The sequence below is a fragment of the Oncorhynchus nerka genome, linkage group LG2, assembly GCF_034236695.1.
Source record: "Oncorhynchus nerka isolate Pitt River linkage group LG2, Oner_Uvic_2.0, whole genome shotgun sequence".
NCBI classification, from domain to species: domain Eukaryota; kingdom Metazoa; phylum Chordata; class Actinopteri; order Salmoniformes; family Salmonidae; genus Oncorhynchus; species Oncorhynchus nerka.
Genome location: NC_088397.1, coordinates 70,688,112 through 70,758,104, shown reverse-complemented (window position 1 = coordinate 70,758,104; position 69,993 = coordinate 70,688,112). Strand labels below are relative to the sequence as shown.

General features: G+C 42.8%; 5 protein-coding genes and 1 pseudogene across 10 annotated transcripts in view; all 6 read left to right on the top strand.

Annotated features, from left to right (window-relative positions):
• The window catches only part of LOC115141335 (innate immunity activator protein-like), a 15,828-nt gene extending 4,822 nt beyond the window's left edge, over positions 1-11,006 (top strand). Inside the window, 11 exon segments of the mRNA XM_029680095.2 lie at positions 329-468; positions 1,900-2,033; positions 4,447-4,569; positions 4,853-5,081; positions 5,210-5,263; positions 5,375-5,657; positions 6,651-6,803; positions 7,063-7,361; positions 7,364-7,788; positions 9,918-9,971; positions 9,973-11,006. Of these exon segments, the coding sequence (XP_029535955.2) occupies positions 414-468; positions 1,900-2,033; positions 4,447-4,569; positions 4,853-5,081; positions 5,210-5,263; positions 5,375-5,657; positions 6,651-6,803; positions 7,063-7,361; positions 7,364-7,788; positions 9,918-9,971; positions 9,973-10,011 (1,848 nt within the window). The 5' untranslated portion in view covers positions 329-413 and the 3' untranslated portion in view covers positions 10,012-11,006.
• A 3,034-nt stretch (positions 11,007-14,040) lies between these two features.
• On the top strand, positions 14,041-20,772 carry LOC115131571 (aminopeptidase B-like; annotated as a pseudogene).
• A 1,303-nt stretch (positions 20,773-22,075) lies between these two features.
• On the top strand, positions 22,076-29,858 carry LOC115141325 (NADH-cytochrome b5 reductase 3-like). Of its 3 annotated transcripts, XM_065002275.1 has the most exons (11): positions 22,076-22,478; positions 23,365-23,438; positions 23,527-23,686; positions 25,063-25,209; positions 25,412-25,484; positions 25,923-26,029; positions 26,268-26,397; positions 27,749-27,832; positions 27,959-28,044; positions 28,226-28,325; positions 28,803-29,858. In XM_065002275.1, exons 3-11 carry the CDS (start codon positions 23,567-23,569, stop codon positions 28,973-28,975), a joined length of 1,020 nt encoding a protein of 339 aa, XP_064858347.1. In that variant the 5' UTR covers positions 22,076-22,478; positions 23,365-23,438; positions 23,527-23,566; the 3' UTR covers positions 28,976-29,858. The 3 variants fall into 3 exon arrangements, with proteins under 3 accessions (XP_064858347.1, XP_064858346.1, XP_029535941.1); XM_065002274.1 differs by having other exon boundaries at positions 23,365-23,686; XM_029680081.2 differs by lacking the exons at positions 23,365-23,438; positions 23,527-23,686 and having other exon boundaries at positions 22,127-22,478.
• A 621-nt stretch (positions 29,859-30,479) lies between these two features.
• Positions 30,480-37,726, top strand: LOC115141298 (adiponectin receptor protein 1). 4 transcript variants are annotated; one of them, XM_029680054.2, is made up of 9 exons: positions 30,480-30,588; positions 31,208-31,281; positions 31,373-31,595; positions 32,153-32,260; positions 32,603-32,774; positions 34,728-34,914; positions 35,070-35,257; positions 35,506-35,699; positions 36,321-37,726. In XM_029680054.2, exons 3-9 carry the CDS (start codon positions 31,452-31,454, stop codon positions 36,447-36,449), a joined length of 1,122 nt encoding a protein of 373 aa, XP_029535914.1. In that variant the 5' UTR covers positions 30,480-30,588; positions 31,208-31,281; positions 31,373-31,451; the 3' UTR covers positions 36,450-37,726. The 4 variants fall into 4 exon arrangements, with proteins under 4 accessions (XP_029535914.1, XP_029535901.1, XP_029535909.1 ...); XM_029680041.2 differs by having other exon boundaries at positions 31,373-31,610; XM_029680049.2 differs by lacking the exon at positions 31,208-31,281 and having other exon boundaries at positions 31,373-31,610.
• A 3,217-nt stretch (positions 37,727-40,943) lies between these two features.
• On the top strand, positions 40,944-43,387 carry LOC115141288 (guanine nucleotide exchange factor MSS4-like). Its single transcript, XM_029680035.2, has 2 exons — positions 40,944-41,580; positions 41,896-43,387. Exons 1-2 carry the CDS (start codon positions 41,428-41,430, stop codon positions 42,142-42,144), a joined length of 402 nt encoding a protein of 133 aa, XP_029535895.1. The 5' UTR covers positions 40,944-41,427; the 3' UTR covers positions 42,145-43,387.
• A 17-nt stretch (positions 43,388-43,404) lies between these two features.
• LOC115141277 (lysine-specific demethylase 5B-B-like) lies at positions 43,405-69,282 on the top strand. The gene is made up of 27 exons (XM_029680027.2): positions 43,405-43,489; positions 43,902-44,069; positions 50,448-50,525; positions 52,257-52,379; positions 52,574-52,744; positions 54,750-54,875; positions 55,191-55,290; positions 55,476-55,576; positions 55,806-55,964; positions 56,237-56,356; positions 56,586-56,744; positions 57,050-57,231; positions 59,889-60,051; positions 60,137-60,256; positions 60,575-60,769; positions 61,080-61,261; positions 61,658-61,782; positions 62,101-62,251; positions 62,988-63,108; positions 63,345-63,700; positions 65,189-65,327; positions 65,602-65,781; positions 66,195-66,353; positions 66,632-67,154; positions 67,324-67,520; positions 67,903-68,160; positions 68,400-69,282. Exons 2-27 carry the CDS (start codon positions 43,917-43,919, stop codon positions 68,532-68,534), a joined length of 4,476 nt encoding a protein of 1,491 aa, XP_029535887.1. The 5' UTR covers positions 43,405-43,489; positions 43,902-43,916; the 3' UTR covers positions 68,535-69,282.
• The last annotated feature ends 711 nt before the right edge of the window (positions 69,283-69,993 follow it).

Genomic DNA, 69,993 nt, shown 5'->3' with positions numbered 1-69,993 from the left:
AGAGTGGCCCTTTTAAGCATCATTGTTTCCTGAGCAAAGTCTGAGAATTTGGTTTGACCCCTGTGACTTTCATGGTTGAAGTGTTTTGTTAGAAGTCTAATCACTCAATGGTGGATGGATCCCATTAACTTTGTCTAAAATGAGATATTCTAATTGTGCTGAAAAGCAACAATTTAGTACTATTAAATGGAATCACTCTCTGTAGTGTAATGAGACCGTATAGAAGTGCTCTATTTGCATTCTGACTTTAAAACGAATTTTCATGCAGATGGACAATAAAGTATATTGTATCGTTGAAGAAGATGAACATAATTGTGTAATTCTGCAGGGCATTGTGAAAGTGGACTTTCCCTTGCGCCCCCCCCCCCCCCCACCCCCACCCCCCACCTATGAATACCACCTGACCCACATGCATGGAGGGCAAAGAAGAGATCAGTGACACAGACAGTGGCATCATTCTCCACTCTGGTAAGCATCAAGCCACCAAATACCTTTCAACTTGGATGACACTAACAGTTATTCACTATAATGGGATGCCTGTAGTGAGACATTAGTCAACATTCTTTCAAACTTGATATGCCATGGGTTGTGGCCTAGAAACCTATTTGTGTTCCAGTTATAACGAAGTAGTAAGCCAGCAAGCCACACTATTCAAAAGGGGTTTAGAATCCTGTTATTTATTATTTTGTGCTCCATTTCTAAGAAAATGCAGTTGCCACTACCAATCATTTCTATAAATCAGTAGCTGAGCTATTGCTGGTCACTTTCTTCACCACATGTAATTTAGTCACACGCTGTCTGCTTCCCACAATGGGAGATTATACATACAGACAGAATGCATTTTATTGTTGGCATGTTTTCTACTGTTTATTTTCTCCTGCATGGTTGCCGTTCCGGTGCATTTACTGTGTGACCTCTTCGTTTCCGTCACACCTCCGGTGGCTTGCTCTGCTGTCTGTCAGTACAGATCATCTCTGAAAGTATGTGACACACAAAATGCAACTGGCCTGGAGTCATTAGTAGCCCTGTAAATGAACTCAGAGTTGTGTCCCAAATGGCATTCTACTCACTATATAGTGCACTACTACTACTAGGGCTGTGGTCAAAAGTAGTGCACTATGTAGAGAGTAGGGTGCCATTTGGGATGCAACCAGTTGTCAGTGGTCACTGGCAGTGCTGGAGAGACGCCTAACTGTTCCAGTAGTAGAGCAATCACATTGTTAATCGCCTTGGTTTCACTCACAGGTTGATCCTATCACACTTTCATGACAGTTTCAGTATAGATCAATAAAACAGGGCAATTTCATGGTAGCAGAGTGAGACTTTTAAAATGTATGTCAAACATAAATCAATGATTGCAAAATTAAACAAACCATAAAATTCTATGCACAAAGAATACTTTTAAGTTTCCACTGAAAATGTAACAATGTATTTACATACAATTTTCAGTGGGAATTTAAAACTATACAAATCATTGGTTTTTGTTTGACGTACATTTTAAAGTGAAAAACCTGAGTCTGTGTCACTCTGTTACCGTGGAATTGCCCAACAGTACAAGTACAGACACTCATTATCTCTCAAAATAACCTTGTCTTGTCTACTGTAGGTGTCATCTTGGTTCATTATCTTGATCGTTGCTGCTCAGGAGTGGGCAGAAACAAGTCAGGATTGGAGCAACATTTTTGTTTGCATTTGTATTGCCACCTTTTCTCGATTTGGACACAGTTTATTCTCCCCAACCAGTTGGGTTATCTGTGGGATACAGCTGCAACCATATGAAATTGACAAGCAAGCATTACCAATTGTAAGCATGCCAAAAGATTGTGTCCAGCTATCTATAGCCTTGCTGTTTTCAACCCTGAGACCTTACAGTAGCCTCTTTGTCACTGTGTGTCCAAGGCCCTGATAGTCCTTTCACGATTATGAAGGACGTGATCACTCATACCCGGGCCGTCAAGCTCAAGCATCAGTCTCTGGAGGACCGGCTAGAGCTCTGCCTACTGGAGCTGAAGAAACTCTGCATCCGAGAGGCTGTGAGTACCCCTGGATATAGCACATACACTCTCCACTCCATCAGGGTTCAGATCGTTTTCACCATAATATCAGTGTGAATTTCCCCATAAGTGATACTGTGATAGGGCAGCAGGTAGTGTAGTGGTTAGAGTGTTGGGCCAGTAACCGAAAGGTTGCTAGATCAAATCCCCGAGCTGACAACGTAAAAATCTGTCATTCTGCCCCTGGTCACTGTTCCCTGGTAGGCTGTCATTGTAAATAAGAATTTGTTCTTAACTGACTGGCCTAGTTAAATAAAGGTTCAATACAAAAATGTCAACAGTTACACATTATTTAGATAGATGGTAGAATAGATGGAGGAGTGATGTGATTCAAGACCTGACAAAGGCAGAGAGGCTTTATAAACTAAAGTGATACCAGCTAGAACAGTGTGTGTGTTTTTTATATTATTTTGAGATGTTAATCAATAATTGCCTGGCAATCAAACTACTTAGCCAATAAAGGCTGCCTAGTCTGAGCTGAAAATATTATTTGGTTTGGCGCTCCTGACCAATGAGAACACTACTGTTCCCTTCTCTTTCAGTCAGGCTGATTTGTTGGGATGTGAGAGGCAGCCAATGGACCTTAAGTGTCCCTATAATCTAGTGTGGTATAATATCTCCCATATCTGTCTCAGAAACAAATTCAGCCCTAAGAATGTCACTGTGCCATCCGTCATCGTTACGAGCTATGGGGGAGCCAGTCCCCTGTTCAGCTGCTGTTGAGGGGTGTACCAAATGACACCCTATTCACTATATAGTGCACTACCTTTGACCAGAGACCTATGTCGGTAATAGGGTGCCGTTTGAGACACCGCCCAGGTCTGATCATTCTTTTCTGTTGACAATTGGGCGTGGCTCTCCTGTCGGGACTTGTCCTGTCGAGGTGTGCTGCCTAGATGGAGGCTCTGATAACTCCTCTTCCTGCTCTCAGGAACACGACAGCGGCTGAGATCATGAACAACACTATTGTCTGGGGGGGGATATACACCTTTTATGTAGATTAACTCAAAACAAACACAGGGGGTGTATTATGTCTGTTCCCAAATGAAATAAATAATATGCACTATCGCACGTTCAGGTTGAATATAGGTTTAGCTAGAGGGCAGGCCAGTTTGGTTGCATTCACTGGGCAGGTGAGGCCCTGAGAATTTGTTGTGAAAGAGTAGGATTCTATGGAAAGGCAGCATTGCGTAACTGACACTTGAGAATGATCTAAAGTGTCATTTGGGAAGCAAAGATTTTTGTACAATATTTCAAAATGAACTCAATGAGGGTTCATCAACCTGGTTGATTTGAGGGGAATGGGGTCATATTACCTCTGAAGTAATAGTGGTCCTCTCATAATTTTCTTATTTTCCAACTGAGTGGGCTCAAAGTATTGGGATAGTGACCATTTTTCTTGTTTTGGCTCTGTACTCCATATAATTTGAGTGTATTTTCATAGATATCTTGTGAACCATTTAGAAATTACAGCACGGATTACATCAAGCTTGTTTGTTTTGGTTGTGTTTCAGATAATATTGTGCCCAATAGAAATGAATGGTAAATAATGTATTGTCATTTTGGAGTCACGTTTATGTAAAGAAGAATAGAATATGTTTCTAAACACGTCTACATTAATATGGATGCTACCATGGTTACGGATAGTCCTGAATAAATTGTGAATAATAATGAGTGAGAAAGTTACATGCGCTCTAATATCATACTCCCAAGACCTCTCACCATTACAATAACAGGGGAGGTTAGCATTTTCGGGTTATGATATTTGTGCGTCCAACCTTCTCACTCATCATTATTAATGATTCATTCAGGATGATCCGTAATCATGGTAGCATCCACATGAATGTAGAAGTCTTTAGAAACATTCTTAATTACAATAAAAGTGACTGCAAAATGACCCAATACATTATTTACCATTTAATTTATTTTGGGCACAAAATAATCTGAAACACAACCAAAACAAACAGCAAATGCATCCAACAAGTTTGTAGAGTCACAAGCTTGACATAATTATTTTGTGCTAGGAATATGTGACCAAATTCTACACTTTTGACTACTTTAATAAACACAAGTGAATTTGTCCCAATACTTTTGGTCTGCTAAAATGGGGGGACTAGGTACATAAAGTGCTGTAATTTCTAAACAGTTTACTTGATATGGATGACAATTTTTAAAGCTGACAGTCTGCACTTTAATAACCTCACTGAATTTAAAATGATACAATGCCTAAGTGCAGGAATCCAGAGCCAAAACAACAAAACGTGTCACTGTCCCAATACCGTTGGAGTACACTGTATATTAACATACAGCACATGATTTGTTGTGTTGCATTAAAATAATATGATTCAACACATTTTACTTAAATCTGGTGCCTTCTTTCCATGTCATATAGGAGCTAACTGGTCGGCTGTCTGCAGATTACCCAGTGTTGTCTGGGGAGAAGCCGCCTCAAATTCTCCAACGCATCGGAGCGGCCTTCAAACAAGACGAGCAGAGCATCCCACAGGGAGCAGTGGTAAAGAGCCTGACAGGGGTTGGACATGGACACTATTGTCATTTACACTGACTCTCCCTTTAACAGTGGTTGTAAAGCCCCACACACAGGTGTACTTAATACTGAAGGCCACTCCTGTGGTTCCCCTTAGGGAAAAATTATATTTCTCAATTCAACCCATCGCCCTACCTTCCTTGACACCAATCGTCATTAGTCAGGCTTCTGCCATTGTAAGAGCCAGGAAGAGATATTTGATGTTCAACCACTCACTTCTGCCCAACGTCCTTTTTTTTGCTTCTTGTAGGACTCAGAGCTGAACTCTGTGGAAGCTGAGTTATCTCTTCAGCTGCAGATATACAAAGCGGCCCGAAGACTGTGCCATGAGGAACACCTCAGCAAGGCGCAGAAGACAAGCCAGTTACAGCAGTGCAAGCGTGAGGAGAAGAAAGTCAAACAACTGCAGACAGCATTTCAGCTGCACCTACAGCACGGGCGGTCTTCACCACGGCCAGGCTGCATCAGCACACAGAGAGGTGAGTGACGATCTACTGGCCGACTAATAAAACAACATTAACATCTCTCCTCTCTGATCTGAGAGGTATGTAATTCCAGTGCCATTCCCGTGGATTAATACGGTTGTTTGCTTTGCTTTTGTTTCCAGATCAGGGCACTTCTGATGATAGCTCTCTGTCCGATTCGGCGCTGCTCGATGAAGGTTAGAGCGTTACTAAGCAAAAATGACTCTTGTGAAAGTTGTATAGATAAACATGCTCTGACAATAGCACCAGAGTACTGTCTTAACTTCATTATTTATATTTTTCTCCAGAAAAGCTGATCAGTCAATCATCTCAACCATCCTTGGAGGCCCCTCACCCAGGAGGACCAGCAGACCCTCCCCAGCCCCCCCCAGACCCCTCACACCTCCCTGGGCCTAGCCCCCACAAGCCAACCCATACTACTCCAACTCTGGAGGAGTTACAGTCCAGCTTCAACACCAACCTGGAATTGGAGGCCCCTCCCATCGAGCACTCCCCTTGGACTGAGTCCAGTCTGGACCAGCCTTACCAGAAAACCAAGAACAAGTCACACTCTTGTAGCAGCAAGTCAAGGTAAAGGCCAAGGGAGAACCCAGCGTGCCTCCTGTAATTTTATATCAACGCTACCCTTGAATTTATTGTACAGGAAAGCCCAAGAATAGCCATAATGGAAGCCTCACGGGTTGGTGAAACCTCTTATACACAAGCCATTATGTAGCCTCATGTAAGATTGCCTTGACTTTTTGAATTAATGCATTTGTAGTGCTCTAAGCTTCATAGTTGAACTCAAATACAGAGTATACCAAACATTAGGAACACCTCCCTAATATTGAGTTGCATTTCTTCGGGGCAGGGACTCTACAACGTGTCGAAAGTGTTCCACAGGGATGCTGGCCCATGTTGACGTCAATGCTTCCCATAGTTGTCGAGTTGGCTGGATGTCCTTTTGACAAACCGGTGCACCTGGCAGCTACTACCGTACCCCATTCAAATGCACTTAAATCTTTTGTCTTGTCCATTCACCCTCTGAATAGCGCACATACACAATCCATGTCTAAATTGTCTCGAGGCTTAAAAATCATTCTCTAACCTGTCTCCTCCCCTTCAACTACACTGGTTGAAGTGGATTTAACCAGTGACATCAATAAGGGATCAGAGCTTTCACCTGGTCAGTCTGTCATGGAAAAGTTGGTGTTCTTAATATTTTGTATCCTCAGTGTACACAAAATATTCTTTGGCAGCACTTCTCTGCAACTTAAACTCCATTTGATATTTTAAAAATGAGTTCCTTTTGATGTGGTTTTGCTAAAGTAGGCATTAAGGTGTACCTTGTTATTTTCGGGGAGGATATTACTCCCCAACATTCTGATTCAGTCACAACTTGTCTTTGAGTGGCAGCGCAAATGGACTGAGATAAGGGCACATGGAACAAGTTTAAGCATGGAAAGCACATGCACTCATTTGGCCCCTTCATGGCCTGTTTTCCATCTGAATGATAACATCTTCAGGGTTTAGTCATTAACCCACGTATCTCTACTTCCTGTCCATGTTACCTTTCTGCAATAGTCCAGCCGTGACCCCTGTGTTGCCTCCAGTGGAAGCCTGGTATGAAGACACTGCTCTGCCCCTGCAGTTCTCCCATCTCAGACTGTGCCCAATCCAGTCAAACAGCGCCCCCTCCACCCCAGAGATGCACCTTCGCCATCAGTTTTCTCTCAGGTCAGCACATTTTTTTACATTTTTTAAAAACATTTTGGTATTTTAGCAGACCCTCTTATAGAGCAACTTAGTCAGTTCGTTCAAATAAGGTAGGTAAGACAACCCCATATCACAGTCACACAGCACCACCATTGTATATTTCATCCACACTGTCCCCACACTGCTTAAATCTTGAAACTGTCTCACTTTATCTTACAAATTATTTTCATTTTGTACGGTTTTGGCCTAGTTTGTAATGCTTCTTTGTGATATTTTACAGGCTTCCCAACAGTGAGCCTCCGTTGAACCTGGATAAGGACCGGGGTCGTACCCGTGTTCCCAGGAGGCTACTTACGGAATACGTGGTAACGTCTCCAGGCGAGTCCCCCATCCAGAGGGGAGGCTACAGAAACCACATTTACCACTCCAGCTCTGAGACTGAGAACAGTAACTCTGAACACTCTGCCCCATCCTATACTAGCTCCCTGTGTCGTGAGATGCCCTGTGACCTGCCATGGCAGTGTCAGCCCACCTATAGGTACCAGTCCAGCCCCAACGACAATCATGGACCAATGGCCTACCCCCAGGCCCCGGCTTCTACCAAAATCACCAGCATCAGTCCACCCCCAGCTTCCACAGGGGTTACTATGACCACGGGATGGTCTACCCTTCAGAGATGGACATGGCCAGGCTGTATCACGGCCCTCCGCCCCCCTATCACTCCAGCCGATATGAGCACTGGTATGAGGAGGCCCCTGTGCACCCCCAGCGGGCTCTCACGTCCCTTTCCCCCCACGTCAGACTGTCCCGCGCCCCCTCACTCAGAGACTACCCCCACCACCCCTCCAGAGGCTTCCCCCGGCAGGTGGTAAACGAGGAGCTCAAGTCATGGCACCAGCGCAACCAGTTCAGACCTCACTCCCTCGACCGACAGACTGCGATCAGGGTGAGGAACGTACCTGGCCACGAGTCACCTCTCTCCCACCACCACAAGTACCCTGAACAGGTAAACAGCCACGACAGCACTTCACTCACTACATGATTACAATGTAGTTGCCCCATCTTAAATTATTGCCTTTGTGGAGTTACTGTCAGCACCACCGTAATAATGAATATCACTGGAGTATAAAAATGTTTATTTATCCTTATTTTACCACGTAAGTAGACAGAGAACACAATCATTTACAGCAACAACCTGGGGAATAGTTACAGGGAAGAATGAGCCAATTAGAAGCTGGGGATGATGGTCAGATTGGTAATTTAGCCAGGACACCAGGGTCCCTAATCTTTGATAAGTGCCATGGGCTCTTTACTGACAACAGAGAGTCAGGACATCCATTAAACATTTCATCCAAAAGATTGCACCCTACACAGGGCAAATCATTGCCCTGGGGCATTGGGATATTTAGACCAGAGGAAAGGGTGCCTCCTACTGGCCCTCCAACACCACTTCCAGCAGTATCTGGTCTCCCATCCAGGGACCAACCAGGACCAACCCTGCTTAGCTTCAGAAGCTTGTGCCATATCTAAATACAGTTACTTACAAGCCAACTTACTTTGTGTTCTACTGAACTGTGTGAGTTTGGCAATCACACCTGACACACAAACAAGTATTACACAAACAAGTATTACCTCCAGTATTACCTCCATGAACTAGTAAGCACACTGTGACAAAAGGAGTCATTGGACAAAACGCAACTGTTCAATGATCCTTCTTTCAGCTCGTTTTATGACTTCCAATGGTTGTTTTGAATTGTTCAGGAACCACTGTTCACACAATATCGTTTTATTCTGGTCCCATTGTCCAAGGGCAATATTCACGCTCACTAAATTGCATTGAGAGAGAGAAACCATAATAAATCAAATGTATTTACATAGCCCTTCGTACATCAGCTGATATCTCAAAGTGCTGTACCGAAACCCAACCTAAAACCCCAAACAGCAAGCAATGCAGTTGTAGAAGCATGATACACTTTGTGTTCATCCCAAATGGCACCCTATTCCCTACATAGTGCACTACTTTTGGCCAGAGCCCTATGGGCCCGGGTAAAAAAAAAATAGTGCACTATATAGGGAATAGAGAGCCATTTGGGACATACACGGTTTTCCAGTCCCACCCCATGGCCTCCTTACTGCTGTTTTGTCAGCCTCACAGATAACTCGCACACTGTGCGTCATAAAACGCTGCGAATGACCCTGAGTTTCGCTTCAGGACAAAGCCTATTTCGCTACATACTTTATCAATCTAAAATTAACCTCAAAATGCCTGATAAAGAACTGCCACTTATATTAACTACAATTATTTGTCATCTTTTGAGCTGATACCGTTTAAGAAGATCTATGGAGGCAATGTGATCTTGAGACATTGAAATGGTTATAATATGAGAGGCAATTGGTATCCTGAGATTTGCTCTCCAGAGGGCAAGGCATGGGAAAGGTCTTGCGTAAGTGTAAAACCCAGGTGCCACATTCCTGTATCGTTTTACTGTCTTTACTCTTCAGCTATGATTTATATCGCATGGTAATACAGCTGTAGTACAGTAGTGGATCTAATATTTCTCAGTAGCTTTTGGGTTGAATATTTCTCAGTAGTAGTGGTGACTATTCTATATTCGAGGGGAGGTTCTGATCACAGAAAGTAAATCACGCAATGTCACTGAGTCACAGTGTGGTTCACTGTAAAGAAAAACACCACACCCTTGTTGTGGATCAGCTGCTAAAAACATAATGGCTGAACTCAAATTAGGTTTGTTTTGGTTTGAACGTTTATGCCCTTCTCATTATGGAGCTCTAAATGGTGAAGTTATACCACACCGTGCTATGTACTGTACTTCCTTTAACTTCACATTTGTGTCTCCAACTTCCTTGTGTTGTGAGAACTGAGTAATATAGCAGCTGAGGGCATGGTCTCTGCTGTCACTCCTGGCCCAGAAGGGTGGCAGGGAACCACAAGCAGAAACATCATTGTGCTTGTAGGCACGGATCTACTTTGTTGCCTTCTTTCCATACTGTGACCTTCCAATAATGTTGTTGCTAGTGATATTTAAAAGTATAACTCTGTTAGTACTGACTTGGTAGACTTGACAAACCAGACATTGAAATAAATCTTCCCTGTTTTTGTTATTCTGCCTGCAGGCTCCCCAGAGACGGGTCCTCCAGAAGGCAGCGGATGGGACCCCGGAGCAGTGGTTTTGTGGGTGACGAGTCAGAGCTCATCAGTCAGGTGTAGGACTAGGGAGAGGGCCCCAAGTGCCACACCCTCTCTGGAACACTAACCTCTGCCCCCAGTCCACAAAGCCCTATTTATTCATTAATGTATTACACTAATGGACCTGGTGCAGATATGAGATGAGGGAGACCAGGCATAATATGAAAGAGGGCCTGAGGCTTTATACCATTGACCTCAACATGTTACCTGGGCAACAACAAAAGATCAACTGAAGGCAGGAAGTAACAGACCACAATGCTAAAATAGTGCCGCCCTTTTTACTGTGAAAGATCTACTGTTTTGAACATTAATTCATAGTTAGCATTATTTTGTACGGATCTGTTTAGTACTATGAAAAATGTTTCTAAACTATTTTTCTAAAAGAAAATGTTTCTCTGTAGAAGTTAATAAATAAAGATTTATACTGTTAATCCTGTCAGTGTCATTCTGTTATGAATGTAATTTTCTTCAGAATTGGGAATTCAATTCCAACAGGAATGTGGACCGGTCTTTTGTTTCATAGGATCAGAATAAGTACCAGTATTCTTTTTGTCATCAATTGACCATTCAGCATTGAAGATGCACTATCCTTTATCAATTTACTATTTACCTGGCAAACATTTAGAGCAAAAAGCTAATTGAATGGCAACTGAGTTCAACTGATGCCTTTATTTCTTACCTTTTGCCACCTGGTTATGGACGTTAATTACGCCATTGATAAACCATTTTATTATGCATATGAATACACTTTCTGTACATAGATACATGATACTTAAAAGTTGTACCATTTTACTATGGATGTCACATTGAACAATGCCACAAAACATATGTAATTCTCTCATATTCCACGTATCCGATGAATGATATTAATAGTTGTACTGATCTGTAATCAGGTTCTGTTTTTTTGTTTGTTTACATAAGAGTTTTAGCTGGCTGGCTAATGTGCACAGTTCCTGTAAAACTACATTTCATAAATGTAAGTATTTGTTTCAATAAATAAAGTTCGTATCTCTGAATCTCTTCTGAAATGTATCCATGTTATTTGTAGCCATCTCATGATTTAGAGGTTCCCGAGTTGTGCAGCGGCTTTTGGGTTTGGCCGGGATAGGCCGTCATTGTAAATACGAATTTGTTCTCAAAAAACTGACTTGCCTAGTTAAAGGTTATTTTTTTAAAGTGGCACTTTTGCGCAGTAAATCCAAATCCAAAACAACCGTTTTTACAGCTGCAAGTTGTTTTTTTCACTACATCGGAAGTTAGACACGGCGACAGCTAATAGTTTAAGAATCACATTTACCCATTCATTCAATATGGAACAATCTCTCAAGCTGCACTCTGATCTAGCAGAGGACTTGACCACGTCTTCGAGCTTTCCTCAATTAAAGATAAAATCACTTCCACTTGGATCTAACCAAGAACTTTGAAAGGAACTGAAATGCAAAAGCTGCACCTGTGCACCTGTCTTATCATGCTTATAATCAGCTTCTTGAAATGCCACATCTGTCAAGTGAATGGATTATTTTACCAAAGGAGAAATGCTCACTAACAGGGATGTAAACTCATTTTTGCACAAAGCTTATTTCTCTTAAATGTTTTGTGCATCTGAAATTTCTGGGATCTTCTATTTCAGCTCATGAAACATGGGACCAACACTTTGTATATGTTGACGTTATATTTTAAGTATAGTTCTTTATGATAGCCACATTAGCAGCAAATGAGCATTTCATTTTTTTTTGGGGGGGGGGGTAAATACAGGTGAATATATTGATAAATATAGAGAGATTTACACGGTTATCAAAACGTCATGCCAGGGTAAGCCTACACGAAACACAGCCCTTATTTTCGGTGCTTCTGAAATTCCCTATGGGGAAAAATGAATGGTGGAAAAAACTATTGGAATCATATCCTTGTTTGACTGCTAAGTTTTATGGGTATTATGACTCATACTGTGGAACTCTATTAGAACCTTCTTATAGATCAGTGATTAGAACCTTCAATCCCTGGCATTCAACTAGGGGTACGCGGCCCTGAGGTACTGCAGGGGGTCCGCAATTATACTTATTTTTACCCCTAAAAATAAATATTATACACACTGCCTTCGGAAAGTATTCAGACCCCTTGACTTTTTCCAAATTGTGTTACTTAACAGACTTATTCTAAAATTTTTTTTTTTTTTTTTTAAAGAATCTTCAGCACTTTACACACAATACCCCATAATGACAAAGCGAAAACAGATCTCAATTCTTTTTGCAAATGTATTAAAAATAAAAAAACAGATACCGTTTATATACATACGAATTCAGACCTTTTGCTATGAAACTCAAAATTAAGCTCAGGTGCATTCTGTTTCCTTTGATCATCATTGAGATGTTTCTACAACTTAATAGGAGTCCACTTGTAGTAAATTCAGTTGATTGGACATGATCTGGAAAGGCACACACCTGTCTATATAAGGTCCCACAGTTGACAGTGCATGTCAGAACAAAACCCAAGCCATGAAGTGGATGTCATAAGGTGAAAGCACCAATTTGTAAGTCGCTCTGGATAAGAGCGTCTGCTAAATGACTTAAATGTAATGTAATGAAGTTGAAGGAATTGTCTGTAGAGTGCCGAGAAAGGATTGTGTCGAGGCATAGATCTGGAGAAGGGTAGGTAAACATTTCTGCAGCATTGAAGGTCCCTAAAAACACAGTGGCCTCCATCAACACTCTTCCTAGAGTTTGGAACAACCAAGGCTTTTCCTAGAGCTGGCCGCACGGCCAAACTGAGCAATCGGGGGAGAAGGGTCTTGGTCAGGGAGGTGACCAAGATACCCATGTTCACTCTGACAGAGCTCTAGAGTTCCTCTGTGGAGATGGGAGAAACTTTCAGAAGAACGATCATCTCTGCTGCACTCCACCAATCAGGCCACTCCTCAGTAAAAGGCACAGAGGGAGGATCTTCAGAGAAGAATGGGAGAAACGCCCCAAATAAGGGTGTGCCAATCTTGTATCGTCATATACCCAAGAAGACTCGAGGCTGTAATCACTGCCAAAGGTGCTTCAACAAAGTACTGAATAAGGATCTGAATTCTTATGTAAATGTAAAATTTCAGTTTTTTTTTATAATTTAGCAAAAATTTCTCAACCTGTTTTTGCTTTGTCATTATGGGGTATTGTGTGTTGATTGATGAGGGAAAACAACTATTTAATACATTTTAGAATATGGCTGTAACCGAACAAAATGTGGAAAAAGTAAAGGGGTCTGAAATCTTCTGAAGGCTGTGTGTGTGTGTGTGTGTATATATATTATTTTCAATGTTATGAATATCGCTAGCAACAACAGAATAAATTATGAATTACATACATACAGTAGAAAAGAGGAGAATATATTCTTTCAACTTTATTTCTCATCTCCTAATATTGATCAAATTACACTGAGTGGAATATCTGACATTGGCTTTGAAAAATACCCACAAAAGACTACCAGTGCAGCAAATGCCGCTGGCTGCTTTAAGCATTCTTGACTTGGACATTCATTTTGCCAACACACGGCTAACCTTTGTTTAAACGCTGCTCTTAGCGAAAATGTTTTTGGAGTTACCTTTTTGAAGCTAATCATTTGTGTTAGTTTACACTTCCTCCTCCAATTTATAATGTGGGAAGGTCAAAATAATGAAAACTATCTAACAAATATATTCATTGGGATGTTGATTACTTCTCCTTGCCATTATCATTCAGCTGATAAGATGTGATTTTTTATTTTTATGGATTGGGGTCCCTGGACCGCCAGTTTGCCTGGCAGGGGATCCCTGGGCCGCCGGTTTGCCTGGCAGGGGGTCCCTGGGGAAGAAAAGGTTTAACACCCCTGCTATAACCCATACATTAAAAATTATTGAAAACCTTTTTCCTTTCAAATTAGATCAACTATGTTGTCTATGCATTATATATTTATAGCCAGCAGCATTACATCATTTTAGTTTCACTTCTTATCTTGCAAGTATTTTTTTTACATATGTGCAACACTTTAGAGCCTATTCATGAATAAACAGTGATTCTCCCACATCTGTAGATGTCATGGCTGGAGCCTGTTCAGACTGGCGAGAAGAAAGAGCCTTTGACTAAGCGCCCCCTACTCAGCTGCTGTGAAGATAACGTGAGCCCCTACCATCACACTCAAGCCCTGGTCTCTCTGCTCCCCCTGACCCACTAGGTGTGCTGGCTGGAACCAGTGCAGACTGCTGAGAAAGCCTACTCAGCCTCCGTGAAGGTGAGCCCTTGGACTGGACTCTGACTGAGCCAAATGTCCAGTGGAGGATGACCACAGAAGAATATTGTGTGCTGCTGTATGTCAATCTTATTTTTCTCTTTGCAGTGTAAACAAGCTTTTTTTCCCCTTTTCTGTCTATCGTCTTGTTGACTCAATTTTGTGCTGTTATTAAACCTCATACTCTGCTTGATATCCAATAGTACAGAACTCTGAATAATAGGCCTAATCCACCACTACTACTACTCCATGTCTGTATTAGTAATGGATTATACCATCATCAGTCATGTTTCTACATCTGCATTGCTTACTCATTGGGGTTTTAGGATGGGTTTCTGTATAAGCACTTTGTGACATCTGCGGATGTAAAAAGGGCTTTATAAATACATTTGATTGATAATTAATTGATCTTGGCACAAGACTGCCCTGTCTACCTCTCACAGGTTCCTAACGACTTCACGGCAGTTATGAGTGCCAGTAAGGGAGAACACGCCGTCGTTCCCTCTCGGGAGCATGGAGAACCCCTGACACACCTTCATCACAACCTGCATCCTGACCTGAGACTGCTCGCTTGCTGACGTCATTGTGCGTGAGATGGACAACACCGGAGAGGACCTCCCACTCAACAAACTGCGTCTGAAGATCAAACCAGGTCAGACTTGCTTACATTTACCCTTTACTGCTAAGGCCAAGTCCAATTTAATTAGTTCAACTGACTGAGATTTTGCCTTAAGCTGCAGACTCAATAGAACTGATACACTCGATCATGACTGCTTAAGTTAAAGCAACAAATGTCATCTGTATTTTCTCCCCTCCCTCAGGTGTTGACCCTGATGACACCTATAATGATATGCCCTATGAGAAGGGCTTCTGTTTCGTCTCCTACCTGGCCCACCTGGCTGGAGATCAGAGTTGTTTCGATGCCTTCCTCAAGGTTGCTGTTACTTCTCATTTTGTGTATATATTACTGGGCTACTCATCAGTAAATACCCTGAGTGTCTGCTTGATACTTTTTTTAAAGGTTAATACATAAGCACCATCCCTCTCTCGACTGTCCTACTTGACAGAAATGAAGGCTTCTTGCATGTAGTAGGCTCTTTTGCAGAGAGGGTATGAGGGTAGCAGTCTGACATGTAGGTGTTTCTTCTCACAGGCCTACATTGACAAGTTCAAGTTCTGCAGTGTTATGGCAGAGGATGCCCTGGAGTTCTTCCTGGAGTATTTCCCTGACCTGAAGAAGAAAGGAGTACACAAGATTGAGGTAAAGGGCAGTGTAGTTGACTTTAGACAGCTGTTACAAGCTCACTCTCATGCTTAAAGACACAATCTGACCTGTCACTCTCCCTGTGGTTCCTTTGCTAGGTCTGGAGTTTGATAGCTGGCTCAATGTGCCTGTTTGGCCTCTCTATCTCCCTGACTTGTCGGCTGGCCAGAGCCTGATGAAGCCTGCTGAGCAGCTGTCAGAGCTGTGGGCTGTCGAGGGCCTGGATATGGCCAGCATCATGAAGACCAACATCCAGGGTTGGAAGACTTACTTCCTGGAGAAGATCATAGAGAAGTCCCCACTTTCTAGAGGTAGGACATGATGGTAACAACACTTCTGCGCTGATACCCCTAGCACTATCATTGTACTGGATATACAGTACCAGTCAAAAGTTTGGGCAAATCTACTCATTCAAGGGTTTTTCTTTATTTTTGCTATGTTCTACATTGTAAAATAATAGTAAAGACATCAAAACTATGAAATAACACATATGGAATAAGCTACTAACCAAAAAAGTGTTAAACAAATCTAAATATATTTTCTATTATAGATTCTTCAAAGTAGCCACCCTTTGCCTTGATTACAGCTTTGCACACTCTTGGCATTCTCTCAGCCAGCTTCATGAGGAATGCTTTTCCAACAGTCTTGTAGGAGTTCCCACATATACTGAGCACTTGTTGTGAAGTGCTTATTTACAAGCCCTTAACCAACAAAGCTTTAAGAAGTTAAGAAGAAAAACGTTGGTAATATGTACATGAAGGTAGAGCTAAAGTGACCATGCATAGATAATAAACGGAGAGCAGCAGCAGCGTAAAAGAGGGGTCTGGGTAGCCCTTTGATTAGCTGTTCAGGAGTCTTATGGCTTTGGGGTAGAAACTGTAAAGAAGCCTTTTGGACCTAGATTTGGTGCTCCGGTACCGCTTGCCATGCGGTAGCAAAGAGAACAGTCTATGACTAGGGTGGCTGGGGTCTTAGACATTTTTTGGGGCCTTCCTCTGACACCGCCTAGTATAGAGGTCCTGGATGGCAGGAAGCTTGGCCCCAGTGACGTACTGGGCTGTAAGCACTACCCTCTGTAGTGCCTTGCGGTTGGAGGCCGAGCAGTTGCCATACCAGGCAGTAATGCAACCAGTCAGGATGCTCTTGATGGTGCAGCTGTGGAACTTTTTGGGGATTTGAGGACCCATGCCAAGTCTTTTCAGCCTCCTGAGGGGGAATAGGCTTTGTCATGCCCGCTTCACAACTCTCTTGATGTGTTTGGACCATGATAGTTTGTTGGTGATGTGGACACCAAGGAACTTGAAGCTCTCAACCTGCTCCACTACAGCCCCGTCAATGAGAATGGGGGCATGCCCGGTCCTCCTTTTCCTGTAGTCCACAAGCATCTCCTTTGTCTTGAGGTTGTTGTCCTGGCACCACACGGCCAGGTCTCTGACCTCCTCCCTATAGACTGTCTCGTCGTTGTCAGTGATCAGGCCTACCACTGTTGTGTCATTGGCAAACTTAATGATGATGTTGGAGTCATGCCTGGCCATGCGGTCATGAGTGAACAGGGAGCACAGGAGGTGACTGAACATGCACCCCGTGTTGAGGATCAGCTTGGCGGATGTGTTGTCATCTACCCTTACCACCTGGGGGCGGCCTGTCAGGAAGTCCAGGATCCTGTTGCAGAGGGTGTAACGGCGTTCTTCGTTTGTGGAAAGAGAGTCGGACCGAAATGCAGCGTGTTGGTTACTCATGTTACTTTAATGAAAGAAAACGTGGTACATGAAATAACTCATACTATGAAAACAACAAACAGAACGTGAAACCTAAATACAGCCTATCTGGTGAACTACACAGAGACAGGAACAAACACCCACGAAATACCAAGCGAAACTCAGGCTGCCTAAATACGGTTCCCAATCAGAGACAACGAAAGCACCTGACTCTAATTGAGAATCGCCTCAGGCAGCCAAGCCTATACCACACCCCTAATCAGCCGCAATCCCAAATAATACAAACCCCAATACGAAACATAACATATAAACCCATGTCCTACCCAAACATATGACAAAAACACAAAATACAATGACCAAGGCGTGACAAGGGAGGTGTTTAGTCCCAGAGTCCTTCGCTTAGTGATGACCTTTGAGGGTACTATGGTGTTGAACGCTGAGATGTAGTCAATGAATAGCATTCTCACATAGGTGTTCCTTTTGTCCAGATGGGAAAGGGCAGTGTTGAGTGCAATAGAGATTGCACCATCTGTGGATCTGTTAGGATGGTATGCAAATTGGAGTGGGTCTAGGGTTTCTGGGATAATGGTTTTGATGTGAGCCATGACCAGCCTTTTAAAGCACTTCATGGCTACAGACGTGAGTGCTACGGGTCGGTTGTCATTTAGGTTGAAAATGCCAGTTGGTCAGCGCATGCTCGGAGTACACGTCCTGGTAATCCGTCTGGCCCTGCGGCCTTGTGAATGTTGACCTGTTTAAAAGGTCTTACTCACATCGGCTATGGAGAGTGTGATCACACAGTCATCCGGAATAGCTGATGCTCTAATGCATGCTTCAGTGTTACTTGCCTCAACGCGAACATAGAAGTAATTTAGCTCATCTGGCAAGCTTGTGTCACTGGACAGCTCGCGGGTAAAACGGATTTAATGAGGTAAAACAAATTTGAGTCCTTGGCCACTAAGAGAGCCGCCTCTGGATGAGCGTTTTCCTGTTTGCTTATGGCCGTATAAAGCTCATTGAGTGTGGTCTTAGTGCCAGCATCGGTTTGTGGTGGTATGTAGACGGCTACGAAAAATACAGATGAAAACTCTCTTGGCAAATAGTGTGGTCTACAGCTTATCATGCAATACTCTACCTCAGGTGAGCAAAACCTTGAGACTTCCTTAGATTTCGTGCACCAGCTGTTGTTTACAAATATACATAGACTGCCACGCCATGGCCTACCAGAGGTTTTTTTTCTATCTTGCCGAAAAAGCTTAAAGCCCGCTAGCTATATGTTATGTCGTCGTTCAGTCAGGACTCGTGAAACATAAGATATTACAGTTTTTAATGTCATGTTGGTAAGATATACGTGATCGTAGTTTGTCTATTTTTATTATTGATTGATTGTATGTTGGCTAATAGGACCGATGGTAAAGGTAGATTACCCTCTCAGCGACGGATCCTAACAAGGCACCCAGATCTTCGTCCACAATACCTCCGTCTCTTTCTCCTGCAAATGATGGGGATGAGGGCCTTCTCTGGCGTCTGAAGTAAATCCTTCCTGTTTGACTTGTTGAAGGAAAAAGTATTCCTCCATTATGGGGTGAGTAATCGCTGTCCTGATATCTAGAAGCTCTTTTCGGGTCATAAGACAAGGTGACAGAAACATTATGTACAAAATAATTTACAAATAACGCGAGAAAACATGCACAATTGGTTACAGGATCGTAAAATGGCTGCCATCTCCTTCGGCGCCATTCTTAAAACAGCCTGGAAGTGTGTTGGGTCATTGTCCTGTTGGAAAAACACTAAGCGCAAACCAGATGGGATGGCGTATCGCTGCAGAATGCTGTGGTAGCCATGCTGGTTAAGTGTGACTTGAATTCTAAATAAAGCACCCCCACACCATCACACCTCCTCCATGCTTCACGGTGGGAACCACACATGCGGAGATCACACCTACTCTGCGTCTCACAAAGACACAGCGGTTGGAACCAAAAATTTCAAATTTGGACTCATCAGACCAAGGGACAGATTTCCACCGGTCTAATGTCCATTGATTGTATTTTTTAGCCCAAGCAAGTCTCTTCTTCTTATTGGTGTCCTTTAGTAATGATTTCTTTGCAGCAATTTGACCATGAAGGCCTGATTCATGCAGTCTCCTCTGAACAGTTGATGTTGAGATGTCTGTTACTTGAACTCTGTGAAGCATTTATTTGGGCTGCAATTTCTGAGGCTGGTAACGCTAATGAACTTATCCTCTGCAGCACAGGTAACTCTGGGTCTTCCTTTCTTGTGGCTGTCGTCATGAGAGCCAGTTTATCATAGTGCTTGATGGTTTTTTGCGACTGCATTTAAAGAACATTCAAAGTTCTTGACATTTTCCGCATTAACTAACCTTCATGTCTTTAAGTAATGATGGACTGTCATTTCTCTTTGCTTATTTGAGCTGTTCTTGCCATAATATCGACGTGGTCTTTTACCAAATAGGGTTATATTCTATATACCGCCCCTACCTTGTCACAACATAACTGATTGGCTCAAACGCATTAAGAAGGAAATAAATTCTACAAATGAACTTTTATCAAGGCACACCTGTTAATTGAAATGCATTCCAGGTGACTACCTCACAAAGCTGGTTGAGAGAATGCCAAGAGTGTGCAAAGCTGTCAAGGCAAAGGGTGGCTACTTTGAAGAATCTCAAATATAAAATATATTTAGATTAGTTTAACACTTTTTTGTTGGTTACAACATGATGCCATATGTTATTTCATAGTTTTGATGTCTTCACTATTATTATACAATGTAGAAAATAGTAAAAATAAAGAAAAACCCTTGAATGAGTTGGTGTGTCCAAACTTTTGACTGGTACTGTACATGTGATTTACCAGAATGTGATTCACCCCAATTCATCAGTGTGAGGATATCTATCTATTCTTTATTTCATGACTTTACGTTTTGTACCTTGCATCTGTAAGTCTGGATGTGCTTAAAGTACTTTTGAAATTAGTCACACCAATCATGTACCTTCACTCTGACTTTGATAAGGTAATATAGAGAAACAGGAGGAGCAGTACCCTCACATCGTGAAGTCAAACAACGCTGAGCTACGACTGTGCTGGGCCCAGATCATTTCCAAGAATCGGCACCAGCCAGGATATCAACATGTGCGCAGCTTCCTCAGCTGCCAGGTTAGAAAAACAAATGCATTTGGCCCTCAACCATCAATTACAGTATTTGTCAAGCAAGTGTTTTAGGCCAGTTTAATGTTTTATTATAGTAAATATAATGTATATATTTATGATATAAGGTGTGTTTTTATAGTGTCAGTTTAAAGTTAGATTAGTGTCTTTAAACATCATGTAAATAGTAGTATCTTAGCAATAATATATGAATAAATAGATTGTTTCATTGTATCTTGCTCCCAGGGGAAACAGATGTACACTCTGCCTGTGTACCGTGCACTGTGGAATGGATCGGAGGAGGCCAGGTCTCTGGCCACAGATCTTCAGTGCCACATCACATCAGCTCCACGTCAATGTCCGCAACTACGTCAAGAAGATCATCGCCTGAGTGCCGTCATAAGAGCTGAACATGAGATCCAGAGTGTAGTCTAGCTGACCCTGGACTTGAGATATTATAGAGAAGGAGTAGCAGTAGTGGTCTGTCCCAGTACTTTTAGCTGGCCTGTTCCTTAAATGTACTGTCAGGTTGAGATGCCAACATTATCTTGTTTTTTACTGTAGCCTGGTCAGTGGTTACAGGAAAAGAGGCAATTTTACATATTTCACATGCAGCTTGAATGGTAAATCTTTTGCATTTACACAGCCCAGCATGAAAGGCTCTGCTCTGGGCATATCTTCCCTAAAGCATAGAAATGCCCATGCTAATTAAGCAGTACTTGTGATGAAAAAAATCAAGTGGATTAAGGAAAAATAAAATTACTACTTTTGATGTATTGAGTATGTATAAAAACATTTTTATTGTTTTTTCATCCAAACTAAGCTGTATTTTAAAAACTGTTCCAAACAATACAAATACATTATTTTGAAGTAAATCTGTAGTGGTTGGTGTTTTTCCTCCTGAAAGATTCAATGTATCTTATTGCTTTTATTTGCTGTTCACTGTATACTTTATTTTATTACAATGAACAAAAAATATAAACGCAGCATGGAAAGTGTTGGTTTAATGAGCTGAAATAAAATATCCTAGAAATGTTTCATACGCACAAAAAGCTTATTTCTCTCAAATGTTGTGCACAAATTGGTTTACATCCCTGTGAGTGAGCATTTCTCCTTTGCCAAAATAATCCATCAACCTGACAGAGGGGGCATATCAAGAAGCTGATGAAACAGAATGATCATTACAGAGGTGCACCTTGTGCTGGGGACAATAAAAGGCCACTCTAAAATGTGCAGTTTTGTTAAAACACAAAGCAACAGATGTCTCAAGCTTTGAGGGGGTGTGCAATTGGCATGCTGACTGCAGGAATGTCCACCAGAGCTGCTGCCACATAATTTAATGTTCATTTATCTACCATAAAATGCCTCCAACTTCGTTTTAGAGAATTTGGCAGTATGTCCATCTGGCCTCCCAACCGCAGACCACGTGTTTGGTGTTGTGTGGGCAAACGGTTTGCTGATGCCAACGTTGTGAACAGAGCGCCCTGCCCCATGGTGGCGGTGGTGTTATTGTATGGGCAGGCATAAACTACGGACAACGAACACAATTGCACTTTATCCATCGCAATTTGACTGCACGGAAATACGGTGACGCGATCCTGAGTCCCATAGTAGGGCCCATTTAAAAAAAACTTTTCTGTATTCCCAGTCATATCCAGGGCGGCGCACCATTGGCCCAGCGTCGTCCGGGTTTGGCCAGGACAGGCCGCTATTGTTCTTAACTGACTTGCCATGAATGTATTTCAATGGACTATTTCGTCATATGAGCTGTAACTCGGTAAAGTCTCTGAATGTGTTGCATATTGCGTTTATATATTTTTTTCAGTATACTTTCATGGTAGAATATACAATTTGACTTGAGAAGAGAACACATCTGGTATACTCCCTATTGTTGTATCATAATCGTGCTGCTGTATAAATTGGTGGCATTTCCGCTTCTCTCCAACGGATGTTGTACAAATTTGGTGTAACCGCTAAATACGCCCTCCCGTCAACACAATCTTTTTTGGGGGGTGTGCCCTCTCTGATGAGAAACTAACTAGATAGCCAAGTAGTTCTTTGCGCTGAGGATTCGGAATCGCCATGAAGTACGCATTGGTAAGAATATCCTGTAGAAATTATTTCCAGGGTTGCTTTAGTTTCCCCTTTTGTCTGTGGTGGTAGTAGAAAAGTAGCTTGTCAGCTAACGCGGCAACGTTACTTTGATAAGTTAAACAGAGAGTAGTAACAGGGCACCGCAGCTATCACTCCCTGTCAGATCATTTATCTGCCCTGAACTGGTCATATCATGTCAAATTAAATGCACAAAATTTGAGGTTTTGGCTCTGCGATTGACCTGTTTAAAAGATCACTAACTAGCCTAGTGCAGTTAGCTAAGTGACTCGAGTACAGTAAGCATTTCATTGGACAGTGTATACTATTTGTATCCTGTACATACGACGAATAAAAATTGAAACTCATGTTGTAAACTTGTGCATGCGATTCGTCTTGGCTAGCAGTCTGCCAAGCAACCAACTGTCCTGGTACATCTGACAACGTGTTAATAACAGCCATCTAAGCATTTACTGAACAAAAATAAGTGAAACATGTATGTGTTGGTTTCATGAGCTGAAATTTAAAACATTCTAGAAATGTTCCATGCACAAAAGCTTATTTCTCCCAAATGTTGTGCACAAATTTGTATACATCCCGTGCCAAGATAATCCATCCACCTAACAGGTGTGGCATATCAAGAAGCTGATTAAATAGCATTCTCATTACACAGATTCATTCTGTTGGAGACGTTACAAAAAATGCCACTAAAATATGCAGTTTTGTCACACAACACAATGCCACAGAAGTCTCACGTTTTGAGCGAGCATGCAATTGGCATGCTGACTGCAGGACTGTCCAGCAGGAGCTGTTGCCAGATAATTTAATGTTTGAGAATTCGGCAGTAGGTCCAAACGGCCTCATAACTGCAGACCATGTGTCTCCCCGCCAGCCCAGGACCTCCACATCCGACTTCTTCACCTCCAGGATCGTCTGAGACCAGCCACCCGGACAGCTGATGAAACTGTGGGTTTGCTCAACCAAATCATTTCTGCACAGACTGTCAGAAACCGTCTCTGGGAAGCTTATCTGCGTGCTTGTCGTCCTCACGAAGGTCTTGACCTGACTGCAGTTCGCCATCCTAACTGACTTCAATGGGCAAATGCTCACCTTTCGCTGGCCACTGGCATGCTGGAGAAGTGGGCTCTAAATGGATTAATCCCAGTTTCAACTCTACCGGACAGATGACAGATGGCGTGTATGGGGTCATGTGGGTGAGTGATTTGCTGACATCAAAGTTGTGAAAAGAGTGTCCAATGGTGAGGTTATGGTATGGGCAGTCATAAGCTATGAGCAATGAACGCGATTTCATTTTATTTATGGCAATTTGAATGCACAGAGATACCGTGACGAGATCCTGAGGCTCATTGTCATGCCAATTATCCATTACCTCATGTTTCAGCATGATAATGCACAGCCCTGTAATGCAAGGATCTGTACACAATTCCTAGAAGTGGAAAATGTCCCACTTCTATGGCCTGTCAACCATTTGAGCATGTTCGGGATGCCTGGATCGACGTGAACGATAATGTGTTCCAGTACCCGCCAATATCCAGAAAATTCACACCGCCATCGAAGAGGAGTGGGTTCCTTTCCACAGGCCACAATCAACAACCTGATCAGATCTATGCGACGGAGTAGTGTCGTGCTGCATGAGGCAAATGGTGGTCACACCAGATACTGACCTGTTTTCTGATACACCCCCCCCTACCTTTAATGTGTCTTTGACCAACAGATGCATATCTGTATTCCCAGTCATGTGAAATCTGTAGATTAGGGCCCAATGAATTTATTTCAATTTACTTATCTATATGAACTAACTCAGTAAAATCTTTGACATTGTATGTTGCGTTTTATTTTTTTCAGTGGCGCAGTGAACTTCTAATTGTCTGACATTGTTTGTATTTGAAGAACAAATACTCAAGTACTGTTAGTAGCCTACACAAGCTGATTCCCTTTTGTACTTTATCCTTAAACAGATGTATTGTTCTGCGACAATGTTATGACTGACAATAACTGCCTTGATGTAATTTACTGTATAATAGCAGGGCATTTGCAATATGAAATTCCCCTTATGAGTTTGGTTTCTGAGTTAATCACCTTTTTTTAATTTAAAGGGTCAATCCTTAGTTGAAACGATAACAAAGCAAACACTGCCTGTGTTTTGGTAAAAAGCTGAGGGATGGGCCTGGAGAAGCGTAACCTCTTAAATTCAAAAACAGAGCTTTGCAAGGACTGACCATCCACTATATCAAAATGATAGTTTCAAGCATGTGTTGGGGCTATACAGTTTGTAAACATTGTAAATGTAAACGAATATTAGTGTAAAACATTATTATATTTTGGGTACTGAAGGGGTTTGACAGTTGAACTATCTTCATCAGGCATTTATAAGTGATATTCTTCAAGAATCATTATCTATATAACATTAATTTAAGTCCAAAAATTGATGTACGAACTGCAGATTGCCCATTTAAACAGTCCAATATCTGTTTACGTCTGCTTCTCTTATTTTTGCTTTATTTTTTCAACAGTAGCCATGTTATACATTGTTTTGGCATAATCAATCTTCTTTCTATTTTGTATTTAGTTCTCGACAGTAGCTGTGACTGCTGGGGTGTTATTGCTGTCCACTGTGGGCATAATTATAGCCCTCTACCTAGGCAAGAAGAAAAAGCCTCCAGTCACCTTGCTTGACCCTACCCAGAAATACCAGCTAACGCTCATCGATAAAGAGGTACATGTGTGCTATTGAAATAAATGAGACATTTTGCTATGTGTGTCAGAGGCCTGTGCTTAATTCAATTATATACTCCATGGAAATTATTATCTAACATTTAACCAAATGTTTGTAGTAGATGTCTTTGCATTGAATTTACACACTATTTGACAAAACCAATGTATGAATAGTTCGATATGTCTTTGGCCTCTTTCCATAGGTGATCAGCCATGATACTCGCAGGTTCCGCTTTCGGCTTCCCTCAGCAGAACATATCCTGGGGCTGCCCGTAGGTAAGTCTTTTGTCAAGTGACAGTTTTTGATCATTTATTATTATTTGATACAGTGCCATGCCCTTAATAGAAATTTAGCAGACCCTCTTACCAGATAGACTTACAGGAGCAATTACGGTTATGTGTCTTGCTCAAGTTTACATCTATCTGTTATTCACCTAGTCGTCTTGGGGATTCAAATCAGTGTCGTTTTGGTTACTGGCCCAACTCTCAAATAGTCCTTTAGCTCACCAGCATTATAACTACCCTCAAAATGTAATACTTGATGCCGTTGTATTGCACTGATGGGAACTAGAACGCTTAGCTTCCCAGTCCTTGAATGCCCTCTAGTGTATGAGTCATTTAGCAGAACAATCAGAGGATAAAACCACACCAAATTAATCCATTTTCAATCAGTGTTGTCTTTGTGTTTCTAATCCCCTTATTTTTTTCCTCTAGGGAAGCATGTATACCTCTCTGCCCGTATTGACGGCAGCCTGGTAGTCAGACCATACACACCTGTGTCCAGCGACGACGACAAAGGATATGTTGACTTGGTTGTGAAGGTATGTTTGGTTTGTCAAAGCAATCTTATATATTATACTGAACACTAGTACTACCGTATGTATTGAGCGTGTCGTAGTAGGAGGAGTGATGACATGCTGGACCTGTTAGTAGATAATCTTGTTCTTTGGGATCTAAAAGAGAAAAACCTAGCCTAAATAATCACTGCTACTGTGAGGCGCTTGATATATAAGGACCCTGATCTGCAAACCATATTTAATGTAGAAAATTCCTCCCCAGATCTACTTCAGTAATGTGCACCTGAAGTTTCCTGATGGAGGCAAGATGTCCCAGTACCTGGAGAGTCTGCACCTGGGAGATGTTGTGGACTTCAGAGGACCAGGAGGACTGCTGGAGTACAGAGGGCATGGTACAACCAGTCCACTGCCCGGCACACCCTCCTGATATTTACTAATGATGTGTCGCAATGTTATTTTTGGATGATATAATATCGATATTTGACTAGGTATCAATTTGTTAAACAAAAATACAAGTTAAACTTATTTTTTTAAAGTGCTAATGTAAATGGCATTAGCTAGCGCTAGTTGGCTGTACCTGTGGCAAAACTCTGCACTTTTTATTTCTCTCTTTGATAAACTCATTTTTTTCATGATCTCGTCTTTTTGCAGCAGACGTATAGCGAGCAATATGTTTGGAACATCAAATCGCAATAAAATTGCAGTATCAAACCGCAATACAAAATCATGAGCATTTCAATACATATTCTCTTTTTTTTTTTACCCCTTTTTCTCCCCAATTTTGTGGTATCCAATTGGTAGTTACAGTCCTATCACTGCAACTCCCGTACGAACTCAGGAGAGGCGAAGGTCGAGAGCCGTGCGTCCTCTGAAACACAACCCAGCCATGCCACACTGCTTCTTGACACAACGCCCGCTTAACCCGGAAGCCAGCTGCACCAATGTGTCGGAGGAAACACTATGCCTGGCGACTGTGTCAGTGTGCGTTGCGCCCGGCCCGCCACAGGAGTCGCTAGTGCATAATGGGTCATGAACATCCCTGCCGGCCAAACCCTCCCCCAACCCGGATAACACTGGGCCAATTGTGCATGGCCGGCTGCGATAGCCTGGACTCGAACTAGAATCTCTAGAGGCACAGCTAGCGATGCAGTGCCTTAGAACACTGCGCCACTCGGGAGGCTGCAATACATATCTTATTGACACCTACATTTGTGAGGCCCCTGGCAATTCCCAGCCTTAATATTAGTGCGTTCTTTTTACCATGGCCCATAAGGCTCTGGTCTTTAGAGAATCTGGTGCCATTTGGGATGCGCACACAGTCTAATGGAATGGGGGTTTTAGCTTTGTGTACTTGGGTGTGGCTGGCTGAGACTGATTGTGTGCACACACTTCTAGTCAACCTTAAGTCTACTGAATATGTCAACAGTAAATGTACAATATCTCTGAGCAATTTCCTGGCTTGCTGCATCGCATTTTGCAACTTTCATTCCCCAAAGGTTCCAGAAAAGCACTGCCGAAAGAATATACTTTTACTGTGTTGTCACTTAAAATGTTTACTAATGCGCACATTATTATTTGATACAATGTTCCACAACATAGTTGTTGGGGGTGTCCATCATCCTGTCTTCAATTTGGGACCAGATAACTGTTCATTTGCTCCCCAAGCACACTGGAAAATGAAAATAATCTCTGGATTGTTTTGGCATAATTTGTCTCATTGCTTTCTCCCATTCCATTCAACAGGGCAGTTTGCAGTTCAGACAGACAAGAAGTCTCCTGCGGAGATAAAAGTTGCCCGTACTGTGGGTCTGATAGCTGGAGGAACAGGTGAACTTTCCCTTCGCAACCCTGCAATCTGAACCTAAACACTTATGTTGTCTTGTTATAGCCAATGGGTAAATGTAGAGTGAGTGCTTTTAGTTCCTGGTGCTGAACTCCCTTCCCTATTTGTAGGCATCACCCCTATGCTACAGCTGGTGCGTGCTATCATGAAGGACCCCAGTGACAGGACCACCTGCAGCCTGCTGTATGCCAACCAGGTGTGTGGCCGCTCTCACACTGGCCTCTCTCCTAAAAGAGGCTTTTAATATCAATAGGTTAATTTATATAAATAAAGAACAGATACTGTAAATCTACTAGCTTCACTGTGGATGTAGTTCATAGGTTTGCTTAGGTTTAGAGTTAACACTGAACTGTCTGTGTGTGGTGTGTTCATGGCAGACTGAGAAGGATATCCTGCTGAGGGATGAGCTGGAGGAGGTCCAGGCCAGACACCCAGACCGCTTCAAGCTGTGGTTTACAGTGGACAGGGCACCCGAGGGTATGTGCCTTACGGCTTTTGCTTGCATTGCTCAAGTGTTGACATCAAGAGTTCTGAAGTCTGAACAAAATGTGTACATATTTTAATTGTATTCATTTTAAATTTTCATGTCAAATTGGCAACCCATACCAAATGGAATTAATTGAAATGTAAACAAATATTACAATAATTCACTGTGGAATTCAATAATAATTCTTCTTCTGGTGTTCTCTGCATTGCGCATCACATAAAGAGTGAAAATATAATAATGAAATCCCTATAGCAGTAAATAACACATGCATGCAGAAGGTGTTTGAACCCAGTCTGGCACCAAAGAGAAGTTAAATATGGGAGACAAGCTTATACACAATCTATATAAACATAGAAGCTAAATATTTTTGCAATTTGTGTTGTGTTTTATGGCAGAATCATTAAGCATATTGGTACTTGTTTACGACCCCATGAAAGACTGAATTATGATCAATTTGTGTCACTCAGGCTGGGAGTACAGTGAGGGCTTCATCAATGTGGATATGATCCAGGAGCACCTGCCCACCCCCAGTGAGGACACCTTGGTGCTCATGTGCGGTCCACCCCCCATGATTCAGTTTGCTTGCAACCCCAACCTGGACAAGTTGGGCTACTGGCAGAGTCAGCGCTTCGCCTACTAGTCACCAGCCTAGGAACTATCCTCCCAGCCACCCCCAGCATGGGCCTTCTCAATGCAACAATGACATCAATTCAGTGCTTGATTGGGCTGGAACTACTGCTTGAGTACTGGCATCTCTTATAGATTATTGGCTAAAATTTTGCAGAGTTCCAGCACCTAAATTTATACAGTACTGGCACCCAAAATAAGTATGTGCACCATTTTCAGTCTGCTTAAAGCACTGCATCAATCTACTGCCAAAAGCCCCATATGGTAAGTGCAGACAGGTTGAGCATTAAATGCTCACTTGGAACCAAAGTCCTACCTTTGTATTATTAGCCTCCATCTCCTGCTGATATCTACAATTGTATTTTTAGGTGAGGTTTTAAAGCTTTGATTTATTATTGATGTTCTTAGCCTTGAGCAGTCCTAAAAACAGGACAGAGCGAATATAACTTAAAGCTGCATACTGAACTGAATTATGCCCAGGGATGCAGTGCTGAATATAAGGAGGCTGCCCAGGCAGCTTTGCTTTAAATGCGTACACAACAAATGATATGTACTTAAGTATTACAGCTTCTGTAGAGATGTGTTATACTGTATTTTGGCACCTGTGGGGCTTTTTGATGTGGGTATGGGATCTGACTGCATTTCTTATTGTATTTCTGTGAGATTGTGTGAGCATAATTATTCAAGGTTCTTTTGTTTTATATATAATTTCAGAGTTTAATCTGCAATACACTACAGTCTTTGAAAAAATTGATTGTGTTTATGAAGAGAAAAGACAACATTTCTGCCACTACTTCAAATTGTCTCCACTCATAATCCTGTTCTCTTTATGTATTGACTGGACTGTTCCTTAGCTATTATCCCTTGTTGTAAAATAAAGTATTGTGGAGGTTAAACATTTGGACATTCAGTTTGCCGGAACAACGTGGCTCTGATTGCAACAGTTGAATGCTGTCACGACAAGGAGTAATCTGTGCTTGGTGCAGACAATGTAGTGTGGTCCAAATGCTGGGTGGTAGTTGGAAAAATGTTATCTAATTCCACAGCCTACTACAGTACAGTTCCCCTTTGACAGGGATTATTGAGGATTGGAGTTGCCGATGGTAGTTGGTTTACAGGTAGGAGTATCTCTATCCACAAGTAAAGAGCTGGATGAGGGTATCTTTTTTTTTAATTGAGCCTTTCTTGCGCTGCTAAAATGTGGTTTAGACAGCTCAGTGCTGAAGCCAACTTTTCACATACTGTACATCCACTACTGTTAAGTTTGGGGGTTCATGCAGGCACCGTTATGGAGGTAATGTGATTCCACTCAATAATTTATTGGAGAAGCACGTGTATGACCTGGGAATAAAACGATGTACCACTTAAATCTATGTTGATTGGATATAATGGCTACATATACAGACAGTATTTTGGTGTTACGTCTAAAACATTTTTATATTTGTAATTTTAACCACTAGATGGAGACGCTGTTACGTTGTTTATGAGAACCAGTTGGAACTCTTTGCTTGGCATTGACTTGTCATTTTCGTTAACCGTGCTGCGTTGACTGTTCGTTCGGGGGTTCGGCTTGTTTTTGTGAGAATCGGGAAGGGATCACATTTCCTTTGACGTCTGGAGTATCAGGTAGCTACGTCCGCTGAATGAAAATGCAAAAGTTAACACGCTACAACAATGAACAATATTGTAGCATTGTATTTGCAACTGTGTCAGTGTGTTTGGCATTGGTTCGATACAGCCAGACGTGACCAGTTTTCTTCGTGTATGCGAAAGCTAACTAGTTAGCCTTTCATGCTAGCTAATGGCATTAGTAATACTAGCATCTGCGGTTAGCGTACGTTACTTTGGGGCTCTAGCTAGCTATAATTTGCTGGTGTACGTCAGAAATCATGTCAGCCAAATCATATTATTGAAGTCGTTGTCTTGCTATTCCAGTTCCATGTTTATTCGGATACTATTGTATGATTTCTTTGTTCTAAGGTAGCCAACCAGCTGACAGTCTTTCCCAGTTTTGTTTGTTAGCTGCCAGCTAACGTTAACGTTAGCTAACTACATTTTCCGGCCGTCTCGCAAGAGCAATTTTGGTCTTCCTGCCATGTTAGCCGAGTAGCTTATTCGTCATAACTGTTGTCAAATACTCATTTAACGAGTGAATATTTTCACGACATGGTATTATAAGACTTTGTTGATGGTGTAAAAATGTAACATGTCAAAGTAATACTGGAAGCTGCAATTTTTACTTCAGTGCTGAGTGCAAGGACCATCTGTCGGTGGGAAATATAGACCTACCAAAGTCCACATCAGGTCCAATTGTCACAGGTGAAGTTAGTTACAATTTGGAATAAAGTTATTTCAGTGAAAAACTACATTAACTAAAGTATTTATTTGTCATGATTTCTTGACTCTTCAGCGCTGGGCCAACTGCGGACTTGAGTGCCAGGCTTTAGTAGTACACACAGGCAGAGGACAGGTCATCAGGCAGTCTCCCTATGTCAGGCCGAAACGGGTCTGCGAGTGATGCAGACTGTCGGATCTCAGAGGACTGCCGGGTCCCGGATGTGGAGCTGATGGAGTTGGGACCCCTGCTGGAGGAGACAGGACGGCAGACAGCGGGGAAAGGCATGATGTCAGAAGTGAGAGCGGGGGAGGCAGGTTACGTCCCATATGGCACCCTATTCCCTACACAGTGCTCAAATTTTGATCAGCGCCCTAGTCAAAAGTAATGCACTATATAGGGTGCCATTTGGAATGCCACCTGACTCAACTCCTCGATTACCACAGGTATTAGGTATTTTCTAAAGTGGGCGCAGAATCTTCCAAATCAACATTTGGAAGATTCAGGTGTCTAGTGAACCATGGGGTGTATTCAGAGAGGTGAAAGTTCAGAACGTTGCAGATCTCCCCATTGGCCTATTCTACATCCAAACAAACTGGTTGTTCTACAAAATAAGTTTCTATCTAAATGTTCTATAGCGTTGCACCCTCGTGAATATGCCCCAGTTGAAGACAAAACCAATCTAAGTGGTCATTGGGCAATAGAGCTAAGCTTGGGTGGGGTCGCACCTAAGTAATGGTCAGGGAAATGTAGACCAAACCAACTGGGATTCGTTCCCATGTTTTCACGTTTATCCTGCACTGCAAAAAGGCATATGCTCTACTTGCCTAACTAAATCACCTTCTCTCTTTGCAGGAGGCCTCAGTTCTGCCTGATGAGGATGATGAAGAGGTGGAAGAGGTCCTGACGCTGCCCCTCCAGGCTCACCACGCAATGGAGAAGATGGAGGAGTTTGTGCACAAAGTAGGCATCATTGGGCTATTCCAGATGGCAGGATCAATAAGTTAGCCAGCTAAGTTTGATAAGCAGCTAAAGTATCTCTTGATTTTCTGATTCATTTAGAAAGCTAAACTTGAATATGAGTTGTTGGTTGTCGAGTCAATTATACCATGCCCATTTCAAGTCTATATTTCTCGAAAAGATGACGTTATTTCAGAATTTCTGGGACAGTTAGCTGGCTAACTCATTGATCCTGCTTTCTGGAACAGCCCCCATGGCTGCTCTGTCTAACTTCATACACAGAGAGAATAAGAGTGCGGAGATGAACAGGACATTCATGGTAGCCTTAAACCCTTGTGTTTTAAGGTGTGGAAGGGTAGCTGGAGGGTCATCCCATTTCATGTCCTGCCGGAGTGGCTGAAGGACAACGACTACCTCCTGCATGGACACCGTCCCCCCATGCCCTCCTTCCGCGCATGCTTTGGAAGCATCTTCAGGATCCACACAGAAACAGGCAACATCTGGACCCACCTTCTGGGTGAGTGAGTGTGTGAGATATCTCAGGAGACTGAATCCTGACATGTTGAACCTCACACCATTGCCTATAAAGTTACAGTGAAGCACAAGTCCACGTTCCCCACAACTAGGGCACATTCAGTGGGTCCTAAGTTCAGCATGCTGCCATTAAGCAATGTACAGTTGAAGTCGGAGGTTTACATACACCTTAGCTTAGTACATTTAAACTCAGTTTTTCACAATTCCTGACATTTAATCCTCGTAAAAAGTCCCTGTCTTAGGTCAGTTAGGATCACCACTGTATTTTAAGAATGTGAATTGTCAGAATAATAGTAGAAAGAATGATTTATTTCAGCTTTTATTTCTTTCATCACATTCCCAGTGGGTCAGAAGTTTACATGCACTCAATTAGTAGTTGGTAGCATTGCCTTTTAAATTGTTTAACTTGGGTCAAACGTTTCGGGTAGCCTTCCACAAGCTTCCCACAATAAGTTGAGTGAATTTTGGCCCATTCCTCCAGGCAGAGCTGGTGTAACTGAGTCAGGTTTATTGGCCTCCTTGCTCGCACACACCTTTTCAGTTCAGCCCACAAATTTTCTATAGGATTGAGGTGAGGGCTTTGTGATGGCCACTCCAATACCTTGACTTTATTGTCCTTAAGACATTTTTCCAAAACTTTGGAAGTATGCTTGGGGTCATTGTCCATTTGGAAGACCCATTTGTGACCAAGCTTTAACTTTCTGACTGTTGTCTTGAGATGTTGCTTCAATATATCCACATAATTGTCCTTTCTTCATGATGCCATCTATTTTGTGAAGTGCACCAGTCCCTCCTGCAGCAAAGCACCCCCACAACATGATGCTGCCACCCCCGTGCTTCACGGTTGGGATGGTGTTCTTCAGTTTGCAAGCCTCCCCCTTTTTCATCCAAACATAACGATGGTCATTATGACCAAACAGTCCTATTTTTGTTTCATCAGACCAGAGAACATTTCTCCAAAAAGTACCATTTTTGTCCCCATGTGCAGTTTCAAACCGTAGTCTGGCTTTTTTATGGCGGTTTTGGAGCAGTGGTGTCTTCCTTGCTGAGCTGCCTTTCAGGTTATGTCAATATAGGACTTGTTTTACTGTGGATATAGATACTTTTGTAACTGTTTCCTCCAGCATCTTCACAAGGTCCTTTGTGGGATTTATTTGCACCAAAATACGTTCATCTCTAGGAGACAGAACGCGTCTCCTTCCTGAGCGGTATGACGGCTGCGTGGCCCCATGGTGTTTTTACTTGCGTACTATTGTTTGTACAGATGAACGTGGTACCTTCAGGCATTTGGAAATTGCTCCCAAGGATGAACCAAACTTGCGGAGGTCTAGAGTTTTTTTTCTGAGGTCTTGGCTGATTTCTTTTGATTTTCCCATGATGTCAAGCAGAGGCACTGAGTTTGAAGGTATGCCTTGAAATACATTCACAGGTACACCTCCAATTGACTCAAATTATGTCAATTAGCCTATCAGAAGCTTCTATTTCTGGAATTTTCCAAACTATTTAAAGGCACAATCAACTTAGTGTATGTGAACTTCTGACCCACTGGAATTGTAATACAGTGAACTACAAGTTAAATAATCTGTCTGTAAACAATTGTTGTAAAAATGTGTAGATGTCCTAACCGACTTTCCAAAACTATAGTTTGTTAACAAGAAATTTGTGGAGTTTTTGAAAAATGAGTTTTAATGACTCTGACCTAAGTGTATGTAAACTTCTGACTTCAACTGTATGTATTGTGCAGTTACTTGTCTATACTACATAGCAAAGAAGTGTGCCTCTTTTACACAACACATTTCCATTTACAATGCTCCCGATTGTGTTTATACAGTGTGCCCCATAGAGACCCCTTCCTATATGCTAATATTCATTTGTCATGATATGCCCTGTATGATTACTAGTTCACAAATGATGCCCTCACCTCTCCAACCCCCAGGGCTGATCCTGTTTATTGGTCTGGGCACGTACACCATTCTGCGGCCCAATATGTACTTCATGGCCCCGCTGCAGGAGAAAGTGGTGTTTGGGATGTTTTTTCTGGGTGCTGTGCTCTGCCTCAGCTTCTCCTGGCTCTTTCACACCGTCTACTGCCACTCTGAGAAAGTGTCCCGGACCTTCTCCAAGTAAGGCCGCATGCCCCCCTCCCTCTTGCTCATCTTGATTAACTCTCCTGTATTTCTGAAAAGAAATGTGACGTTTCAGTTCAGGTTTTTATACTTTAAAGTGTCATTTAAATGGATGCTCCTCTTCTAACCTCAGTGTTTTTGTTTTCCCTCAGACTTGACTACTCGGGTATCGCCCTGCTGATCATGGGTTCATTTGTGCCCTGGCTCTACTACTCATTCTACTGTTCCCCACAGCCACGCCTCATCTACCTCACCATTGTCTGTGTGCTGGGCATTGCCGCCATCATAGTGGCCCAGTGGGAACGCTTCTCCACGCCCGCACATCGGCCCACACGAGCAGGTGCTGCACCACATATTAACCAGCCTGTTAGAGTGTGTACTGTGACATGGATACAGAGCAATGACATATATGTAAATGTGTTAATACAACAGCTAAAAACATGAGAAAATCATCAGGAAATGCATTTTTCTTCTACATGTGTGTGAATAGCTGGTATAAGGTTGACCATCTTATTGTATCCTATACTATGACTGATCCAGCTGCTCCTGCTTCCACCAACCAACCTTTCCCCTCCATGTCTCTCACAGGAGTGTTCATGGGCCTGGGACTGAGTGGCATCGTCCCCACAGTGCACTTCACTATCGAGGAGGGCTTCGTCAAGGCCACCACTGTGGGACAGATGGGCTGGTTCTACCTGATGGGCGCCATGTACATCACTGGCGCCGGACTGTACGCCGCCAGGATCCCCGAACGCTACTTCCCTGGCAAATGTGACATCTGGGTAAGTGTGTAACAGAGGCAAAAAATGTATCCCTATTCCATTTATACTGCGCTGCTTTTGGCCAGGGCCCATAGGGGGACCCAAGAAAGAGTGCGGCTAATTGGGGATCATAAGAAAATACTAAATAGGGCTCTGGTCAAGTGGTGCACTATATAGGATATAGGCTGCCATTTGGGATGTAGACGCAGGCTTGTAGCTAGCTCCTGACCTAACCCCATGTCCTCATTTATATGATTATTATAATGTTATCGTCATTTAATGCGATGTGAGTCACACATGTTCTGCACTGTGGTTATTTCCTATATAGTACGCCACATACGACTGGTTATTCCCTATATAGTACACCACAGAGGACTCTGGTTATTCCCTATATAGTACACCACAGAGGACTCTGGTTATTCCCTATATAGTACTGAACTGTACTGTAGGAATATGTGGCCCATGTAGTAATCAAACTGCTAGAACTTGTGTTGCAAACACCATGCTCTAACCAGAGGAACCTTTGGACATACATTCCCTATTTAGTGCACTACTTTTGACCAGAGCCATATGGGAATAGTGCACTAAGTAGAGAATAGGGTGCCATATGGTAAGCAGCCTCTGACCTCCCTTTCTCCTCAGTTCCACTCCCACCAGATCTTCCACGTCCTGGTGGTGGCGGCAGCCTTTATCCACTTCTACGGCGTCTCCAACCTGCAGGAGTTCCGCTACGGCCTGGAGGGAGGGTGCACTGACGACACCCTTCTCTGAGAGGCCCATCTGTGGCCCCCTCATCCATTTCCTGGTCGTTCCCCGTCCCTATAAAGTGCTGCTGGAACACGCAATGGTCCTCTGTAGCTCCTTTTCTCCGCCCTCCCCCACCCACCCGATTTGCTCATGTCATTTTTGGTTTTCTTGTGGTGTGTTTTTCTGCTTGTGCTACTTTTTCCCCATATAAAGTAGCTTGAGCCAGTGAACTATATAGAGGGGCATCCCGGTGATGCAGCAGCACTTTTTTTTTTTTTTATCAAAAGGGAGCTCTAGGCTCTACTTTAGCTCATGAAGAACAACAGGGGATTTTGACCAGATTGATTACATGTTTCCTTCAAGGATGGGAATCTCTGAGAGGCGTTGCCCTCCAGAGCTTCCCAAATCAAGCTGTAGGAGGCTTATGTGATAGAAAGGGTCCGGGTTGGGGTCAGTTCGTTCCACTATTATTCTGTAATTATAAGGAATTAATCGAAATTAAATTCATTTTTTTTCATGTAAAAGTCATAATTTAAAACAGTGGGCAATTCCAACAATTGATTAAGAGTATTTTGTTGATTTAAATTTAGTTGACATACAATCAACTCCAATCGAGGTATGGGTTATGGAACTTAAAGTCAAACAATTGAATGACTTACCTAAAAGACACTCTGCTTGGTACCCTTACCCCTCATGTCCCTTTTCAATCGAACAGGATCTTGTATGATTGATAGCTGGTATGAAGCTAACCGGGAAACGCACAATGGGCAAATCTGGGAATAGGTCAACTCTTTCCCTTCTCAGCTTGAGATTTGTTTAATTTTAAGGCTATATTTCAGAACTCTAAAGGTCAAATTATTGCACCTTAACAATATGTTATTACCATTAAACTTTGTCACTGCATGGGGTCCACCATGTAGTGAGTAGGAAATAGGAATAATATTTTAGTATTCCTGTGCCTTAGGCCAATGGAAATAGTTTTTAAATAGATGGGCCAATATCGCAGTCAAGTGAACTTCGTTAGGATCTCCAGATATAATGATAACAAACTTTTTTGTTTTCTTGTCCTTATACCCAATGAAATCACTATTAAACTTTTGACCTCCAATAGTTTTCTCAAACTGCTGTTTATTTAAGTTTTTTTTTTTTTTAAAGCTGACTTTCTGTGGCTTTATTACAAAGACTAAACAATCTGTGTATTCTTGACTTTGTGTTGTGTCCTGTGTAGACAAGTTGATGGATCATACATTTCCCTGAAATGTAAACACATAATAAATATTTATTAATGTTAAAATGGGAAACTAACCCAAGTCATGCATTTTCTGTCCCATATAGTGATATGACACTTCATCACACTTTACATTTCACACACATGAACATGGTTTGTCGTTTTATTTGTGACATGAGCCAAATACAACCTTACAGTGAAATGCTTACTTACAAGTCCTTAACCAACAATGCACTTTTAAGAAAAGTAAGTGTTCAGTAAAAAATAGATATAACAAATAATTAAAAATAACAGTAGCGAGGCTATATACAGGGGTAACGGTACAGAGTCAATGTGTACAGATAAGTTGACGTAATATGTACATGCAGGTAGAGTTAAAGTGACTATGCATAGATAACAGAGTAGCAGCATTTAAAGGGGGGCGAGGGGGGCAATGCAAATAGTCTGTAGCCATTTGATTACCTGTTCAGGAGTCTTATGGCTTGGGGGTAGAGGCTGTTTAGAAGCCTCTTGGACCTAGACTTGGTGCTCCGGTACCGCTTGCTGTGCGGTAGCGGAGAGAACAGTTTGACTAAGGTGGTGGGAAGCTTGGCCCCAGTGATGTACTGGGCCGTATGCACTACCCTCTGTAGTGCCTTGCGGTTGGAGGCCGAGCAGTTGCCATACCAGGCAGTGATGCAACCAGTCAGGATGCTCTCTATGGTGCAGCTGTAGAACTTTTTGAGGATCTGAGGACCCATGGCAAATCTTTTCAGTCTTCTGAGGAGGGATAGGCTTTGTCGTGCCCTCTTCATGACTGTCTTGGTATGTTTGGACCATGATAGTTTGTTGGTGATGTGGACACCAAGGAACTTGAAGCTCTCAACCTGAACCACTACAGCCCTGTCGAAAATGTGGTAATGCTTGGTACTCCTTTTCTTGCAGTCCAATATCATCTCCTTTGTCTTGATCATGTTGAGGGTGATGTTGTCCTGGCACCACACGGCCAGGTCTCTGACCTCCATATAAGGCTGTCTCATCGTTGTCGGTGATCAGGCCTACCACTGTTGTGTCTGTCGTCAGCCAACTTAATGATGGTTTTGGAGTCATGCCTAGCCATGCAATCATGAGTGAACAGGGAGTACAGGAGGTGACTGAGCACTCACCCTTGAGGGGCCCCCGTGCTGAGGATCAGCGTGGCGGATGTTGTTACCTACCCTTACCACCTGGGGGCGGCCCATCAGGAAGTCTAGGATCCAGTTGCAGAGGGAGGTGTTTAGTGCCAGGGTCTTTAGCTTAGTGATGAGCTTTGAGGGCACTATGATGTTTTACATTTACATTTAAGTCATTTAGCAGACGCTCTTATCCAGAGCGACTTACAAATTGGTGCGTTCACCTTAAGACATCCAGTGTAACAGCCACTTTACAATAGTGCATCTAAATCTTTTAAGGGGGGGGGGGTGAGAAGGATTACTTTATCCTATCCTAGGTATTCCTGAAAGAGGTGGGGTTTCAGGTGTCTCCGGAAGGTGGTGATTGACTCCGCTGTCCTGGCGTCGTGAGGGAGTTTGTTCCACCATTGGGGGGCCAGAGCAGCGAACAGTTTTGACTGGGCTGCGCGGGAACTGTACTTCCTCAGTGGTAGGGAGGCGAGCAGGCCAGAGGTGGATGATGGTGTTGAATGCTAAGCTGTAGTCAATGAATAGCATTCTCACAAAGGTGTTCCTTTTGTCCAGGTGGGAAAGGGCAGTGTGGAGTGCAATAGAGACTGCATCATCTGTAGGGGCTGTATGCAAATTGGAGTGGGTGTAGGGTTTCTGGGATAATGATTTTGATGTGAGCCATGACGAGCCTTTCAAAGCACTTCATGGCTATAGACGTGAGTGCTGCGGGTCGGTAGTCATTTAGGCAGGTTACCTTAGTGTTCTTGGGCACAGGGGCTATGGTGGTCTGTTTGAAACGGGTTGGTATTACAGACTCAGTCAGGGGACAGGTTGAAAATGTCAGTGAAGACACTTGCCAGTTGGTCAACGCATGCTCGCAGTACACGTCCTGGTAATCCGTCTGGCCCTGCGGCCTTGTGAATGTTGACCTGTTTAAAGGTCTTATTCACATCGGCTACGGAGAGGGTGATCACACAGTCGTCCGGAACAGCTGATGCTCTCATGCATGCTTCAGTGTTGCTTGCCTCGAAGCGAGCATAGATGTAATTTAGCTTGTCTGGTAGGCTCGTGTCACTGGGCAGCTCGTGGCTGTGCTTCCCTTTGTAGTCTGTAATTGTTTGCAAGCCCTGCCACATCCAACAAGCGTCGGAGCCGGTGTAGTACGATTAATCTTAGTCCTGTATTGATGCTTGTCCTGTTTGATGGTTCGTCGGAGGGCATAGCGGGATTTCTTATAAGCTTCTGGGTTAGAGTCCCGCTCCTTGAAAGAGGCAGCTCTACCCTTTAGCTCAGTCACTGTATGTTTTAGAGTTACCAATGCTACTTCAATGTAGTTAATTCCATATTTGACGAATATTTATGCCACATTTTGTCTATAGCCCCAGCTTTTACAAATCATATTTTATATGGGGTGTTGCGTAGCAGTTAATCACTCATTCTAAATGTTATGGAATGTAATTGTTACTTTCATGCAGGGGGCTATTCATCTGGGCTAGTTATGTAGCTAGCTGCGTGCATGGTCACAAAAAGTTGGAACATTCTCTTTACCCAATGCAAACTATGTCTCTTGAGACCACACACCTTGGGGGTTCTAAAATTCTACCTGAAGGTACCAGAGATGGGGAGATTGGTTGTTTGCAATGACGTCCACTGATTATAAATACAGTATCTTAGAACTTCCAGAGAGGTACAGTCTATGTATGATAACTCAAAAATCTGGTTCAATTGGATGTCAATGCAGGTAGCTTAGCGGTTAAGTAACTGAAAGGTCCCTGGTTCGAATCCCCGAGCCGGCAAGGTGGAAAAATCTGCTGTTCTGTCCTTGAGCAAGGCAGTAAACCCCCAACGACAACTGCCCCATGTCGATTAAGGCAGCACCAGCACCTCTGATTCAGAGAGGTTAGGTTAAATGTGGAAGATATTTCGGTTGAATGCATTCAGTTGTGAAACTGACTCGTATCCCCTTTCCCTTCTATGGTGCCCTTTCACTATGAATAATGTGTGCGGTATCAGTCACATGATGGCACCTTCTATATTGTTGACCTTACTCTGACGAATTGGTAAACTGGGTGGATATGGTTATCACTCAGATTAATCCGATTTTATCACAAGTGTATGTCTATTTTGATCTTATCCAAATGTAAAAATGGTTTGGTTTTAAACATATGTGATATAGTAGACTAACTATTTCCCAAAAATATAGATGAAATTACATTATTTGTTTAATTGTAGATAAAGAACATCCTAGCAGCAGTTATTTTAAAATCAAACCAATCAATCATCATATATGAAGAAGGAACGATATAATTGAGCGATGTGGACTCTGAACGGAAGTTTCAGCGGGTGCACACTCCAGCAACGCTTGTTTGGTCGTTTTTTTTGACAAAATGTTGATATGGCCGTGTGCTTTTACTAGTTACATTACTTGCACTAGCCGCTTGGTAATAGTTTAGGTATACTCTTTCTGAGCAGCTTATACAGCAGAGGTGAGTTGACGCCTCAAAATTCACATTAATTTAGCTAGCTTGGTTACATTAGTTGAAAGAAATATATAGAGCAGTAGTTTGACTATAGCTAACCACCTTAGCATTCGCTTTATAAGTGTAGTATAGTCACATAAATTGCGTTCAACATGGACAACCAAGAACAGTGCTCTCCCTCTGAAGGATGCGTCGACCGGTCTACGCTGGTGTCGGGGGTTGGAAAGAATATCAAGTCAGTTTTGTGCCAACGTTGTGGATCGAAGGTCCTCTGCCCAGGGATGGCGGTGTTTACGGAGAAGGAGGTAAGGTTTACCTTAGACAGTAGTAACCCCCAAAGACAAATAACCCTTTAAATTACGAGTTATATTATTCACAATAGACCTATTTTCCTATCCGAATGGGCATTCATCAGTTGTTTTATTTCAAGTCAGTGCATTGTCTAACCACCACCTAAACTACAGCTCAAAATTATATTTTGCATACAATGTGCAATTTGCTATGCCATGATGTGACTAAACAATGTCAGGGAGTGGAAAATCACTTCTGTATATCTCTTCAAATTTGTGGCCATTGTCATGATGAATCTGGCCTTCTATTTCCTCCCCAATATCCACAAGCTGTTCCTGCCCTCAATGCGCAAGAAGACCACTATCACCCAATCAGAGGGATCCGTGGATGGGGACACACTGACTACCCACTGGTTAGTCGACGACATGTACACTTTTGAGAATGTGGGCTTCACAAAGGATGTGGGGAGAATCAAGTACCTCATTTGTGCAGACTGTGAGATTGGACCCATAGGCTGGCACTGCCTGGATGACAAAAAGAGTTTCTATGTTGCATTGGAAAGAGTCAATCATGCCTAGTGTGGCCCATTGTAAAAACCTGAGAGTGTACACATTTGGAACTGAAGGACAAGACAGACCAACACGAACGTCAGCCGTGCGCAGTAGATTACTTGTTGGGTGTCGACGGACAGTGCCTATTCAACATGTAGAGAAGTCAACAGAAAATGGTGGCAAATGTTCTGTGGTCAGAGGCGATAGGACGGTCACTCACTGCGCATGGGCAACAAGCATTGGTATCTCTTGTCCTTTAATTCTTTCCGGCCTACACTTTCCCTCTGGCTGGTGCTGGATGACTCTTTAGTTCTTCAAAGCCAAGTGTTCTTCAATTCCTTTGTTTATTACTGATCAACAATGGTATTGATGTGGTTCTCTGAACAAATGTCTTATCAGTCTATAAAACTGTTATTCAATCTAATACTGTAACTAACCCATATTCAGGTGTTATGCTTTGGTCTGAGGTTAACCCTACAGCCTTTGGAATTGTATTACTTGTATAGGCTTACTTGATATTACTTTCTACTTCTGAAATATTATCAGACTATCTGATTCTACAAATGTGGCCCATTTGTACTTCTACTGTTTGAATGATTAGTGTGCTTATCAGCATAGCACACCCTTCACATTCTGAATAATGGGAGTGGTTGTATTTGTTGAGTGTGCTGTATGCATTTGTTGCTGATACACTTCAAGTGACAGTGTCAGTCTGTTGATATACCACATTGGCTTTGACTGCTGCTCTATGTTGGCCCTCAGCTATTGCCATCAAACTCCAGAGGACCCCATGAGATCTCCACAGTCCATGCTCATCATGGTTATTAACTCTGTAAAATAAAATGTATCCCTGTGATTTTTGACCTGTTTGTAAATTGTAGTTCTAGAATGGAGTTCACCCTCATTGACTTGACTGCATGGGAAATTGAAAGTCAATTTCAAGACCCCTTTTAGCTGATGGAATACTTTAATTGGTTCGGGACATGTATTTTATATAATTTACACACATTCTCTATTGGCTATGGCTTGTCATTTTTACATATCACTTGTAAAGTCCGTGGCCCCTCTCTGTGCACCCTCCCTCACACCAGAATCCAAGGAACTACATCCAATCATCGAGCCCATCGAGTCCATTTAAAAAAAACAAGTCCCGGTCACCACGAGGCTTTAGTATGAATGCGCTCATCTGTTTCACTTCCACTAGAATGCATAACTCAAATGTAGCCTATACTTTTGTGTACTGTAGGATGAATAAATAAGAATCAATATATTGTTTGGTACATTTATTCGTTTTTATTTTAAACTGTACAGGCCTAGAGGACAATTATTTTCACTTCAATATTTATCTTCGACCAATTGTGAATTACAAACGGTAGGTTGTGTACACCATATTTTGATTTCATGTGTTTTTGTTTACTGACCGTTTGTTATTTACAGTAATCAATTTAGTTTCGTTGCTAGTGGATTGAGGTATGTTTTTAGACAAGCCCCAATCCCCGAAAAAATGGCATACCATGAATTTACCTTCCATGTGTAGTTATTTATTCAAACAAATATGTTATGTTTTGTAGCTAGTATGCCATTGTCGTGTGTGTGAGGGTATCTACTTTCTGAAGCGGAAGCAGCCTAGGTGCTGTCCCCCGACCAGATAATGCGAGTGCGACTTCAATGAGTGTGTGGTGATGTTCTTAATTGACGGAGTTAAAGGGAGCAGTTCTTCAAAGGGGACAGCTTTCATTGAACTTTAATTAAAATACTTTGAATCGTAACTCTCCACTATTTAGAACGAAGATGCGACGATGACCCAATCTCGGCCAAACGAGTTCATTGCTCCACCGGAGTGTCCTGTTTTTGAGCCCACTTGGGAGGAATTTGCCGACCCATTTGCGTATATCAACAAAATACGACCTATTGCAGAGAAAACTGGCATCTGCAAGGTCCGACCGCCGAAGGTGAGTGTCTTTAATTAGGGTAAAATTTCAAACTCCGAGTGAAAACATTTTCTAACTGTTGTTGATGGTCGTGTAGTTATCTTTTTAGACATATTTTCAACATGGCGGATTGCGGCTTGAATTGAATTGCCAGCTTCTATGCGAGCGTAGGTTGTGTGTGCCTCTGTGTAGGTGTGCAAGTACACGCCCAGTGATCTCTGTGCAGACAGACTCGCGACAAAGTTATAAAGTATCGCTTATGTTCCATATAACGTTCAACCCAAGTACAATGCATCTTTAGAGGCTTTTGGTTAAATTGATGGGTGACAAGGTTGGTTACCTTTTCTCTTCCCGGGAGTTGTTCATTGTAAAATGATACGGAAATAAGACAATTCACCAAGTCACTTTAATGACTTCCAGCTTGTTATCAATTCAATTTTCGAATGTGAAATTGTAAAATATGTGTAATATATCAGACCATATTGCAATTTATATTCACTTGTATTGACAACACAATGTTTTGATGCTGGATTTCCGTGTGACAGCTACGTGCACAATGACGATCTCTTTATGGAGTGTGATTCGTTGGAAAGGAAAACCGATTAGTTGGTGAGGAAACTGCATTGTTGACTACAGTGCTGCAATTTTCATACATGGGTTTACTTGTTTCTTGAACATGGGGGAGGAAGGTTCCTGGTTTTGTATTGGTCTGAACTACTTGTGACATTTCATGCTTTCAGCCCATTGCGTATTTGACCACATTAGGTAATGGTGAGCACCGAGCGCCCTTAAATTTCAAGGGTATTAGGGACAGCTTATTGTGCTGACTGAAATGTTGTTGCCTCTTGCCTACACAACCTAGATTATTTGATCATAACTGAGAGTGGGGCTGATTTTAGAGGCCTGTATGTTGTAGGCCTGCTGAGAAGACTCTTCTAGCTTGTTAATGTCCTCCATGTTGTCTTTGTGGTTGGGTGTCGACTGGATTGTGTACCAAGTGGATTTTCGTTGGAGTGTAGTAACATTTATATTAAAGAATATTACAATTTTTGTTAAGGATAATTTATAATTAATCTGTGAAAATATGTACCGCTTTTCCAATGGTAACCAAACGGTTTTACTTGAAGGGCTGGCCTCTGAACATTGGTTATCAAAACAAATACCTCAAAGTAGCATAGGTATTGAAGACTCTGTGCAGTCAAAGTGAATTTGTTTTTCATTTTTACATACGATTCCACACTGAGGATGGAATAATGTTGTGAAAATGATTAATGCCCATTTGTGAAAGAGCTGTTTGAAAATACAGCCTAAAATTTCAGCCAATTTGGTGGGATGAAGTTTTGGCCTGCCTGGTGGTAAATTAGTTAAATCCAATACAGCCATTTTTGTTTCAATATCAAATAATTTCTGGGTAACAATTAAGCAAATTACTGTGTGTTCAATTAAAATGGTCAAAAATGAACATTACTTCTTAGTAAAGAGCTGTATATCAATCAAGAATATTGCTTGGACTGTCTTAGCTGTTATTGGCAGAGAGGTTTGCAACTCTTTTTTGGTCTATCAACTAATGTACCACCTGGTGATGTCACCAGTCAGGTCAAAACTCCATCCCACCAAAACAGGCTGAAATGTCAGGCGGTCTTCTCAAACAGCTCTTACACTTAAAGGGCATTATCATTATTTTCACATTATCATTATTTTAATTTCTTTTTGACCATTTTAATTAAAAACAATCATGGTAAGCTACCTAATTATTACCCAGAAATGATTTGATATTGAGAAAGTTTGCATTGGACCTTTTTTGAAGATGCACTATGTAGAAATCGCTCTGCCATTTCCTGGGTGCTAAAATTCAAATAGTTTGCTTAATTTCAGTTTGAAACACAACAAGCATAGTGTACGGAATCGTTGTACCATCTAAACCACTGTGAAATATATTTTCCATAACCATAAATATAGTATTTTCAGATGTTTTGAAGCTTGTACAAAACCGAAAGTAAAAGACTCAAACTCAAGACCCGGAAGCATAGAAATACTGCACATAGAACAGATCTACTGCTTCATAGACTTGCTTTCAATGAGAGACAGATATATAACTCATTATTCTATTTGAATTTGGTCGGTCGCCCAAAAAAGTTACATATACAGGGGTTGGTTGTTAAGTGACAAATGACGTATGCACAGCCATGGGGCATAACAGAAGAAGTTGGCTTAGATTGGATACAAAATATAGCTTACATGTTGTCAACAATGTATATTGAAAACAGAAATGCATTTGCACAATGACCACTTGTTGTCAAATACATCGTTACAGTTGTTGGTTAGCTAGTTAGCACATTTTTGCCATATTAGCATTGCCATGAATTCAGTCCAAAGGCTTCAAAACAACAAGCTGAATTGAGACATTTACAATTGGCTATCTTGAACAGCAATTGTGTAATCTGAAATGTTGTGCTCATACAACACTGGATTAACATACAAATATGCACTCCAGATCACTCTGGAGCTGTGCCTACTGTAGGTAGTCTAATGATGGCTGAATTTGGCTAGCCGTTCAGAGGATGGAAGTTGTTTGTGCAGAATGGGAGTGGTTATGCAATGGGCCTGTCTGTTGTCGTTGCTCAAATACTCCACAAAGGGACTGGTGGAAGTACAGCCAGAGCTGTTGTTTCATAAGCCATGCTCCCATCTGGGCCGTGCACTGCAGACGAAGAGTGCAGAGTCAAAGGGTAATCTATGGAGGCCAAATTTATGGTGGTCTTATCAAGTCCCCGGCCACAGGGATCCATACCCCCCCCGCCCCAGCATTTTTTGATAACTGCACTTTGACTGACTCGTCCACATTCCCAGCTGGATCACTTCTCAGTCTGAGGTGTCAGTTAGGTCTTCTTCTTTAGGTAGTTGGGTTTTAGGATGGACTCTTCCACTTTTGATCAAAAAGGGTTTTGCCCTATTTGTCACTTGGGATGAATTTGCCAAATTGCTGTGAGATAGAGGCTAGTGCTTGTGTAGCATATTTAAAATGATACTTTTCTGTGTTCCTGAGTTATTATGCACATTCAAACAGGAATGCTGGCACTCCGATGCCATGCAAGGTCACAGAGACAGTGTAGTCTCCAAAGATAAGGAGGCTGTAGTGACCTTAATGTTCTATCTGCACCACAGTTTCTCCTGATGATTCCAGTCAAACAGACTATCTCTTTCTACATTGTAGAATAAGAGTGAAGACATCAAAACTATGAAATAACACACATGGAATCATGTAGTAACCAAAAACGTGTTAAACTAATCAAAATATGAGTCTTCAAATAGCCTTAATAGCTTTGCACACTCTTGGCATTCTCTCAACTAGCTTCACCTGGAATGGTTTTCCAACAGTCTTGAAGGAGTTCTCACATGCAGAGCACTTGTTGGCTGCTTTTCCTTCACTCTGCGGCCCAACTCATGCCAGATCATCTCAATTTGGTTGAGGTCGGAAAATTGTGGCGGCAAGGTCATCTGATGCAGCACTCCATCACTCTTCTTGGTAAAATAACCCTTCACAGCCTGGAGGTGTGTTTTGGGTCATTGTCCTGTTGGAAAACTGATAGTCCCACTAAGCGCAAACGAGATGGGATGGTGTGGTAGCCATGCTGGTTAAGTGTTCCTTGAATTTGAAATAAATCCAACGGTGTCACCAGCAAAGCACCCCCACACCATAACACCACCTCCATGTTTTACGGTGGGAAATGCACGTGCCGATCATCCATTTACCCACACTGCATCTCACAAAGGCACAGCGTTTGGAACCAAAAATCTCATATTTCGACTCCAGACGAAAGGACATATTTCCACTGTTCTATTGTCCATTGCTTGTTTCTTGGCCCAAGCAAGTTTCATCTTCCTATTGGTGTCCTTTAGTAGTGGTTTCTTTGCAGCAATTCGACCTTGAAGGCCTGATTCATGCAGTCTCCTCTCAACAGTTGATGTGTCTGTTACTTGAGCACTGTGAAGCATTTATTTAGGCTGAAATTTCTGAGGCTGGTAACTAATGAACTTATTCTCTGCAGCAGAGGTAACTCTGGGTTTTCCTTTCCTGTGGAGTTCCTTGTGAGAGCCAGTTTCATCATAGCACTTAATGGTTTTTGTGATTGTACAGCCATGGCCAAAAGTATTGAGAATGACACAAATATTGTGTCTTTAGAAATTTGTCAGATGTTACTATGGAATACTGAAGTATAATTACAAGCATTTCATAAGTGTCAAAGTATTTTATTGATTTTTCAAGACTCCTGCAATCTGCCCTGGCATGCTGTCAATTAACTTCTGGGCCACATCCTGATTGATGGCAGCCCATTCTTGCATAATCGATGCTTGGAGTTTGTCAGAATTTGTGGGTTTTGTTTGTCCACCCACCTCTTGAGGATTGACCACAAGTTATCAATGGGATTAAGGTCTGGGAAGTTTCCTGGCCATGGACCCAAAATATTGATGTTTTGTTCCCCGAGCCACTTAGTTATCACTTTTGGAGCAAGGTGCTCCATCATGCTGGAAAAGGCATTGTTCCTCACCAAAAGGTTCCTGGATGGTTGGGAGAAGTTGCTCTTGGTACCATTCTTTATTCATGGCTGTGTTTTTAGGCAAAATTGTGAGTGAGCCCACTCCCTTGGCTGAGAAGCAACCCCACACATGAATGGTCTCAGGATGCTTTACTGTTGGCATGACACAGGACTGATGGTAGCGCTCACCTTGTCTTCTCCGGGAAAAGCTATTTTAGGGATGCCCCAAACAATCGGAAAGGGGATTCATCAGAGAAAGTCCTCAGCAGTCCAATCCCTGTACCTTTTGCAGAATATCAGTCTGTCCCTGATGTTTTTCCTGGAGAGAAGTGGCTTCTTTGTTGCCTTCACACCAGGTCATGCTCCATCTTTGCCTCACTGTGGGTGCCGATGCACTCACACCTGCCTGCTGCCATTCCTGAGCAAACTTTGTACTGGTGGTTCCCCGATCCCGCAGCTGAATCTACTTTAGGAGATAGTCCTGGCGCTTGCTGGACTTTCATGGTCGCCCTGAAGCCGCCTTAACAACAATTGAAGTTCTTGATGACCCAATAAATGGTTGATTTAGGTGCAATCTTACTGGCAGCAATATCCTTTTCTAAAGCCCTTTTTCGTGCAAAGCAATGATGATGGCACGTGTTTCTTTGCAGGTAACCATGGTTGACAGAGGAAGAATAATGATTCCAAGCACCACCCTCCTTTTGAAGCTTCCAGTCTGTTATTCATAACAGAGTGATCTCTTTATTTATTTTACCTTTATTTAACTAGGCAAGTCAGTTAAGAACAAATTCTTATTTTCAATGACTGCCTAGGAACAGTGGGTTAACGACAGATTTGTACCTTGTCAGCTCGGGGGTTTGAACTTGCAACCTTCCGGTTACTAGTCCAACGCTCTAACCACTACGCTACTCTGCCGCCCCCCCTCTAGCCTTGGCCTCATCAACATTCACACCTGTGTTAACGAGGGAATCACTGACATGTCAGCTGGTCCTTTTGTGGCAGGGCTGAAATGCAGTGGAAATGTTTTTGGGGGATTCAGTTCATTTGCATGGCTAAGAGGGACATTGCATTTAATTGCAATTCATCTGATCACTCTTCATAACATTCCGGAGTATATGCAAATTGCCATCATACAAACTGAGGCAGCAGACTTTGTGAAAATACATTTTTGTGTGTTTCTCAACTTTTGGCCACGACTGTACTTGATGAAACTTTCAAAGTTCTTAATTTCCCAATTGATTGGCTCAAAAGCATTAAGAAGGAAAGAAATTCCACAAACTAACTTTTAAGAAGGCACACCTGTTATTAATTGAAATGCATTCCAGGTGACTACCTCATGAAGATGGTTGAGAGAATGTGTGCAAAGCTGTCAAGGCAAAGGGTGGCTATTTGAAGATTCTCAAATATCTAAAATTATTTGTTTAACAATTATTTTTGTTTACTACATGATTCTGTGTTTTTTTTCATAGTTTTGATTGTCTTCACAAATTTGTTTCAATGTAGAAAATAGTAAAAAATAACATCCTTGAATCAGTAGGCGTTCTAAGATTTTTGCTCCATTTTACTCAGGTTTGATTGGCATTTAGCCAATTGTTTAGTAGGAAGAGTGTAACAGAGGACATCTCAAATATGGATTTAGACTAAAGATGAACAGCTTACATTACTTTATGTATGGAACATGGCCTACCATGTCACAATGTTTCTAAACGGTGCGGTATAGATGACTTAAATAGACATGTATTCAAATACAGCATAGAATGTGGCTCAACTGATAATGATTCTTCAAAATGGAGGATGAGCTATGAAAAATGTGAGTGACTCTTCAGTCAGTTTGACAAGATGGTGTTGTTTACTCCTGCAGGAATGGCAGCCACCGTTTGCGTGTGATGTGGACAGACTGCACTTCACTCCCCGGATCCAGAGACTTAATGAATTGGAGGTATGTTTATTTTACTACTTAACTGGTTTATCCATGCAGTACTGCTTTTTAATAATAGTGTATCTAGATACCGTTATTATGAGAGACTGAATATGTACGTAAGCAAGGTTTTTTATTTTGAATATGTGGATGACTTTTTTCAAAATGAAAGTTATTTTGGGGTTTTGGCCTTTCTTGTACATCGTCTCAATCCACATTATTATCCTACTCTTTTAAGTGGTAAAGAAATAAAAGAAAATGGACAAATAAACACATTAGTCAGATTAAGCCTAAAGAATTAGCCAAGGTGACTCAGAAGGCTACATTGATACATTTGTCTGTATAACAGTGGCTTCAACAGGCTTATAACACCCAGCAGCAGGGTGTCTTTTGAAGCCAGAGTGCTCCCTGGCCCCTGAAGTGTGCCTTGTAGAGAAAGTTGATTACCTCAAGTCAAAGGTCACTGGTACCTAGACCTTCTTTAACCCCCCCTTTTGATACAAGTTTGGGTGGTATCCATATTACCATAACTTAATACTGTGCCTGTGCTATACCGGTGCTGCATGCTATTACCGGTGCTGCTCATAAGGGCCGCTATTGTTTTGTTTGTTGGTAAACCCCGCCCCAAGAAATGCTAACCTACTAAGGAATTCCCATACTGAATTCTAACGCTCGCATGCAAAATTAAATTGCAAGGACAGACAACCCGGCTCATAAAGTGAAGTATCTCAAAAGGCTACTCAGTTTAAGCATACACAAAACAAATATTAGTCAGCCAGGATCTTAATCCAGGAGGGGATTGTCTCTGCTTTTACCAAGATTCAAGAAGCTTGTGAACATTAGTAGTGAATTTCATGCAAGTGTATCTTCATCACCTCACTTAAGTTGCACTGCAGGAGTGACTCACCTCACCCCTTATACACTGATTTTTACAAGGCCATATTGGGTAAAATGCCATTTTCTCTTTTTTTAATCAGGTCGGTAAATAAATATCAATTACGGTCCCATTCTCATTTTCTTCTAACAGTACCAAAAATTAGAACAGGTCATGGTAGAATTAGATTTAGTTACTCAGCTCCGTGATCCTGGAATTTTTTAATTTGATCTAGTTTCGTTGGTGGAGTTGAAACACTTGATCGACATATTTACCATGGAGTGTAATTGTCTTTAGGTCAGCTGTTTTTTTTAGTCAAAACTTTTGTGTTTTTTAACGTAATATGTAATTGTTGTACTGTGTGTTTATAGTTTTGTTTAATCCTGTGTTAGTCTGAAGTTGTGTTGTCTGAAATGTTGTTCCCCCTGCTGCTATTGGACCAGGTCTCTCTTGGACAAGAGATGTTATCTCTCTGAGAGAAACATGTATAAATAAAGGTTAAATAAAACAATCAAAGGGGGCTTGATCAGCTGTTTTGGGGGAACTACCAGTAAATGTAATAGTGAAAAGTAACATGTGGAATGAACAGCACAATCTGCTTTATCCTTTAACCTAGTGCACAACTTGACTACGGGTATTTATTTAAAAGTACAAATATCGAAATCTAGTAAACTAGCATTCGTATCAACGGTATTTAAAATCATACCGTGGGTATTTAAAAAAAATACCCCGCTATATCGCCTAACCTTAATGTCCTGTCATCTGCACTTAAGTAGCACAGCATGGGATGAATTATTGTAGAAACAATGGCTTTTTGTTTTTTTCTTTTATGTTGGTGATGTGTAAAATGGACCATGTCTTGTGTTGATGTTGAATAGGCTCAAACCAGAGTCAAGCTCAACTTCCTGGATCAAATCGCAAAGTTCTGGGAGCTACAAGGGTGCACCCTGAAAATCCCTCATGTGGAAAGAAAGAATCTGGACCTGTATCAACTCAACAAGGTATGTAGCTACAACTTCTGGCACACCCTGGATGCAGGAAACTGGCCAGCTTTTCTTGGATATGAACCAGGGGGCGTTTGTGTTGTACACTTATATACTCATGGGAGCTCTATATGCTTCTTATTGTGCTATGTTTACACATTTGTAAACACTCTCACAGTAAAGGTCATTGATTGGCATCCTTTCTTTCCCAGTTGGTGAACGATGATGGCGGATTTGACGCGGTTTGCAGAGAGAGACGCTGGTCTAAGATAGCCCTGAAGATGGGCTTTGCTCCAGGCAAGGCCATAGGCTCTCATCTGCGCTCTCACTATGAGAGGATCCTCTACCCCTACAACCTGTTCCAGACTGGAGCCAACCTTCTGGTGAGTTAGATGGGTCGCTCTCTCTCAGCAGATGGCACTCTGCTCTGGGCTGTTTACTAATGTGCTCTTATTTTGAGTTGAGGACTAACATGCTGAACACATCGGTCGTGTCGCGTGTGCTTCAAAATAAATGTACACGTTATTCAATCGTTGCACCCACTTTGCTCGCACGTGGCAACGAGGGTCTGTGTTGCCAGGTGCAAAAATAGATGATTCAATTTGTGACGCAGGTCCTGCCTCTCCCATCTTCTCATTGGTTTTTAGGAACATATATCCACGTGGGTGATTGAAAGATGAACTGAGGTCGGTTGTGGTAATGCACCTTATTATGAAAGTTAGTTGCCAATCACCATATAAAGTCCAAAGAAGAATAAGAAGCCTGGAAGGAGGAGAGATGACTAGAAATGATGCGGTTGACTGTTTTATGTGTGGATTAATTGTCAGAGTAGAGGACCTTGTACATTTCAGGTCAAAAAACTCAATGTTTATATCCCATGACAAATTAGCCAGCAACTGCAAGGTAGCTAGCTAAATTGCCATAAATGTTTAATGCTTTTGAATATAATTGGTTCAGAGTTTGTTTTGATATTTCAACCTGCGTGTTGTGATCTTGTTTGTTGTGGGGGGACAATGGCACATGCGGAGGTCTGGTTTGGGCATGGTGTAGGAGGTTGTGCTTCGTCAAAGGTGTAGACATTGTCCATAGCGAAATTGCAGGTGTGTTTGTATATATATGTATGCATGTTTTAGCTGTTGAGAGAATTTATTTTCCATTAAATATCTGCTCAAGATGGAAGCAGGGTCAACTTTATAAATGGGTCAACTGAACAAATATTTGGCAGTTATTATTTCCTGCATTAAGTGACTCGTCACTCCCTGTTCTGTCTGTATGTAGAGCATCACCCTAAATTAAGCTAATACCAGACAATCTCATTATTAACTGTCCTACTACTGCAGAGAAGGCACGTCAGAAGTGAACTGGCACTCACATGGCCTCTTTTCCACACTACTCTGTAAGTTTGATATTTGGCCAGCGATTCAGTAAGTCTAAACTGCAGTAGATCTGCTTTGTTCCTTGGTATAACGAGGAGTTGAAGGAGCCTGGGTTTTGCACACAAATTGAGTTATATGCCAGATGAAGCCTGGGACTTTTAAAAAGCATGACTTGAATTCTGACAACAAACTGGCAACAAGCCAACCATTTTTTTAGCAAGCTCTCCTCCCCATTGGGTTATTTTTGTAGAACTTAGTACCTCTTTCCGTGTTTATTTTATTGAAGGCCTCAGTTGTCTCTTGCAGCTTCTCTGATTGTACCTTGGGGCCCTGGTTGGGCTTTGTGGTTAGCAGCAGCTCATCCTCTCTCCGCAGTGCTGCATGCCTCTCTCTCAGCCTGCTGGCGTTGACCTCCCCTGATCCCCTCCCCTTTCACCCTCCTCCCTCTCGCCCCGCCCTCCCTGTGTAGAGGCCTAGCTGTCTCTGGCCTGGCTGCTGCCCTTGCACTGTCCTCCTGATACACCAGAGACAGCAGAGCGTCAGTGTTCCCAACCCCCACCTCACCTCAGTGTTGCTGCCTGTCTTCCTCTTTGTCATGTGAGTGGTGTCAACAGAAAGACCAGAGACCCATGTGTTGATCTTGCAAGACAAAAACAAGTATCAACAGTTGAAGTTTGAATTAGAAGGTTGAATTTATTATCAAGCCATGGTATTCAACAACTATTACAATTATTTTGTTCAAAGGCAACAATGAAAGATTGGAAATCAAACCCCCAAAGGAACTGTTAGACAACTAAGCACCTAAACAACCACATGGCCCTGCCTCGGTTTATAGATGCCTAGTTTGTTCTTGGCAAATGGAATTTGTCACAGCATAATAGGAGTGACAAGGAGCAAGTAAAGCACTTTATTTTGTCATTCAACAGAATGATTGTCATTTACCTTGATTGATATCTGTGAAAATGTGTTAAATTTCTACATGCCCACTCACTCTCCCATGTCTCCCCTACAGAAGCCTACCCTGACCAATGACACCAAGGATACAGACTACATCCCCCATGACCTGCCCCAGCGCCAGTCTGTCCAGCCCCTGGAGACCTGCAGCATCGCTCGCAGAGCCAAGCGCATGAGAGCTGAGGTGAACCTCTTCCAGGGTCCACATAAGTAAACGTTCTACCTCCGTCAGTGGCTCTGGTTCCCCATAAGTCACAATTCTAACCCACAATAGTTCCCGGGAACCTAATAAGACATCTTTATCCGAGTCATTGTGTGACAAGTCCAGTAGCACAATTTACCAATGCAGACAAGCGGCGGTTCACAGCTTTGAGTGTGTTTCTGTATATCGACCAAAAGAGCCGGTGTGTGTGCAGTGGTGACCTCGTTGCTTTTTCTTCTTCTCCTGTCGTAGTCCACGTGGCATGAACCCCTCCCTTTTCTCCCCTCTCTCTGACAGGGAGGCTGTATGAAGACTGAGACAGCGGAGGACTGTGAGAACCGGCCCAACCTGAGGAGGAGGATGGGTTCCTATGTGGCCAAGCCAGAGCCACAGCTTGGTAAACACAGTCCTTTGGCAGTCTTGTGAAATAATGTAATTTTTTTCATGAACAAATAAATGTTTCTCTGGTTTAATTTAAGTTTAGATAATTATTAGATTTGAAATCTATATAAGAACAGGGTTGTGTTGATATGAATACATACTGTATGCACTGGCCTCCATTAACCATGTGATGTCTTTCAGTGCTAGTGAAACCTGTTGAGGTGAAACTGGAACTCAATGAGCACGAGGATCCAATAACAAGTGACAAAGAAAGCGTGTTTAGTAAAAAAAACGACCCTGCGGTGAGTAAAATACGTTTATATGCTGAGCTAATCAAGGCTAATTGTCTCTTCATTATGACTATGATAATAATCCTAATGGATAGCATTTATTCAGGTCTCTCACAAAAGTACAAATGATTGAGTTCTTAACTAACCATTTAAAATGTAAACTCATCCCATCCACCCACCTGGGTGCCATTTTTACTGATTAGTGGATAAGAAACCTCATTGTCTTGTCTGTCTGTCTCAGGTGGATCAGTACATGTGTCTGGTGTGTGGCAGCGGGAGCGAAGAGGATCGCCTGCTGCTGTGTGATGGCTGTGATGACAGCTACCACACCTTCTGTCTGATCCCGCCCCTGCATGATGTCCCCAAAGGAGACTGGAGATGCCCCAAGTGCCTGGCTCAGGTGACAGACATGCTCCCGCTCTCCCCCAGCCCCAATTACCGTACTACACTGTCACTCTGTAAACTCCACACACCCCATCCACTGGGGAAGCTGAATACAGACGCAGCAGTCGACTCTTATTAAAGCTAAACAAAAGCATGCTAAACCTCTATTTTGTGGTTCTTATTTACCGGAGCTTCTCAGTAGAATCCTACTCCTGTTGGTGTTCGGCAAGTATGACTTCATGTTGATATTAGCTACATTAGTGCTTCTCATCCTTGTCTTCCCTACAGGAATGTGGCAAACCCCAGGTAGCCTTTGGCTTCGAGCAGGCTGGCAGGGACTACTCTCTACGCACTTTTGGGGACATGGCTGACTCCTTCAAGTCAGACTATTTCAACATGCCAGTTCATGTAAGTTTGACAGCAGATGTACTGTCCTCATCAGTGTTATGTTCAGCAGGGACAAAACAGGAAAATGTTCCTATTAGACAAGTTTTAAGATGGAACCTCTGTTTCAAAGTATTTTCCCAGTGTCATTGTGCCTACTTAACCCCCACCTGATATAAGCTGTATTATACTTCACTCAGCCTGTAGTTGAAATGAGTTGAGGTAATGGTTTTTCTGTCTCTCTGTTTGTCAGATGGTTCCCACAGAGCTGGTGGAGAAGGAGTTCTGGCGACTGGTCAGCACCATTGAGGAGGACGTCACTGTGGAGTACGGAGCAGACATTGCCTCCAAAGAGTTTGGGAGCGGCTTCCCCATCAGGGGTGGACGATTCCATGTCTCCCCTGAGGATGAGGTACACAAAGGCTCTACTCTTACAAGTTAACATATGCTAGATATTGGGATGATTCTGAAGTTGACTGTACCACAACATCATGGCAACAGTACACCATTTCAGACCAAGAGAACTGTTGTGGAAAACTCTCACAAATAGTTCTATAGCTCAAAAACCCCATACATCTATGCTCTTAGAGACAGCGGAAGCACTTGTGGCTTATATTTAAGGTGATATTGGAGTTCTACAGGAGATTAAGCCCTAGCCAATATCACCCACAGTTGAGTCGAGCCTTAACTTGTACTTAACTTGTCTCTGACCCATAGGATTACCTGAGCAGTGGCTGGAACCTGAACAACATGCCCGTGATAGACTCCTCGGTGCTGACTCATGTTACGGCTGACATCTGTGGGATGAAGTTACCCTGGCTGTATGTGGGCATGTGCTTCTCCTCCTTCTGCTGGCACATTGAGGACCACTGGAGCTACTCCATCAACTACCTGCACTGGTACATAAAGGCTGCCCCACAGGCCACTAGTATGGGACTGGAGTTTTACCTGACCTTGTAACTGGACCAGAAAAATCTCCTGGCCCGTGGTATAATGCACTGTATAGGTCAAAGCAAATGGCCTCTGCTTCTTTCATTTTGAGGAATCTTGTCAAACCCAATTGCTTGCTTAGTATTGGAGTTAGTTTATTGGTTGACATGGTATTAAACACAAGAATACTCTTCAATCTTCAAAGTGATCAAATCAAATGTATATATAAAGCGCTTCTTACATTAGCTGATATCTCAAAGTGCTCTACAGAAACCCAGCCTAAAACCCCAAACAACAAGCAATGCAGGTGTAGAAGCACGGTGGCTAGGAAAAACTCCCTAGGAAGAAACCTAGAGAGGAACCAGGCTATGAGGGGTGGCCATTCCTCTTCTGGCTGTGCCGGGTGGAGATTATAACAGAACGTGGCCAAGATGTTCATAAATGACCGGCAGGGTCAAATAATAATTATCACAGTGGTTGTCGAGGGTGCAACAGGTCAGCACCTCAGGAGTAAATTTGATTTGGCTTTTCAGAGCCGACCATTTAAGAGTATCTCTACCGCTCCTGCAGTCTCTAGAGAGTTGAAAGTAGGTAGCACGTCCGGTGAACAGGTCAGGGTTCCATAGCCGCAGGCAGAACAGTTGAAACTGGAGCAGCAGCACGGCCAGGTGAACTGGGGACAGCAAGGAGTCATCAGGCCAGGTAGTCCTGAGGCATGGTCCTAGGGCTCAGGTCCTCAGAGGGAGAGAGAGGGAGCGAGATAACTTAAATTCACACAGGACACCGGATAAGACAGGAGAAATACAGATATAACAGACTGACCCTAGCCCCCTGACACAAACTACTGCAGCATAAATACTGGAGGCTGAGATAGGAGGGGTCGGGAGACACTGTGTCCCCGTCCGACAATACCCCTGGACAGGGCCAAACAGGCAGGATATAACCCCACCCACTTTGCCAAAGCACATCCCCCACAACACTAGAGGGATATCAACAACCAACTATCCATCCTGAGACAAGGCCAAGTATAGCCCACAAAGATCTCTGCCACGGCACAACCCGAGAGGGGGGGGGGGGCGCCAACACAGACAAGAAGATCACGTCAGTGACTCAACCCACTCAAGTGACGCACCCCTTATAGGGACGGCTTAGAAGAGCGCCAGTGACTCAGCCCTTGTAATAGGGTTAGAGGCAGAGAATCCCAGTGGAGAGAGGGGAACTGGCCAGGCAGAGACGGCAAGGGTGGTTCGTTGCTCCAGAGCCTTTCCGTTCAACTTCACACTTCTGGGCCAGACTACACTCAATCATAGGACCTACTGAAGAGATAAATCTGATAAATAAAGACTTAAAAGCTGAGACCGAGTCTGCGTGTCTCACATGGGTAGGCAGACCATTCCATAAAAATGGAGCTCTATAGGAGAAAGCCCTGCCTCCAGTTGTTTGCTTAGCAATTCTAGGGACAGTTAGGAGGCCTGCGTCTTGTGACCGTAGCGTACGTGTAGGTATGTGTACGGCAGGACCAAATCGGAAAGATGGGTAGGAGCAAGCCCATGTAATGCATTGTAGGTTAGCAGTAAAACCTTGAAATCACCTCTTGCCTTAACATGAAGCTAGTGTAGAGAGGCTAGCATTGGAGTAATATGATCACATTTTTTGGTACTAGTCAAGATTCTAGCAGCTGTGTTTAGCACTAACTGAAGTTGATTTAGTGCTTTATCCAGGAGTAGACCATTGCAGTAGTCTAACCCAGAAGTGAAAAAGCATGGAATAATTCTTATGCATCAATTTGGACAAAGTTTCTGATTTTTGCTATGTTATGTAGATGAGGAAAAGCTGTCCTTGAAACAGTGTTGATATGTTCGTCAAATGGGAGATCAGGGTCCAGAAAAAAGCAGAGGTCCTTCAGTTTTATTTGAGAGGACTGTACAACTATCAAGATGAATTTTCAGATTCAACAGATCTCTTTGTTTCTTGGGACCTAGAACAAGCATCTCTGTTTGGTCCGAGTGTAAAAGTAGAACATTTGCAGCCATCCACTTCCTTATGTCTGAAACACAGGCTTCCAGCGAAGGCAATTTTGGTGCATCTGCATAGCAGTGAAAGTGAACATTGTGTTTCCGAATGACCTCACCAAGAGGTAGATTGAAAACAATAGTGGTCCTAAAACAGAACCTTGAGGAACACCGACATTTACAGTTGATTTGTCAGAGGACAACCATCTACAGAGACAAACGGATATCTTTCCGACAGATAAGATCTAAACCAGGCCAGAACTTCTCCGTGTAGACCAATTTGGGTTTCCAATCTCTCCAAAAGAATGTGGTGATCGATGGTATGAAAAGCAGCACTAAGGTCTAGGAGGACCGATGCAGAGCCTCGCCATTAAAAGGTAATTTACCACCTTCACAAGTGCAGTCTCAGTGCTATGATGGGGTCTAAAACCAGACTGAAGCGTTTCGTATACATTGTTTGTCTTCAGGAAGGCATTGAGTTGCTGCGCAACAGCTTTTTCTAATGTTTTTGAGAGGAATGGGAGATTCAAAATAGGCCAATTTAGTTTTTTATATTTTCTGGGTCAAGGAGTGACAACAGTCAGTGTTTATGACAAACTGGCATATGTCCTCAGGGGAGAGCCCAAGACGTGGTACGGCGCTCCGGGGTATGCTGCGGAGAAGCTGGAGGGGGTGATGAAGAAACTGGCCCCCGAGCTGTTCGAGTCTCAGCCTGACCTTCTGCACCAGCTGGTCACCATCATGAACCCCAACACACTCATGAACCACGGTGTTCCCGTAAGTACCAAACGCGCCCCCACACACACACACGCTGTGAGTATAGTTATAGTTTTACCATAACTTCATACCCGCTCTTCTCTAGATCTATCGCACCAATCAGTGCGCTGGCGAGTTTGTCATCACTTTCCCTAGAGCCTACCACAGTGGATTTAACCAGGGCTTCAACTTTGCTGAGGCTGTCAACTTCTGCACCATGGACTGGGTATGATGACTTGAAGTCCCTCAATAGTATACATAAGCTAATAATTGAATAACTGGAAGGTGTTTCTATTGAGCAGTGGTCATTACACCTGGTCCTGGAGAGCTACATGATGTACAGGTTTATCATGGTCTGGATGAACAATACATTTGCTCAGTCAGGTGTGTTAATGCTGGGCTTGAACAAGAGGCTGTATACCTTGTAGCTCTTTGGATCAAGTTAGAGTATTACTGATGTAACCAGCACTGTATACAGCTCAGCTCGATAGTGTTAAATGAATAGTACAGTTTCAACCCAAAGCCTTGTGCTCTGTCATTTCAGATGCCCATGGGCCGCATGTGTGTGGACCACTACCGACAGCTGGACAGGTACTGTGTCTTCTCCCACGACGAGATGGTCTGCAAGATGGCATCCAAGGCAGACACCATGGACGTGGCCCTGGCCTCGGCCGTGCAGAGGGACATGGCCGTCATGCTCCATGAGGAGGACAAGCTGAGGGACAAAGTCAGCAAGATGGTGAGAGGACTCTCATGCTGGCACACATTCATTTGATTTTTGAATATCAATGTTTTTTTCCTTCTGGTTTCAAATTGACCAATACTGTGCCCCTGTTCAAAGACATGCCATTCAAAGCATCTTAGGTGTAATTGGACAACATCATTAGAGAAGCAAATGGCCACAGTTAACTTTGCTCCAATAGTGTCTTTCCCTGTGTTATCCATGTTTCTCCTAGTATGACACTACTGGTGTGGGTGTCTGTGTGATCTCTGACACTACTAATCTGTGGGTGTGTTTTATGACACTACTCCTCTGTCTGTGTCCCCAGGGCGTGCAGCAGTCCCAGCAGGTGGAGTACGACCTGCTGCCAGACGAGGAGCGCCAGTGTTCCAGGTGCAGGACCACCTGCTACCTGTCTGCCCTCACCTGTCCCTGTAACCCTGGCCAGCTGGTGTGTCTGCACCACGCCCAAGACCTCTGCTCCTGCTCCCCCAACAACCTCACACTCAAGTAGGTCTATCAACAGCTAAGTTCATGCTAAATGCCCACATTAAAATGTTTACTTTCATCCCTCATTACGTACATCCCACATTGTACAGAAACGGGCAATCGACAGAAGCTCATGTTAATATTGCCATTAGTTTTACAGATCCAATGCACGAATTGTAACACTTGTTTTGCAGTTTCATTGAAATGCCCCTTTAAGAACATCTATCAACTTAAAGTAAGGGTCAAATTCAAAGTGCGCAGCATTGAAATGTCTAAAGGCCTTCTAGAACCTTCTGATGAGAAACAAACGCGTGTCACCTGACCAGAAAATCAACAGTTGTGACAGCTGTTACTCAGCCAAGATTCCAGTCTTCAGAAACATTATAGACCTGTGTTTACCTGGTTGTGTGTCTACAGCTTCAGGTTTACCATGGCTGAGCTCTACCCCATGATGGAAGCAGTCACACTGCGTGCCGAGTCCTACACAGGCTGGGTCTCGCATGTCACTAACATACTGGAGGCGAAACAAGACAAGAAAAGCAGTAAGTACTAATCCTAAGTAGGATACCTCTTTGGGTTCAGGCGTCAATGGAATTGAAATTGGTCATAACATAACACAAACTTATTGTTGCTTATTTGCATAACCCCAAGTGGACAGGATGTTCTCAAATGTGTTATGGAATGTTTTTTACTTCTCTTCACCCAGATAGATATGTTGCCTTTGTCTAATTAAACACATAATACCAGAATAGACTAGAGTATTTTCTACCCTTTGCTAATAGTACAGTTCACTTGATCATTGGACCATGATTCTTTGGATGCATTGATGACGTTCTGAAGCACTGTTTGTTTGTGTTCAGGCTTGGAGGTGCTGAGGTCACTGGTGGAGGATGCGGAGGTGAAGCAGTTCCCTCAGAGTGACCTCCTACGACAGCTCTGCACTGTTACCCTGGATGCTGAGAAGTGTGCCGTGGTGGCCCAGCAACTGCTCAATGGGAAAAGGCAGACCAGGTGTGCTACACACACAATTTCTATTATTATTTATGTTTTTATTCACCTTTATTTAAACAGGTAGGTAAGTTGAGAACAAGTTTTCATTTACAACTGCGACCTGGCCAAGATAAAGCAAAGCAGTGCGACACAAACAGTTACACATGGAATAAACAAAAGTACAGTCAATAACACAATAGAACAATCTATATACAGTGTGTGCAAATGGAGTAAGGAGGCAAGGCAATAAATAGGCCATAGTAGCGAAGTAATTACAAGTTGTGCAGATGATGATGTGCAAGTAGAAATACTGGTGTGTAAAAGAACAAAAACAAAGTAAATAAAAACAATATGGGGATGAGGTAGGTAGTTGTATGGGCTATTTTAGATGGGCTGTGTACAGCTGCAGTGATCGGGAAGCTGTTCTGACAGCTGATGCTTAAAGTCAGTGAGGGAGATCGAAGTCTCCCAACATCAGTGATTTTTGCAATTCGTTCCAGTCATTGGCAGGAGAGAACTGGAAGGAAAGGCAGCCAAAGGAGGTGTTGGCTTTGGGGATGACCAGTGAGATATAACTGCTGGATACTTTCTAAAGTTGAAATCCTTTACCACTTCTAATTTTCGTATTGCTAGCGACATGGTTAGCCAAATAGTCCTAACTAATGCGCAAAGCAATAATGTGCCCTAGTGAAAATAATTTCAGCTTTTGTGCTCTGTAGGCTAGCTGTGTCTCTGATCTTTAGTGTGTTGTTGTCAGGTATCGTTCAGGTGGAGGGAAGTCCCAGAGCCAGAACCTGTTGACGGTGGAGGAGCTCAGGTCGTTTGTCAGGCAGCTGCACAAGCTGCCCTGCAGCATCCGCCAGGCCCCCTTACTCAAGGTACAACTATAGGGCCAGAATATATCCACTACCATCAGTGACAATTCCTGTGTTCCTCTCTTCGCTATCACACCTTTCTCCGCTCAGCACATTCTTGATTAGTTGATGATGCACTAGGCTGGGAGTCTGTGGCAGAAGCCTACGTCCAGCTCAGTGATCTTTCAGGACCAGGATAACACTGAACAAAACAACAGCGTTCATTGATTGACCCTTTTACTTGTTTGTATTTCCCCCAGGACCTGCTTACCCGCGTGGATGACTTCCAGCAGCGCAGCGAGCGGCTCCTCTGTGACGAGGCCCCCAGCCCAGCGGAGCTGCAGAGCCTGCTGGACGTGAGCCTGAGCCTGGATGTGGAGCTGCCCCAGCTAAGCCTGCTCAGGGAGAGGCTGGAGCAGGCGCGTTGGCTGGAGGTGGTTCAGGGGGCCAGCAGCCAGCCCCACAGCCTCTGTCTGGACACCATGCGGAGGCTGATAGACCAGGGGGTGGGTCTGGCCTCGCATGCCTTGGTGGAGAGAGCAATGGCGCGCCTGCAGGAGCTGCTTACAATGTCTGAGCACTGGGAGGAGCGGGCTCTCAGCCTGATGGAGACTAGGTGAGAGAAGGGAGGAGGAGAGCGCCTTAGACAGTACTGTAGTTGAATATGCAAGTTGACCAGTTCTATCCTACATGAGACGATGTACAGGAAAAACTCTTGGTTCAGTAGTTGTCACCTTTCATCCTAGCTGTAGTAATGGTCTACAGCCATGTCTCAGGTCGACTCCTTTCCTAACTTGAGTAATACAAAAACTTTAATAGTAAAGCCATAGACATAATATTTTCATTAGGAAATGGTTACGAGATGCACAAAACAAGATGTTTAAAATAGAATGAGATGTAAAACAAAATAAAGCACACTGACATAGTTCATAGTAAATATGTAGCACTGACACCTACCTTGCGAAAAGCTGCTTAGAAGTTCAGCCAGCAGAGAGTGAAAAGTGCAAGGTTTGCATTTGGATTTGAAAGCTGCTCACTGATGGATTAACTATATCAGTGGGTTGGGACAATGCTCTGCTCAGCTGGCTCACACAAGTCTATACACAGGCTCTAGTTGCAGAGCTCCCATTGCTATTAGGGTAAACTGTGGCGGTCGCCTGTATTGAGACATCTTAGACTATAAGGTCTTATTTGAGAACTCTGAACTTTTTGAAATAGAGAAGTTATGTACAGAACACTAATTCCACTGTCCATAAGCAACATTGCGTCAGAGGTGGTTTATTCTATTGGTTCGGTTCGTTCTCTTCAGACAGGCTGAAATGTAACTCCTCATAGTGCTAAAGTGAGATTGAAAAACATCTTCTCGCTCAAGGCATTCAGATTGTTAAACAGCCACACACTAGCACAGAGGCGGCCTACCTACAGACTTGATATCATAGGACACTTTAATAAATGCAAGTGCAAGTTGGGGCGGCAGGGTAGCCTAGTGATTAGCGCGTTAGACTAGTAACCGAAAGGTTGCAAGTTCAAATCCCCAAGCTGACAAGGTACAAATCTGTCATTCTGCCCCTGAACAGGCAGTTAACCCACTGTTCCTATGCCGTCATTGAAAATAAGAATTTGTTTTTAACTGACTTGCCTAGTTAAATAAAGGTAAAATATATTTATTTTTTTAAATGGAACACTCGTCACTTTAATAAGAATATTTACATATCTCGCATTATGGATTTTAAATATGTATATACTGTATCCTTCACTATCAATTCTTACTATATATTGGATCTTAGCTGCTCTCTCACTGTGCACCCATATATTTTATATTTTCTCATTCCTTTACTAGATTGTGTGTGTTAGGTTTTGTTGTGGAATTGTTAATGTTACCTGTTAGATACTGCTGCACTGTCAGAACTAGAAGCACAAGCACTTCACTACACTCGCAATAACATCTGCTAACCATGTGTATATGACCAATAACATTTTATTTGAAGTAACAAGTGACCACTAGAGCCATATGAACTGTGGGGTGTTGACAGAACTTGACACTAAAGATAAAAGCAGTACTGAGTCCACTTGTGTTTTTAAGCCTAGCTTGTATTTTGTCCAGGCCCTGTCACTGTGTGGAAACTCTTGAGGCAGCTCTGCTGGAGGTGGCTAGTATCCCTGCTTATCTGCCCAACTGTCTGCTGCTGAAGGACACGGTGGACCAGGCTAAAGACTGGCTTCAGGAAACAGACACCCTGCAGGTAGGAGGCTCTTAGGGTGTGTCCCAAGTGGCACCCTACTCCCTATGCAGTGCACTACTTTTGAACAGAGCCCTGGTCAAATGTAGTGCACCAGGAAGGGAATATAGCCTAACATTCTAATTTATTAACCCAAGTAATTGGGACATCTCTGAATATAGACCTGTCCTATATTGTTATCTTTTTTAAACAACTGCTTCTGGTATGCCAGACTGAAAATAGAAGTTGGGAAAGGGGAAAAAAGCCAGACTGCTTATAAGTGTGTGTTTGTGTGTAGCTGGGAGGCCGTATCCCTGTGCTGGATACCCTGACTGACCTGGTGTCCCGGGCCAAGACCATCCCTGTCTGGCTGGACCCTCTGGCTCGACTGGAGGCCCTGGTCTCTGACGTGCAGGCCTGGAAGGAGAGTGCCGCCAAAACCTTTCTAATGAAGAATTCCCCTTACTCCCTGCTGGAGGTAAACTACCTACAACAATCTAATGCCGAAACACATAATCAGACACCTTAGGGGTTGTTTCACTAAATAGTCAGTCTGTACCCCAAATGGCTCCCTATTCCCTTTATAGTGCACCACTTTTGACCAGACTCCTATGGGTGCTGTGATGATACTGTAATCTGTGCAGGATTCAACTCAAATCTCCTGACTGAATCTTTGGTTAAAATGTCGCTACGGGTGAGATGTTTTGCACTAAGTTGCCAAATAGTTGTTTGAGAGGCAAGCCTGGTATTGGGTAGATTAGTTTAAAATTAAACCTGCCATACCTCTTGCTGAATGTATTATTTAATGTATTTGTTTTATTTCAGGGCTGATAATGTTTAATTTTATCCTGAGTTTTTGGGGATTTGGCTCATTGTCTCTGTCTGTTTTAGGTGCTGTGCCCCCGGTGTGAGGCTGGGACGGGGTCTCAGAAGTCAAAGTCTAAAAGGGCGAAGGATGTGGCCCAGTGCAACAAGAGAAATGGAACTTGGCTGGACTGCCTGAGTGATGTGGAGAAGGCCCTCTCAGAGAGCAAGGACTCTGCCTCTGCTGTACGTGCTGCTCTTACTCAGTCTGTCTAGGGACATGTTTTTATTTACCAAAAGCAGACCATTGAACTTACTTATTTAACTTCCAACATATTCTAAAGACACCCAACTATCGCAATCAGTGAAGGATATGAAGGTGCATATCATTAAATGTATGGTTTGATACAGTATTGTAATTCCATATACTATGACTGTGTAGGTTACTGTTTGGTTAGATGTATGTTGCGGTAGTAAGTATTGTGTTTTGTCATGCCAACCTGTGCTGGTTCCCCTTTCTGTAGATGGCCACTCTAGCCGAGGTACGTCAGAAGGAGATGGAGAATCTGCTGGCTCTCAGGGCCTCCAATAAGTCCAAGCTCCTCCAAGCGGGCGACTGCGGGGCGTTGAGGGTGTGCGTGTGCCACAATGCCCCGTTGGGCGCCATGCTGCAGTGCGAGCTCTGCAGTGACACCTTTCACCGCAGCTGTGTCTCAGGCTCCAACCAGGACCCCCAACCCAACCAGGCCTGGCTGTGTCCCCATTGCCGGCGCTCTGAAAAGCCACCTCTGGACCGGGTGCTTCCCCTGCTCGCCTCCCTGCAGCGCATCAGGGTGCGGCTGCCTGAGGGAGATGCCCTACGCTTCCTCATCGAGAGGACAGTCCGCTGGCAGCACCGCATGCAGCAGGCCTCCGCAGAGGGGGTGCTGGGGGTGGCTCTGATGACATCACATCAGCGCTGGGGCTCATCCAGTCCCACCTCTGCTCCATCTCAGGAACCATACAGCGCATCATTTTACACGGATCACCAGTGCATTCCTCTGCAGGGTCCGTGTCAGGCTAGCAACATCTAATATCTCAACCTCTCATAACAATTCACATTTTTATCAAATTTCTATCAATGTCTAACACATAAAATGTATGTTCACAGAATACAAAAAATGAACTATTCCTTTTTAAGGGCTGTGTTGAACTGTGTTATTGGTGTGTGTTTCAGGACTGAGCCCTGAGCTGGAGGAGCTGATGGTGGAGGGCTTCCTGCTGCAGGTGACTCTGCCTGAGACCCAGCAGTTGTACATGTCCCTCAGCAGACTGGACTCCCACAACCTAATTGACAGCCCCTCTCCCAAGCACAGCACAGAGCAGGACCAACACCAGCACAACCCTCAGGGAGGGAGCCCCCCTCACAACCAGGTAACATACTAGTCTACTACTGTGAGGCTCAGATAGCAGGTCAACCACTTGATTAAAGGGTTGTTTTGATGTATTTGAGACGTTTCTGAACATTTGTTCATGTTGAACTTTTTAAAAATTATTTTGAATGAATTTATTTGGGTGAAAAATCATATAAGATCTGCGCTGGACCCCAGAAGATGCCACTTAAAAGCATTAATTAAAACACTTATTTTCAGTGGTCCACGATGGTAAAACAAACCTCTAATGATTTTAAAAGACAAAGTTAAAAAACATAACATTTTAAACAAAATTACATTCATACATACAAAAACATTTACATTCATACAAAACCATTACATTCATGTGTGTGACTTAAATGCGTGTTTACTGTTTTCACCAGAACGGAGTAGCCTGTCTCAAGAAGGAGGCTGTGAACGGCAAGCGGACCAAGCGGTGCATGAAGAAGGAGGGCTCCGAGCGCAAGGACAAAGCCAAGAAGCCCCGCAAGAAGAAGCCCAAGATGAACAAGGAGAGGAGTCAGGAGGCCAAGGGGACCTGTTCACCCACCGCCACTCACTCGGACCTCTCCCTTTCGGACTCTGATGAAGACTTCACCCTGTGTGCTGCACCGTGGTGCAGAGAGCCAGAGGGGAAACAGGTTAGCATTAAACCCCCCTCTACCTTATGTTGTGGGTCATTTCAGTGTGTTTTCCCAAACATCACATTGTTTTAACAATTAGACTATTAAACTTATTGTAGTATATTGAAAATAGTATGTAGTATGATTTGTATTAAAGGAAGATTCCACTTTCAAAATACAGATATACAGCCGGTATGATGCATTTTGCATCTTATGATGCTGCGTTGTGCATTATATTTCCCCTCTGTTTTTCTCAGGTGAATTGGGTCCAGTGTGATGGAAGCTGCCAGCAGTGGTTCCACCAGATCTGTGTGGGAGTGTCTGCAGAGCAGGCAGAGAAAGAGGACTACATCTGTATCAGCTGCACACAGCCAGACCACACCAGGGAGTGAAGACCAGTTTTGAAGGATCATCAGTTTTAGTTTAGTCACAGCTCTGGGTGTATAACCACCCAGTTATTTCCCTTCCCCATTCTCAGCTATGCTCTGGCCCCACCGCCTCATTGACCTTCCTGATCTAGCTCTACTTGGTGACAACAGTGCTCCTTCCCCTTCCTTCCCAGCCCAAACAGCTTTTCAGAGCTATTGAGACTCTTCCATCTCTGTTTTGTTATAGTGGCTGGCTTTATACAGCCAATCAACTTAATCTTTCCAATCATCAGCGACATGATGCAGATTGTACTGCGCGAGGTTCCAACTGTTTACGAAGCAGTATAAAGTGGAGGAAACAGGACATTTTCACTTGACTGACTTTACTTGCATGTGTATTAAGACAACGCAGGGATTTTTCAACCAGAAGAAGTCAATTGGACAACATTTTTGGAACCCAGTTTTTGTACATGCATCTGAACAACAATGTGAACCCTTTTTCTTCTCTTGTAGAGCTAATATTATTTATCTGAGCAATAACTGAATTGTTAATTTGAGTTCAGTTTGTCTGAGCTATGTTTGTGCTTAGAAATGGTTCTATACTATTGAACGCCCTTGTAGGTTGAAAGTGATATTTGACTTGCAACATGGCTAACATAAGGAACTGTGTGAATTAACTGCCACGGGTATCATTCAACTTTTTTCCTCCTTTGGGTAAATATGATTAATGCGTTGCAGTTTGCATAAGAAATAAAATAATTTGTTCCCACAACTATGTTGTCTGTAATTTTCTCAGTGTAGAAGCTATCCTCAAGTAGGCATTTAATATCTGAGTCCCATGGACAAGAATATTTAATTATCTGAAGAATAACGGGATTATAATGGCAGAGAATAATAATCCACTGGTGTACTGAGTGGGCTAAACATGATATTTGCTACTTTCAATAAAATATGTAGGATTATATAATCCAAAAACTATTTTTAACTCCTACTGTACATGTCAACAAGCCCTACTGTTAACATTCTAATCTTCCAATAAAATATTACAAATTGTGTTATTCAGTTTGTGCTGATGCTTGCCTATTTCTTTCCATATTTGTATCTAAATAAATGCAACAATTCACAAGGAAATCAGTCAAATTGAAATGAATTCATTAGGCCCTAATCCATGGATTTCACATGACTGGGAATACAGATATGCATCTGTTGGTCATAGTTTTAAAAAAGGTAGAGGGGTGTGGCTCAGAACCAGTCAGTATCTGGTGTGACCATTTTCCTCATGCAGCTCGACATCTCCTTCGCATAGAGTTGATCAGGCTATAGAATGTTCTCCCAGTCCTCTTCAATGGTTGTGCAAAGTTGATGGATATTGGCAGGAACTGGAACATGCTGTCGATGAAGAGCATCCCAAACATGCTCATTGGGTCTGGTGAATATGCAGGCCATGGAAGAACTGGGGCATTTTCAGCTTCCAGAAATTGTG

Coding starts and splice junctions, on each gene's coding strand:
- LOC115141325 (XM_065002275.1), top strand. CDS start 23,567: ATGGGCAAATGCTCACCTTTCGCTGGCCACTGGCATGCTGGAGAAGTG. Junction 27,833..27,958: donor TCTGATAGCTGGAGGAACAG/GTGAACTTTCCC, acceptor CCCTATTTGTAG/GCATCACCCCTATGCTACAG. Junction 28,326..28,802: donor AGTGGACAGGGCACCCGAGG/GTATGTGCCTTA, acceptor TGTGTCACTCAG/GCTGGGAGTACAGTGAGGGC.
- LOC115141298 (XM_029680049.2), top strand. CDS start 31,452: ATGTCAGGCCGAAACGGGTCTGCGAGTGATGCAGACTGTCGGATCTCA. Junction 34,915..35,069: donor GTGTCCCGGACCTTCTCCAA/GTAAGGCCGCAT, acceptor GTTTTCCCTCAG/ACTTGACTACTCGGGTATCG. Junction 35,700..36,320: donor CTGGCAAATGTGACATCTGG/GTAAGTGTGTAA, acceptor CTTTCTCCTCAG/TTCCACTCCCACCAGATCTT.
- LOC115141288 (XM_029680035.2), top strand. CDS start 41,428: ATGGACAACCAAGAACAGTGCTCTCCCTCTGAAGGATGCGTCGACCGG. Junction 41,581..41,895: donor CGGTGTTTACGGAGAAGGAG/GTAAGGTTTACC, acceptor AATATCCACAAG/CTGTTCCTGCCCTCAATGCG.
- LOC115141277 (XM_029680027.2), top strand. CDS start 43,917: ATGACCCAATCTCGGCCAAACGAGTTCATTGCTCCACCGGAGTGTCCT. Junction 57,232..59,888: donor TCCATCAACTACCTGCACTG/GTACATAAAGGC, acceptor ATATGTCCTCAG/GGGAGAGCCCAAGACGTGGT. Junction 61,262..61,657: donor CCCAACAACCTCACACTCAA/GTAGGTCTATCA, acceptor GTGTGTCTACAG/CTTCAGGTTTACCATGGCTG.